Source organism: Odontesthes bonariensis, chromosome 10, assembly GCF_027942865.1.
Source record: "Odontesthes bonariensis isolate fOdoBon6 chromosome 10, fOdoBon6.hap1, whole genome shotgun sequence".
In the NCBI taxonomy this organism is placed as follows: Eukaryota; Metazoa; Chordata; class Actinopteri; order Atheriniformes; family Atherinopsidae; genus Odontesthes; species Odontesthes bonariensis.
Window position 1 is genome coordinate 35,746,744 of NC_134515.1, and position 72,089 is coordinate 35,818,832.

The 72,089-nt window shown below is 41.1% G+C and overlaps 1 protein-coding gene and 1 long non-coding RNA gene across 2 annotated transcripts; one reads left to right on the top strand and one right to left on the bottom strand.

Annotated features, from left to right (window-relative positions):
* The first annotated feature begins 5,834 nt into the window (after window positions 1–5,834).
* On the top strand, window positions 5,835–29,753 carry tmem81 (transmembrane protein 81). The gene is made up of 6 exons (XM_075475846.1): window positions 5,835–6,059; window positions 9,400–9,551; window positions 10,517–10,632; window positions 10,878–11,071; window positions 28,891–29,073; window positions 29,703–29,753. Exons 1-6 carry the CDS (start codon window positions 5,835–5,837, stop codon window positions 29,751–29,753), a joined length of 921 nt encoding a protein of 306 aa, XP_075331961.1.
* Window positions 29,754–68,124: 38,371 nt separating this feature from the next.
* LOC142390400 (uncharacterized) lies at window positions 68,125–69,280 on the bottom strand. The gene is made up of 3 exons (XR_012770459.1): window positions 69,248–69,280; window positions 68,589–68,737; window positions 68,125–68,374 (listed from the first exon to the last, which is right to left on the bottom strand). It is a non-coding gene; the product is annotated as an uncharacterized LOC142390400 (long non-coding RNA).
* Window positions 69,281–72,089: the final 2,809 nt, after the last annotated feature.

Consider the following 72,089-nt stretch of genomic DNA (forward strand, 5'->3'; position numbering starts at 1 on the left):
GAGCCATCCCTAACTATAAACTCTATCAAAAAGGAAAGTTTTAAGCCTAATCTTCAAGGCAGAGAGGGTGCATTTTCTGGCAGCTGGTTCCACAGAGAGGGGCCTGAAAACTGAAGGCTCTGCCTCCCAAACTATAAGCTGGTTCCACAGAGAGGGGCCTGATAACTGAAGGCTCTGCCTCCCAAACTATAAGCTGGCTCCACAGAGAGGGGCCTGATAACTGAAGGCTCTGCCTCCCATTCTACTTTTAGAAACTCTGGGAACCTCAAGTAAACCTGCAGTTTGGGAACGAAGTGCTCTGTTAGGAAAATATCTTACAATGAGATCTTTAAGATATGATGGAGCTCGGTCATTAAGAGCTTTATATGTAAGGAGAAGAATCTTAAATTCTATTCTGAATTTAACAGGGAGCCAATGAAGAGAAGCTAAAACTGGAGAAATATGATCTCTGCTGTTAGTTCCCATCAGAACTCTGGCTGCAGCGTCTGGTTTTGAGAAGCTTGATTTTGTAGGATTTTTGGCCGGACTACCGTTTTCATATGCATTTTAAAAATGTGGTTTTGTTAGACTTACATAATTGCAGTTTCTAATGTTTTGTTAACTTGCTTACTGAAAGGCCTTCAGGTAGCTTGTGTTTCGGGGTCCCACAGAACCAGACAGAACTTGTCATACTTTCTTTTATTACACAACCTAATTGGTCAATTTAAAATAGATCCCTTATGCATTACTATCGCTTTGCCATCAACCAAGTAGCTGTGCACATTCTGTTGTCCTTCTAAAAACACACCACTGGCAGATTTCTGGTAAGATAACAAACTGGCTTCTTTCAACTAACCCTTCACATTCCCACATTAAACTGAAATGAACTGATTTAAGGGGTTTTATTTATTTTTTTCCTATCAACAATTGGTTTACTTAAATTGACAAACTTGCAAGGTAATATGGGGCGGCTGTGGCTCAGTGGTTAGAGTCGGTCGTCCAATAACCGGAAGGTTGGCGGTTTGATTCCCACTCGCTTGGTGGAACTGACAGTTGGAGGGGTGTCAGTCCACCTCCTTGTCACGGCTGAGGTGCCCTTGAGCAAGGCACCGTACCCCCATGCTCCCCGGGTGCTTTCATGGCTGCCCACCGCTCCAGGTTGGCATCTGTCTCTGAATGTGTGACCCTGTGCATGTGTGTCAACAGGTGCCTACCTGGATGGGTCAAATGCGGAGGAGTAATTTCGTGTTAACATTCGTCTGTACATGACAATAAAGTAATCTTAATCTTAATCATAATTATGAATGATAACTTAAATTTTTTTTAATAAAAATTATCATGTAATCTCAAAATTAATTAATTTTCTCTTTTAGACAGAAATGTCTTAGATGTCAGTAGAATTCAACATGATACACTCAATTCTGACTGAAATGTTAATACTAAGTTCTGTACCGGTGTTTATACTCACAGTGATTCGGTGTTTGTCTGACATCTGGTGGTCATTCTATATATTGCAACATCACCCACAACCATCAAACTGGTGTGGATTCTGACTTTTAATCAAAACAGCTAGGTAAAGAACTCTTTTGTATGAACAGTAAAGCATAGCAAATGAAAACATCACAAATGAAGAAAAGCTTTGTGAAAAAATGTCCAACTAACTAATCTAATTTCTTCAAATAAAGAATAGCAAGGTAGAAGGAGCTGGCTTCATTCAGAATTCAGGTTGTCACAACAACATTTCTAATTCATAAAATGCAGTTTGAACTCATAATCAGCATCTTTGTTCCCACAAGCATTATTTGACTTTGGCCTTATAAAGAGGGTAAGTGCACCTTAACTTTTATACCTTCAATTCAAATTTAAAAAAAGCAAGTCCAAGATTTCAAAACAAAATGGTCTCGATATTTCACTTGGTTTTTAAGCATTTTGGGATGAGTGTTTCTTATTTTGCACAGTGAATAGTTTGAAAGATGTTGCTCTTATGCAAAACCACTGATGGGTTAATTCTTCTTCTTATTATTATTACTATTATTGCAGAACAAACTCTAGTTCTTGTGGATGCTTACTTGTCATTAATGTTTTAAGCAAGGTGTTACACATCTTCTATACGTCTGTGGTGGAGTGCAGCATCTAAACCAGTGACACAAAGACTGAACAAACTACAAAAGGGGGTGGGCTCAGTGTTGGGGACTGCTCTGGAGCCCCAGGTGCTGAATATTCAAAGAGGAATCACCCACTAATAATAATCATCTTGTTTAACCCCAGGAGCTTTGGAATTTTTACCAGTTTGGTTGCTCAATTTAGAGCAGCGAGAGGTTGCTGGCTCAGGCGCTGATATTACTGACTGAGAAGCATTCTTAAAGTTAAAGATAGCATCAAGGGTTTGTGGCAAGGGCACAGGCTTAGAATGGCTTGATTGATCCTCTCCAGTGTGTGTGGAGTCTCGGAGGTTAACCTTTATGGGCTGAGACGCAGACGTGTTTTCATCTGTGTGCATAAGTACGACACCTGACGGTGAGTTAGTTAGGCAGGCTGTGGAAACAAAACTGGGTGTAGCTTCAGGGTGCCCCTCACAGTCATCAACTTATCTTGAATCAGGTCATCATATTTGTTGATTGTCTCTTTGCTTATCCAGTGGTGATGAATGCTTGATCTTGACTTCTCAGGCAGCCTCTTGTAGACATCCTCTGGAGTCTGCAGCTCACCTTCATGAAGAAAACACCCTTGCACACACAGTTCTCAGAGAAGTTCGACATGAAGAACCACTTCAAATTCAGTGAGATTTAGTTTATTGCATCAACACTGTTCTATTTGGTGAATCCAAGTGAACTGATGTTTTGCTAAAGCTTCTGTCTTTTTTAGGGAACAGCTCCTTTAATTCATGTATTTTCCTTGTATGTGTGTGCTTTACAACATTGTTGATATTACCCACTCCCATTGTTCACAAGACAGGAAAGTCTTACTATTTCAGGAGAGTCAACTTAATCAAAGCAGTATTTCGGACATACGCAATCCACACATGCTTTATTTTTGGTGTCACATACAATTTTTGCCACTAACTTGGAGATACTGGTTGTTTTCAGCAGTCATGTCTTTGCACGTTTGTTCACCAGTGGATGAATGTGCATGTATCTCTGTCCCTGGACTCTAAAGAGGCCGGTATCGAGCAAAATGTTCATAAGATATGGACAGATGCTGTTCTACTGTCTAATACTGTGCATGGAGCTCATTTATACTTTCTGTTCATTTTTTGGGATGGTGCCTTTTTTTCCCAGCTAAAAGAAAAAAAAACAGCTTTCCTCTCTGGACGAAAACTGGATACCGCCTTGCTTTCACTCTGCTGAGAGGTTCTTATGTCCCTGTTGCTTGAACGTTTCACTTGGTCCTTACCTTTTCTTTGCCATCAACCTACTCTCACTCTTTATCTTTTAGTTTTTCTCTTTTCTACCAGTTGTTTCCTCAGGTACAAAACCTGCTTTTCAAGTTTATCCTTCATCTTCTGCAGTATTCCCATGCTGAAGTGTACCTTCTCTCAACTCTTTCTGGTGTACCAGTGGTGGATTAAAATCGTTATTCAGAAGTAGTGGCTCTAACATCGGTTGATCGAGATTTTCTGATGGCTCTACTAACTGGAACTAACGGTGTGTTCTTCATAGATGGTGGTGTGAGGTCTAGCACAGCATTTGACACATTTCTTATTTCCCTGTAGGCCTTGGAAAAAGCAAAAGAACTGTCTGTGATAAATATCAGTCATGGGAAGTATGCTGTAATGGTCGCACTACATGATTTTTTCAAATACAGTCAAAATATGAAACCAGCTCATTTCTCACAAAATGTCACATTGAAATGTATCATCAAAGTATAAATTCAAAAATATAAATTCATATTTATTGTGTTTTTGAGGTCATACCACATGTACTAAGTACATACTATCCATTAAAACATTTTTAATATGAGCATTAAAGACCTGCTTGTTGCTTCCATGGGTCCCAAAATGGTGGATGATGGAACTTCCTACCTTTGAGTAGAATTCAAGTTTGTTGTGTATATTATGAGGGGAATGTAAATTCAAGAACGCTGTCATGTCATTAGGGACTACGCAAGACTTAAGAAAATGATGCTAACAGGAGAGGAAATAGATTTGAATAGATTTGAAATCATTTTAAGAAAGTTTCCAAATCAGCGGCCATGGCTGGACGGTCACACCACATGATATTTTGATACTTTCAGAAGAAAAAAACGTGGCACATTTTTGAAAAATGTATGTGCTTACATGTAGGGGAGAGATACTTAAGACATATGGTACACTTTTAGAAATGTTTGACCTTTGTTAACTGATAAAACATGCAGTCAGACAGTAAATTTAAACATCACGTTTTTTTTTACATAATGAACCTTAAATATGTTTCCTCATTTGTAAATTGATCTGGATAAAAACATTCCAAAAATGAGTCAAAGTAAATGTAGACTAAAATTAAACCTTTGCTCTGTCCATACAATAAGTGATGAGAATCAATCCGGCCATCTCAATTGTTTGAACTTTTTTCAAGATATGTATATGGATGGTTTATTTCTAGCTTCAGACCTGGGTAAGAAAATTAGCAGCATGTTCCTTAAAGATGCAAACCTGCATATTAATCACCCAAATAGCCAAAATCAGTTGACATTGGTGGCAGAATCCAGATCAGAGAAAGGAAAGATCTCATGTCTTCAGAAAACATTTGATTATAAATAGATAGATCTACATAAATGCAAGAATAAGAATAAAATAAGAACATATTTTTAATAAAATAACAAAAGAAAGATGCTGTCAGTTATGAACACTGGAATGTGAATGGTGAGTGAATGTTTAACTCTCACACAGTGCAGAGCTGTTGTACAGCGTCAGGGCGAATGGAAAGGATTATTAAAGGGGAATTCCGGGGCATTTGAAGCGCATTTCCATTGCTAGAGGTTGTCAAATACTGACAGTAGGACACAGAGAGGTGCAAATCTGCGCTCCCTGTGTGGAGATCGCGCTGTTTGCGCAGCCTGTCATGCGAGGCTAATACGTGGTGGCTAGGGGCAAGCGCTAACCCTTCCACGTAAAACAACAACTTGCACACTGCAGAAACGTCACACCACTTTATAAACCATCCGACAATAAAGTCACAAGCCTTATCATCAAAACCATATTATTACTGGGCATGTATTGTTGTAATGTTTTAAATACTTGAACGCAGTTTTTCTAGAGAAGATAATTGTTTTGTATATGGGATTATTCTCCATCGACTCTTTTGGGCTTTCACATGCGCGAGCGTACAACTAACCGGTGAGTGACATGCTGTTTATAAAGTTGTTTTGTAACGTCCCCATGCCAGTAATGTGAGAACCATGCATGTGGTTTTGATGGTAAGGCTTGTGACTTTATTGTTGGATGGTTTATAAAGTGGTGTGACGTTTCTGCAGTGTGCAAGTTGTTGTTTTACGTGGAAGGTTTAGCACTTGCCCCTAGCCACCACGTATTAGCCTCGCATGACAGGCTGCGCGAACAGCGCGATCTCCACACAGGGAGCGCAGATTTGCACCTGTCTGTGTCCTACTATCAGTATTTGACAACCTCTAGCAATGGAAATGCGCTTCAAATGCCCCGGAGTTCTCCTTTAAAGGATTAATGACCTACAATGGTTTGGGCCTAGCGGGTGATTTTGTTAATCTTCCTGATGTCTCTGGGGCAGATGCTGCTCCCCCAGCACACCACAACACAGTAGATGGCACTTGCTCCCACAGACTGGTAGAAGATGTCCAACAGATTATATACCTTAGTTTTGTCCTCTGTCCTCCTCCCTGCAGAGTTACCATCAAACGTCAACATGCAACACTGTTCTATGAGGCTTTACTTCCTCCTCCTTCTGCTCTTCCATCTTCTGACCTCAACTGCCCTGAAGGAGGTGGATGAAGTGTCAGTGGAGGTCATCAATGACAGCTCCCCCTGCAGCACAACCTGTGGGCTGGGGGTTAAAACTCAAACCCTCTGTTTGCTGAGAGACGGCGCAACAGCACTGGAAGAAAAAAGGAAGAGGAATGATGGAACAAAGGTACCGCCTAGACACCAGGTGTAAATTCCAAGAGACTTTCTTTTGCATTTGGAGGTAAATTAATGATAGGCTCAACTGTTTTTGCAATTTAATTCATATTGAGCCATGATCAGCAGCACCACACAGTTAAAATGTGATAACACTACTCAAATCAGGCTTGATGGAGTGAAATCTTTCATTTACAAGTGACTGGCTCAGTCTGACATCATTAAGTGCCATTGAAGGCAAGGCAGGGCATCTTTATTTATATAGCGCATTTCATACCACAGGCAACTCAATGTGCTTTACATAAAGACAAGGCATTTAAAAGAACAGCATAAAGCAGCATAAAAACAAGCAATTTAAAGAGAAAAAAAAATAGAATAAAAATTAAAAACACAGTTAATGCAATCAAAGAAGAGGGGAAAAATAAAAATATAAACTCAACCATAAACACACTGAAAGAGAAATGTTTTTAACCTGGATTTAAAAGTGCTTACAGTTGGGGCTGATTTCAACTGTAAAGGGCGGATTATAGTTCTGCGTCTATCGTCTTGACGTGTTGCTTTGCTCTGGTTGCGAACCACTTTTCATGTTATGGTTCTGCAACCTCGGTCTGGAATTTCTCGGGACACACAGCAGTTTCCCCTCGCGAGAATTTCGGTGGGCGGTGACGAGAACTTCGGGGGCGCCGGCGGAAGTGTTTATTTTTCAAAAAAAAAAAAAAAGTGTATGCAAGATATGGATCTGGAGTTGCTCGACATCGAAGAAGAACAGCTTCTTTTATTGGAGTTGGCGAAAATGCAAAGGAGGAAGCCACACAGACAACCGGAAAGGCACACCGAGGACCAATCACAGCCGCTTTTGTCTGCGCACTTCCGTTGGTGGTCTGCGTGCGTCTGTCGCGTAGTCAGGATTTTTTTGAGGTGCACGACAACGCGTGCAGAGCCTCTGCGTGGGGGAGTGGTCAAGATTTTGACGCTCGCAGAGGCTCTGCGTCCGAGCGTCAGAGGCTTTGCGTCTGAAGCATAAATCAGCCTTAAGTGCTACCAAAGCGCCCTTTGGTTTGATGCCAGAAATAAGGACCAGGTTTAGAAGAGAGTTAGACCTATGGCTGACAAAGTGGAGGAAATTTCACTTACCTTCATCTGGCTGCTCCTATTCTTTTAATCTTTTAATTTGTTGGAAGTCTACTTGAGAATGTTTCAGCATTTTTTTCCATAGATTCTTTCAATATTATCTGAATGTTACCAATGGCAACCTCCAGTATAGATTAAAATCCATGGATACAAACACCAAAATGTATTTTTCTTACTACATGACAAAACGGTTTTCAAGGAAAAAATAAATAAATAAATAAATAAATAAAAAATAATACTCTTTCCCTGTGTCCTTATGCCGAAATCTTTAGCCGACCCACCCCAAATGGGAATTAATGACTCTTCGCGCCCGGAAGTTTTCAATCCGTCCCAACACCCGTCAGGGGGAGAAAACCTTCCGTCACGGAAACCGCTTAAATTTATTAATTGGCCGACCCAACCATATATGGGAATTAATGACCCTTCGTCACACGGAGCTCTTCGCGCACGGAAACCTCTCAATTTATAAGACAATTTCCCCCATGGGATAATCATTTATAAAATTAATTTATCTTGTCTTTTATTTGTTCGAATTAAATTGTCAGGACACTTATTTACTTTCTATTTAAAAAAAGTCCCCATCGATCACCTCCAGCTGTCCTCCCTCGGACCGTCCTTAGAATCTGCCATCCGGGTTCACGGCACCATTTGTTAGATTCGATTCTTTCGATGGCAGCTCAAAAACATGGTTTAATGGTTTGTTTTCCATTTGTGTGGGGGTTGTTGTGGAGAAAAAGGAGTCGGGACGCGCCGTGGTCAGCCTCTTATGGGGAATTTTTTGAACAGACCGTCACAAAGACAAGTACATTTCAGAATGCCCGGAAATTCCCTACGACCTCAGTTTGTGCCAATTTTTATACCCTTCTGTATCATTCAAATGCGTACGTGGCTCAAACCCAATCGCTCTACGGCGCCTGGCTTTCGCCATTATCTTAAACAAACAATAAACAATATTCATATGAACCGGACAACAAGGGACACTGTGTAAATAGGCCAAATGTCATGACGTAGCTCTCCCACAGGGTGCGTATTTTTGCATACAAAATTAAAAATAATGCCCAAGAATAAGATGGGGTAGTAGCTGAGGCTGGATTTTTTTTCAAATTATCCTTAATAAAAGTATTCTACTTTCTTGATTTTGTTGTTATTGCCAAAACTTGTAAATTTTGACATATCTTCCTCTTGTGAGCCTGTCCTAAATTTTACAGTAGTCCATCTCATATCGGGGGGCTTTCTACACACGCATCTACTGGGATGAGGTCGTCGACGCGCTGCTGCAGCACAGCTCCTTCACTCCCTGCTCTGTGACGGTCGGCTAACTTCACACGGAGTTTGCTACTGCTAGTTCTGTGCAACATGGCAGGATATTTATCAGATTTTGATGACGTGGAAGGCGACTTTGAGTACGATGGAGTGAATGAGCGCGCGACGATGACGTCATCCCACTAGACGCGTGTGTAGAAAGCCCCCCATAAGCCCCCGATAGCCCCCAATAACAACAACACGGCAGCTCTGAGCTAACAGTGCAACAGTACGCGTTCATTCATTCATTCATCTTAAAGTATTAGTGAAATAAAGACAGATAATGCCTTATTCAGAGGCTGTATTGTCTCTGCCCTGTTCTCTCCCGTTATATGGATATACGCGGATCTGAGTGATCTAAATATTTTTTCTGAAGGACGCAGACTTTCACCAAACTGTTATCGGTGAGTAGATGAATGTATTTTATGCCAGAAATAAGGTCCAGGTTTAAAAAACACTAACTTCCCCTTTAAATGTGCGGTGTGTGAAACAGTGTGGAGGACATGATTGCCAACCAATCTACCTCCAGGTTTCAGTCTTCAGTCTGAGAGGATACATAATGGGTCAGATGAGCTGTGGTACAGGTGTACAGTCCCTAAGTGCTGGCATCTCAGATGCATGTGTGTCAAGAGACAATGACCCCTGGATACTGTCTAACTAAATCAAATAAGTGGCTTAATCGAGACTTGCTTATTCTGTGTGTGCTTTATATCTGTCAGTTGCTGTTTTCATTTTGCCACACTTAATGGCAGTTGTTTAGTGGTTGCAATGGCAAAGACAGAATCCAGGTTAGAAATATTCTAATTTTCCTTTTAAGAACACAAAAGAATATATTAATGTTATATAAAAAAAAAAAGAAGGAAAATAGCTTATTATTTAATGACAATACATGTTATCACCTTTATTAGGAGATCGCAAAGTTAGGAGTGTCAGAGGAGTGTCGAATCCGTAAGGTGAAGTGTCTGGAGTCATGGCAGTGTGGACTCAGGACAATGACTGCGATGTCAGGACAGAGAGTGGAGATCGACTGTCTGGGAGAGGTCATGGAGGTGATGGGAAGGTTCTCCTGGAGGTAAGGAGGAAGGAGAAGAGACAAAATAATTACCTTATTTGACCTTATGTTAATTACTAAGTTCTTTTTGTCGATCTCGTTGGAAAACATCATGAAGTTAAGGAAAGATATAGAAATGACATGAACAATATATGACCACCACGCTGCAATGGGAATCCACACTTAGTTTAAGCTGCAATGTGGGTCTGTAACATTTCAAGATGTTCAACAATGATTCTACAAAAAGTTATTTAGATACTTACTACTTTAACTGTCTTCTTAGAATGTAAGCTTCATGCTAACTGAAATATGTTTAAAGCATTAAAACCTGTTTTTAGCCTGCCATTATTCTGCTTAAATAAAAACTGCAACCTCAAAAACGCATATAATGCACTTTGCTGACCTGCTCAGTTGTGTTCAGAGAAAATTCCACCTTTCTTCCTGTGAGAAGAAAAATAAACTCCCTCAGCTTTGGAATATGGCATAGGCTAGTCTTTGATGAGACAGTGGAGCTGTGAAGCAGCGGCTGGCAGCTATGTTTAACTGTGACTGCAGCCTCAGGTTGCAGCAATTATAGGCAGCAGCAAAGGCAGAAATGCTTCCCATTTCAACCCATAACACTATTTTGTTAGTTTTTCTCTACACAAAATTCAATCATTTTCCAAACCTCTTTGGGTTGTTTTGTTCCTACAACTAACCAAACACAGGAAAAAATCCTGGAGGACTTGTTGGACTGTGTACACGGTTAATAGTTGACCAAACGTTTCTGTGGTTCTGCCAGTGTTTTAATACGTTTTTAATTAGTAGCTAAGGAATCATAATCACAGCTGAGCACACGATAATGCTCTTGCTCGCCACTCAGTGAAGCTCCACTGCTAAAATTCCCTGATTCAATAAAAGTGGTTGTTCAGAGGATTTCACCCTCACTGGGAGAGACTCCTTGATAGAGGAAAGATTTCAGAATGAAGTTTGGTTTTCTGGCTCAGGGTGTCATGGCGCTACGCTCGAGGAATAATCAGCTCTGATGACTCTCTCTTTGATCGTTGGGAAGCCCCTCATCTGGACCGAGTGATTCTGGACCCTGTGAGAGAGGAGGATGCAGGTTCTCTCGCTGACTCATGTTATCACAACATTTAGAGGGACTAAGTTTAAAACTTTATGTGCTTAAAGCCTAAAGAAGGCCTGTTGAAGACAATATCATTTGGCTTTGACTAACATCATCATAATACAGGCGAAGTACTGATAAAGTTCGGACCATTATGATAGCACCACTACATGGAAATACAAACATCTTGCCAAAGCACAACTCCTGACTTTCAGCTAACTAACGAACCAGGTCATTTTCAGGTACCTATCGTTGTGATGTGCAGGACATCAACTTTCGAAGAGTGAAAAGGATTTACTGGGGTATTCGAGTTTTACCCACCGGGGTTCTCAATCTGGACTTTGAAAGCTCTCTGGCCCAATGGGAACTGACCGAAAGTCAACAGAAGCCGACTGTGCTTCACTCTGGCACCACTGGGAGACTTCTTCTTCATGTGGTATGGCTTCGCTTTTAGGATATCAGTGTTTTATTGCATAAATGCCTTTTAAAAAAGATATCAAATTTGTCCTGCAACCAGCAGATTTAAACCCTCAAAACAAAATGTTATTTAACTTGTTACATCAAAAATCTAATTTTATTGATATGGCACCTTTTATACTTAAAAAAGCAACACAACAACAACAATGATAAGACACCCACGCAAGCTCAGACCCACTACACCTTTTAGACGGAGACATGGCTGGGCACAAAGAAAAAATAATGACCTAACTCACTGGCAGTGTGTTTGTTCTGCGTAAACATACAGGTGGTGATCATTCTAGTCTTTACAGCCATCTGGGCTGGGCTGCTGGGCCTCAGGAGACTGACGATGAGAGGAAGAGAAGAATGAAGATATTTTTCCATCACATGTTATGCAAGAATTTTCATTTCTGTTCAACTGTAGAATCCTTGAGCACATGTGTGATATCAGCAAATCAATTCCTTTACATTTAAGTCCAAGTGAAGTATAATTGCTTGTTTGATGAAAATACTCTGTCCAAACCTCTTTCTTATGGTGGACCTTTGCTTCTAAATAAAAACTAATGAATTGCCCTCATTGTCATTTATAGCACCGGTGGAACCTGCGGCCAACCATGCAATACCATATTTGTTAGAGAGCAAATGTTTTAACATAAATAGGCCCGAGCACGGAAGGTGATGCAAAGGCCTATTGTATCTGTAGTGTTTATCATTTATTATTCTTATAATTTTTTCCCCCAGCAAATTAAGTACCTTTTTGGGGGCCTGACCATCACTAAAAAGTCATGAAATTTTGTGCAAAATTCAAGTGTTGAAAATTTTGGTATTTTAATATACTCATCGTGGGTCCAATTTTGATAACAAGCAATTACAACAAAGGTCATCACAGATTGCTCATATCTCATCCGAGTAGCACCAAACTTACAATGTGTAGTCTATTTGGAGCCCTGATCAGATCTATATCCATATACCCTGCCAACGCCATAGCCCCGCCCACTGTCAATAGGACGTGATAGTTTTAACTTCATGGCTTACAACTTCTCAATGAGTTACCCCTCACACTTGTGTGTTAGAAAAGTGTGTTATAGTATGATAGTATCATGATAGTACTTCATTGAAATTGAGAATTTTTGCCAAACGTATCCAAATTTTGACGTTTCGTAATGAAACAGGAAGTCCTCATATCGGACACACACAGATGTTGCATATTTGATGACAGATAAAAGTTGAACACAAAAATATGATAATTGTCTAATAGCACTTCTGTTGGTCCCCTGAAAAAATTCAGCCCCGCCCACTAAGGTCAGTGATCTGTCGGAAATCTGGTACAATCGTGTAACCTGTCAAAATGGACAAAAAAACCTGTTGGAGTCTCTGGCTATCTCAGATTTGGAGAATGACCCTCATTATCATTAGTAATAATTACTTAAACTCCTGTATGGCAACTACTGTCTTCCAAGAGCGCAATCTTCCAACTACCTCTTGATATCACGCCCTGTTGGGGCCCTGGGAAGTGCAGTTCAAGCACCGACTATGAGCTCCAGGTTCTTGACTTCTGCAGCTGCAATTCTTGATTCTCACAGGAATTCAATTCAATCAGGTATTCAAATATTTGATACTTTTTGCTACTCAGTCCATCCATCCATTTTCTATACCCGCTTAATCCATCAGTAGGGTCGCGGGGGGGCTGGAGCCCTTCCCAGCAGCCATTGGGCGAGAGGTGGGGTACACCCTGGACAGGTCGCCAGTCCATCACAGGGACACACAGAGACAAATGAGACAAACACCCACACTCACTCCTAGGGACAATTTAGAGACACCAATTAAATGTTTTTGGATAGTGGGAGGAATTGAACCTGCAACCCTCTTGCTGTGAGGCGACGATGCTAACCACAACACCACCGTGTAGCCCTACATGTAGACATATAAAGAAAAAAATTATGTCTATGGTGTTACACGTAGACATAATATACATAGACACCTCATAGACTGACGCTGCCAATTGGAGCTGACGTATCAGCACGGTCGCCATCGTGGATGGGTCCCCAATGCCCCCCCCCATTGCATTTATTTCGACTGAGGACAGTGTATATCCCCAACTACAATAATCAAAACCCCCCTGAATTTTTACCCGATTTTCACAGTTTAGTTTGTTACAAACGACAGAGATTTAGTTATGATACAGAAAGCTGTCACACATTAAAAATACGTGCTTTCATGCTGAAAGACTTTGTATTATGCTCTTTAACAAAGACATATGGTAGGCTAAAACATATTGTTTAGGGCTGGGCAACGATTAAAATTTTTAATCTAATTAATCACATGATTTCCCTGATTAATCACGATTAATCGCATTTGTACGCAGAATCCAAAAATGAATTCAAAATTAGTGTATAGCCTTTAGCATTTAGTTTTAAATGTGCTGCCATATGAATGAAAGTGCCATAACATTTGTTGTGCAAGCACACTTTTAACATCAGCATCTTTCTGTAGTTTTTATGTAGAAGCCTCGCTCCACTGTCTGTTTCCTTGAATGACTTGCAGCTATCAGTTGTGTGTTTTGCCTTTAAGTGATATTTTAGACTGGAACTACTACGCTGAGAAGACAATTCAACTTGGCAGTGTTTACAGATGACTTTGGTTCTGTCGACTCCGCCGTCTGGAAGAACTTTAAAATGAAAATGGCCGAGTAAAAGTTCCGTACCCTTCTCCATGTTTGGTGGATCCGCCGATTACTTTCTTTTCCGGTTCCACAGCAGACAGCAACAGACTTTTACAAAATAAAAGCCTGTGAGCAACAGACTTTTACAAAATAAAATAAATGATAAAACAGGGGTGGTCCGTGGCGTAGTGGGTTGAGCAGGCGCCCCATGTACAAGAGGCTATAGTCCTCGCTGCAGCTGGCCGCGGTTCGAGTCCTGCATTGGACAGCCCGGTGCTGCATGTTGTTCCCCCTCTCTCTGCCAAATTATTATTTTGTTTTAATTAAAAAAAAAAAACCCTTGCGTTAATGCCCGATAAAATATTTATCGGCGTTAAATAATTGACGAGTTAACGTGATAATAACGAGTTAACTAGCCCAACCCTAATATTGATAAATGCATAGATTAATTCATTTTATATTTTAATAAAGAAACGTGTTTGATTGTTCATTTGAATCTCTCTCCCTGTATTTATCTGTGGTTTTAAATACACTCGCCAGAAGAAGGAGAAGAGCCAGCTCCTGAACTTTGTCTTGGGTCAGGCCAAGATGGCAGTGTATGTGAGCAGAAAGAGCAGCGTGGAGAGACTATCTCTCCTGTTCCTGTGTGTGTGGAGCTGATCAGGATCAGGCTGGAATTCTATAAGATCTCAGGAGACTTAAGCCGGAGTTACAGTTGACGCGTCACTCACGGCAGTGGCGGCCCGTGACGTCAAAACAACGTTTCAGGCCTGGCGCTTGCCTTGAAAAGACGGCGCAGCGCGTTGTCGTGCAGTCGATTTTTGTAACTTGGCTGCGGCGAGAACGACAAACCGGATGGACCAATGTGAGACCAGGCTCAGTCAGGAGGTGCGTTTGTACAGCACCTGTACGAAACTGCAGTGAAACAGCACAGGGAGCACGTAAACTCCCAAAACTGGTGGACAGAGATTGGCAGAACTTTGGGGAAAGAGGGAGAGTTCTGTAAGAATGTGTGGAAGAAGCTACGGGACAGATACGTGAAGGCAAAGAAGAGGGCAGAGACTCCAAGTGGTGATGCCGGGGGCTTCAGTCCTTCACCTCTTTTAACTGAATTAAAAAATGAAAATAATCCGAATACTGCTGCATAATCATTAATGTATTCCTGCTCTTGACAGCGGCATTGTTTTCTTCTCCACTTTCGTGGTTGTAGAGTAGCGGTTACTTTCACGTAGCAGCGCCACCTCTGTGACGGAGAAAATTGCAACTACTGGCGCACAACGACTTGCGCCACTATATATAGGCAATTTCACGCGACAAACCCTGGGTGGCGCCATTACCCTCCACAAATGCATTTAATTTACGCCGGAAGTAGTTTGCACAGCGTTTGCCAATGTAAACAGATGATGCTAGCTTTGACAGCCCACTCACAGATCGTATAGCTAATAATGTCCTTACAATGGGAACAGAGTTTAAATACGTTAACTGGAGATGGAGTTACTATCCCCCACCCGAATTCGGTGCAGGACTGGGAGGATAACGTGACGACGTGGCCCAACATAACATACAAAACATAGCACCTAGAAATAGAAGTACCCTACGACCAAGGCTTTGTTCAGGAGCATATCTCAAGGCTGCGTACACTTTACTTTTCCCACATGCTCCCGAAAATCGTTGATGATTTTGTTGAGGGAAGGTTACAGTTCTGCAGTAAATATCTCAGCATTTTAAAACCAAAATAAACTGCCCTATGTAGGTGCCCAAGGGTGCCAACAGATGTCTGTTGTTTACATAATGTAATTAAACGTTGAATATATTGTTGTACAAAATTGAAAATAAAGGTTGATGTAATTTCATTTCATAATTGCACTGAACTACGATCATGAGTGCCCTATCTTCCTTAGAGTGTTACAATTTCTTTTAACCCAGTTCATTCATAGTAAACTCATACTTTACATTAATAACACTGGATTAATTATTTGTTTTGAGGAAATGAAACAAATGGCTTCAACTAGAAAGATCATGTATTTAATCCTAACAGATATTAAAAAGTGAAATACAAAACGACCCCACACAATTACATCACAATAATAATAATAATGTACAATATTAACTGTTAAACATATAGTATGCACACAGGGACACAAGGCAAGATTCTAAACCTCATGAGGCATTCTGATCAGTGGACTTCTCAGGTTAACTAGGCCAGCACAGATGGTCAAGATGTTGTCCAGTTTACGTGCCATGATGGGAACGGTCTGGGATAAAATCTTATAGATCTTCAGTCTCTGGATTGCTCTTTCCACATGTATGCAGACATTTGTCAAAGCTCTCTATCTAACCATTCGTTCAAGTGCTTTCTTGAGTTTGTACAGCCAACTACTGCACATGTCGTTCCCGAACCACTTTTCCTCTTAAAGTTTTCCATCCTTTTTCTCACTGCGTCGATATCGGAGCGAGCTAGCAAAACAAACCGGAGCCCGCCAGAACGCAAGTGCAGAGCATCGACGGGAGGAGTTTAGGAAGTAGAGCGGAAACGGGTCAAAAACTTGCCTATAGCTGGCACGAAATCGTGACGTCATCAACACCGCTTGCGCTAGCAGACGCGGCAACCATGCTAGAGCCTTTAGACTCATTTAGTAGCATGTGGTGTTCCCAGAGTGTGCCGTGTCAGGTGGAAGAAGATGACCTGTTGTTTGGGGGTGTGCGGAGGTTATGATGCGTTTGTGTATTTGTGTTTGTGTTTGTACGCGCATGTGTTTATAGTTTGTGTACATGTGTGTAAGTAAGTGATGTGTATGTTTTATTTTGAAAAAGGAAGTTTTTTTTTTTAGAAAACAAACATAAAGTGAAGCTGTTTAGGAGCGACAAATAAAGTTGTTTGAAAAATCAAAAAGAAATCTTTCTGTCTCTGTCTGTCTGTCTCTTACTCTCCCTATACCTCTCTGTCTTAGCAGTACATGTAATGATATTTGAATATTTTGGAGCTACCTTTCCATCTTTTTTGTTCTGTTAGATTGAATAACAAGAGTGACTTTGAAATACAGAATGATCCATGTAAAGTCACAGAACTTAATTCACTAATAAACAGGATAGTTACATGTTATCTTGCCAAACTGAGACATTTGAAAGCTGGTTTTGAGAGAGAACCAACATAATGTTTAAGTTAATTTGTGAAGGTGTTGTCCAACATTATTCCAGTAGATGGAAGTGTTGCTTCATGTAAAAGTTGACCCATCCTTTAAAAAGCTATATGTCATATATATAACTGTCATGATGTGTTCAGGGGAGGACCCAGGTGCAGACACGACTTTTTTTTATCAACAACATTCTGTTACCACATCCAGCAGCATGTACAACAAACATGTTGAAGTAGAGAAACTATCTCTGTCTATGTTGGTGTCTTACGTGGTGCAAGAGTAAGAGAAGTAAATAAGATTAAAAAAAGACACATGCTGAATTATCAAATTCTGTATTGGAAAGGAACACCATTCACAAAACCAACATGAAAACCATCTGAAAAAAGAGTTAAAAAAATGTCTCTGACCTAGGAGTGAAGCAACGTTAGCCTAGCAAGCCAGACCCGTGACGCTGGATAGCAGTGTGGGCGGGATAAACGGTTGTCTGTCAAGTTGCCTCTGCACTCAACGCCACGCAATAGGATGGCGCAACAACCAATCAGAGCGATGAAGAAGGATTACGTAGTCAGTGCGACGGACCAACGGAGCAAGCTGGTAAATTAAACTTTTACCGTACCCGGTGGGCAAAACTCCGAAAACGTCCTTTAAAAAAAAACTTAAGTGCAGTTATCTGTTCGTCTCGCAAAGAAAACTGTATATCTAAATTTTCTAGAGTCGCTGCCAAAGCCAACTCGAAAGACTGTTTGCTGGGCGCAGCCATTGTTTACCTCTCTCTGGAACTACACACTGAAACGTAGCACCTCTGTCGTCACTAGGTAGCCCGGCCTCCGACCCCGCTCCTCACGATTTGATTGGCCTGATTAAGTTTCGATTTGCAGCCTCGCAAAACGACCACAAGTGACTAGACTAGCCCCGGACCAATTTGCGGTCGCTAGTTCTCAAATGAACTTGATTTGCACTCCCAACCGTAGCTCTTTGCTCACATCCACCATGTCATCTTTACTCTTCTTAAATCTTGTTGGACCCCCCCTGGCTAAATTCAATCCAGTCCCGTACGTGAGGTCCTGGGTGGCCAAAGGACACAGAACTGCCACAGACACACGCAGTAAAAGCAGAAAACAAGAGGTAGAGGACAATCCGGACATGCTCGTGATGTGGGGTGTTTTAAACAACTAAATATGGTGAGGAAACATATTGTCTATTAATAGGCCGCCGTGCCAAGCTTTGAATAATATTTTTTTTTTTTACACGTTAGACCTGTTGAGAAATTAATTGCTGGCTGTATACTGAAGTCCCACCTGTGGTGATGTGGGCATTTGCCTATGTTTTGCGTACTAGCCTAAAATAATTATAAATTATCGTCATAACATTTATACCATGGATATTATTTGAAATTGAGGCTTGTAAGTCCCACAGCGTTTCAGGTGGACATTTTCATGTTGTTTTCAGCACCTTTTCTGTATACGTTCCGGGACCTGTACGCGTCTCGTCATCCCTGAGCTGTCGTATGTACTTTGCGTTCCGGCACCTTATGATTTACAAATTAAGCACTGACTAAATGTAACGAGTAACGACGTCAGTTCCAGAAATGTAAGAAGTAGAAAGTACAGATAGTTGTCCCAAAATGTAACGGAGTAAAAGTAAAAGTCTGCATTTTTATTTTTACTTAAGTAAGTACAAATTCCAGAAAAAACTACTTAAGTACAGTAACGAAGTAAAAATACTTCGTTACATTCCACCTCTGACTATAAATCTAATAAAGGAAACAAAGTACTAAATAAAAACACCAATAACCAAGAATACAGATCCTGACAGTATTACCATAATGGTTGATTATCACCTCCGATGTCATAACCAACGCTGCATGACAGGACTCAGCTGCTGGGTTGGGGTTAAGCTGTAAAGAGCAGGATACAGAGAGAAGCCTTCCCTAAAACATCATGATGCATTTGAATGGGTTTTCTTACACCCATTGTAGAGAGTTATTATGCTTGTTACATCCCAAAGAAATGGCATCTTGGTTTAGACTTGGAGGAGAGAAAACAGTCACAGAAGCCAGATGAAACAAACAAATATTATTTCTTCGTTACCTATGGGATACTGATTTATAACATGTCCTTCAAATCCGATAACATATGCTGCATATGCTGTTTATTAATGTCATCTCGAGATGGTTATGAAGTGACACACCATTCTTGTTGTCATCCATGTAACCCACCACTATAGGATATCGACTGTTCACACATGTTTTTTTTTTGTCATGACTGTGATTCTGTGAAACTTACAAGAATCCAACTGCCTTGCGAGATAAGTCTCAGGACACCATTAAGAGAATGTCTGTAATAATGCTCACAATAATGATTAGGTCAGGGTAGCAGGATGAACAGTTGAGGATAATTTTCATGATTAAATTAGGACCATTTTAGGTAATAAAAAAGAAAGTAGATCAATTTGAGGTATTGAGCAGAAGGGGTTGATATTCTAATGAAACAAAAAACCTGAACAAAAACAAAATTAACTCCAACAACTAGGTTGGTATTAGTTCAAGTGAAACATGTCAGATGTTAACATCAGAGCTTTCCCGCGCTGAGTGAGACGTAATGATGAAAACATGATCAACATGTTTATTTGTGTTATTTTGGGAGGAGCCATGGGAAATAACAGAAATGCAATTATGAAGATATGCTCAGTGTAATTCATTCATTTCCTCTGCGAACTGCCCGGCTCAGCCCTGAAGAACATCATTTCCCCGCACATGCTTAGCTAAAACATCACTTTGACAAATATAATTGCTCTCCTGCACTCAGTAGACATGCAATTCAATCACTGCTCCACAGCAGCGTCAAAGAACACGATAATCACATACAGTAAGGGTGACTTTGAATCAGTATGTGAGTGATGCACCCACAATGAACCCCTCAGAAAGAACTCTTAATTATAATGAGGAGCTCAGAGATGTAGATCAAGCTTGTGCTGAGCCCCAGGAAAATTAGATCATAAATTATTTACATTGTTCCAACTTTCTAAATTGAAAATTTAAATCATATTTGACATAACAGATGTCTTTTCCCCTTAGAACTTAACTTTATGCTCTTTTTTATATGTAGCTTTGATTTAAAGGTTTATTTTGCTGTTTGAAATCAGTTGCCAGAGCTGATTGCTTTGTATGAATGGATATAAACTCAATTTATCCCAAGTTATCATTGTGCTAAGTTAGGCTGCATTCTGTCTCTTTATTTATAATCTATTCACTTATAAATAGGCTTATTGGTTTCTGGAGGCATGGGGCCTTATCTGGTGAAAAAGAAAAAAAAAAGAAAAACATCTAGCATCCACATAAGAGAGCATTTATCTTCAAAGTTTATTTAAACCAACCACATCGTGAAGCTGGCTTTGCTGCTGAAACATAGCAAGAACCAACACCAGATCACCATACAAAATGGTGGATGGATGTATAGATAGAGTTAAAGAATAAATAACATAACTGTATTTACATGGTCCCAAGATTAGTACATTACATGAGGATGGCTATGCAAAAGACTCAAACATCTCCAATTTCTGTCTCATGATTCTGCCGGCCTTATGGATCAGTTTATTAAGCCTGTTGGCATCTCTAGCAAAGCTGTTGCCCTGGCAGACCATAGATAACACTTGCTATCACAAACTGCACACATTGAAATTTCTGAGCTTTCTAAGGAAATAAAGTCTGCTTATCTTCTTTTTGCAGGACAGTGGCCCTCGAGGACCGACTTTGGACATCCCTGAGTTATTGTCTCAGCACAACAAAGAACACTGTGAGCAACACCTCTTCTCATGCTAACTGTCAAGATCGGTTGTACATTGACCACTGTCGTCTTACCCAGCAACTTGTGTATTAATGACTCTCTGCAGATGCGACCTTTGTCTCTCACTCCGCAGACTGTCATGCTTACTGTAGCCTACAACTGAAAGACCTTTCTTACAAGTGGGAAATAAATCAAAAGACAACTTAATTGTTCATCTCTTATTCAGACTGATTTAGGAAAATTTACAAGACACATAGAAGAATGACCAATTTATTTGAACATTCTCTGACAGTAGAATTCTAAATTATACATAAAAAGTTATATGTTATCAATTCAGGTCCTGCAACTAACATACAAAAATCCCTGTAGAGGAATTTGTTTTAATCTGAAACACTAGAGGTTGAGTACAGCAATAGTCTCACTCCAGAACTGTATTATCCATGTAAGTCTACAGCAAACAAAAAAACAAAAAACAAAACAAAAAATGCTACACGATAATGGCTGCAAATTTACTAAATGGCTATAGTACATTTCCAATGCTCCAAAAATCACAATATGACTCAATTTTATATTATTTGAAATCACCACAAATATGAACTTTTTTACTAAATTTTAACATTAAAAGAAAATATTGCAGGAGGTACCAGATTCAAGATCCATCTGACCAAAGACCCTACACAAAGTTTCCAAAGTCAATGTCAGAATTTTCAGCACTGTAGCCAGACTGAGTTAGTCAGACTTCTGTTGAGCCACGTATTCCTTTAACTCTCAGCAGTGATGATTTCATGAGCTTCTTTATCAATAAAATTGTTTCTATCAGACAGAAGATTGATGGAGTCCTTCCCACTATTATCAGTGATGTATCATCAAGTACAGCAGCTTTAGAAGTATCTTTAGAACCTGATTTGTATTTAGACGGCTTCTGTCCAGTTGATCTCTCTGAACTAACAACAGCAATAGTCTCTTCTAAAGCATCAACTTGTAATTTAGACCCAATCCCAACCAGACTGTTCAAGGAGGTTTTCCTGTTAATTGACACTTCCATATTGGATTTAATCAATCTGTCTTTGTTGACAGGATATGTACCTCAGCCTTTGAAGGTTGCTTTAATCAAACCTTTACTTAAAAAACCTACTCTTGATTCAGAAGTGTTAGCTAATTATAGACCTAAATCCAATCTCCCTTTTATGTCTGAAGTTCTTGAAAAAATAGTTGCAGCTCAGATTTGTGATCATTTACACAGAAATAATCTGTTTGAAGAGTTTCAGTCAGGATTCAGAGTGCATCATAGCACAGAAACTGCACTGCTGAAAGTTACCAATGATCTCCTCTTAGCCTCTGATAGCGGACTTGTGTCTGTGCTTGTCCTGTTGGATCTCAGTCCTGCATTTGATACGGTCGAGCACAGCATCTCATTAAAGGTACTTTTAATGAGATACTGGACCTGAGTCCTTGGATCTAAGAGCTCTGCTGGGTTTATATTCTCTGAACATATCACAGATGTATTTTGGGCCTAAACCGTTCTGGGATTTGTAAACCATCAGCAGACTTTTAAAATCTATTCTGTGACTGACTGGAAGCCAGAGTAAAGATTTCAAAACTGGTGTGATGTGTTCAGATCTCTTAGTCCGGGTTAAAACTCCAGCAGCAGCGTTCTGGATGAGCTGCAGATGTTTAATGCTCTTTTTGGGAAGTCCAGTTAAAGGCCTACAGAAAGCTGACACTACACCCAATACATAATGATAATACATACACAGAGGAACAATAATGATCATTGGACTCTACACCAAAACATTTCATAAACGCATGAAATTTGCGATTTTGAATTTGCCGCTAGGAAACCTTCCTGGAATTCCAGACTGGGGTCGGGGCTTCCGTGTGACGTCACAAGTGCCATGGTTTTTCCTGGCTGCCTCAGTGTTGCCAATTTAGCTAGATTTAGCGACTTTTGGCCATCTCTGGCGACCAAAAAAAAAATAATCTAGCGAATTTCGGCCTCAATCTGCCTGAATCTAGCAACAATTCAACTTGTTTTGTGAGTGACAAATCAGTTGCCCCGCGACACCATACAAGCCGAGACAGAAGCACTGCAGGACGGTGGCAACCCGGCATTCCCTGTCAAAACCACAGTTTCAAGCTAGCTACAACGAGGGTAGGTTCACTTCCTGTTTTCAAAACAACAGCACGTAATGGCTTTCCCTATGATAAAAGGCAACGGGTATTTTATTTTGTAAAAAATAACCGGAAGTGCGTTGCTCACTGCGGCTAGCTTTAGCAGCGCCGAATTCGTTGGAACAAAATGGTAAACAGCCGGTATTTTGTCAGGTTTTCAACACGTTGGGGATCTAAACGACTACTTTCTCACCTGAAAAGTTTCAAATGTTGCGGGGACAGAGGAAGCAGAGAGACCTGCGGTCGGAACTTGTGTCTGTGCCTCCCTGTCCACCTGCCTCCTCTCTGGTGAAATCAGGAGCCATCCCGCCGTGTTCAGCTCCCTGCGGTGCGGACACTCAGGGGGAATCCACCTGGCGGAGAGCGGACACACCGTGGGATGGTTGCCCTGAAATCAGCCGGCAGAGCGATCATCAAGAGCCCCGACGTGGACATGATCGCTCTGCCGGCTGATTTCCACTCTCCACCTGGCGGAGAGTGTGTTCGCTCTCCGCCAGGTGGATTCCTGTCCGACTGCAGGTCTCTCTGCTGGTGCTGAGGGCAACACACGCACTTCGTACATCTACTCGCAATAAAAACTGCACTGAACCCAACGTTTTATATTTCCAATCGACGTCCCGCGGCACACATCGAAATTTGCCGTGAAGAAGCTGTCCAGGTCTGGCAAACTGCTGGCTTCGCTACTAGAACTACTGGTGATTGTTCCAGCAGCTGGCACTCGTGACGTCACACACCTGTCGTTCCAGTTTGCCAAATTCGAGTCAAATGTGGTGATAGTTTATTGGGCCTAATCAGGACTATCCAGGGGCCTAAAATTATTTTAAAATCATAAAAAAATTCCATGGTATATAAGGAATCGATCTGCTATTTCAGTTTTGTGCAAAAAGTCACCTTTCTGTAGGCCTTTAAAAGAGCATGACAGTAATCGAGTCTACTGGAGATGAATGCATGGATGAGTTTCTCCTGGTCTTTTTGGGAGAGGAAACCTTTAATTCTGTTTATGTTTCTGAGGTGGTAAAAAGCTGCCTTGGTGACAGCTGTGTATCGTCTGCACAACTGTGATAATTGATGTTAAAGTTCTGCAATATCTGACCCAATAGGAGCATATAAAAGGTAAACAGAAGAGGTCCAAGAATTGACCCCTGGGGGACTCCACAAGTCATGGCCACTCGCTCAGATTCATAGCTGCCAATTGTAACAAAATAACTCCGGCCTTCTAAGTAGGACCTGAACCAGTTAAGGACCGCTCCAGAAAGTCCAACCCAGTTTTCCAGCCTGTGCAACAGGATTCTGTGATCTACAGTATCAAACGCAGCGCTGAGGTCCAACAGAACCAGGACTGAAACATTACCAGAATCAGTATTCAACCTAATGTCGTTTAACACTTTGACCAGAGCTGTTTCAGTGCTGTGATGACGTCTGAAGCCTGATTGAAAGTTATCAAGACTTCCACTTTCATTCAGAAAGTCGTTGAGCTAGTTAAATACAACTTTCTCAATAATCTTAGATATAAAAGAGAGGTTAGAGACAGGTCTGTAGTTGTTCATCATAGAGGTGTCTAGAGTTCTCTTCTTTCGGAGGGGCTTAATGGCAGCTGTCTTTAGTGACTTGGGAAAAAGTGCCGAATGCCAGTGAGCTGTTAACTATTTGTAGGAGATCACTTTCTACTGAGGTAAAAACTGTTTTTACCGTTTTTAGTCGGATGGTATTATGTCCAGAGTGCAAGTTGTTGATTTCAGATGCCGAACTGTTTCCTCTAGGATTTTTAAATCAACAATATGAAATTGTGACATAACGTCAGAGTCAGGTTTAGTCTAGGTTTTAGACACAGATTAGTTTTCTGAATCTGAAGCTTTGTTTTCCTCCACTTACGTTCAGCTTTCCTGCATTCTCTTTTCAGGTTTTTGACGGTAGTGGTGTTTCTCCATGGTGTTCAAATAAAACTAAGATATTCAGAAGAAGGGAAATTGCCAAATGTGATCTCTTTAACTGGAATGTATCTTTAAATAAGGCAGCTTCTCCCCAACCTTTAATCCCATTTCGGCATTTATCCATAAAACTAAAGTTTGGGGGGGCTGCTTCATTAAGAACAGTAGCACTTGTGCTCTCTGTTAACCATGTTTCTGTCAGAAAAAGAAAATCTAAATTGTGTGAAATTATGAAGTCATTAACTAACAGTGACTTATTGGACAGAGATCTAATATTAAGTAAGGCTAGCTTTGTGGAGTTTACACTGGTCTCTGTTGTATTCTGAGTTGTACGTGGTACCGTTAACAGATAGATTCACCCCGCAAGTTGACTGTTTTCAATTCCTTCTTTTAATAACTAATACAGGAATCCTACTAGATCCCAGCTTGTTCTCAGAACAGCTGGAATCCAGTAGGTAGGGCCACTATAGCAGGGACCCTGAACACATCATGGTATGGTATCTTTGTTAGACATTAGGTTGAATACTGATTCTGGTAATGTTTCAGTCCTGGTTCTGTTGGACCTCAGCGCTGCGTTTGATACTGTAGATCACAGAATCCTGTTGCACAGGCTGGAAAACTGGGTTGGGCTTTCTGGAGCGGTCCTTAACTGGTTCAGGTCCTACTTAGAAGGCCGGAGTTATTTTGTTAAAATTGGCAGCTATGAATCTGAGCTAGTGGCCATGACTTGTGGAGTCCCCCAGGGGTCAATTCTTGGACCTCTTCTGTTTAACTTGTATATGCTCCCTTTGGGTCAGATATTGCAGAATTTTAACATCTATAGCCGCTTTCGGACAGACCGTTCTAAGAAAGTAGTTATCAGAACTACCCTCCTCAAATTTCGTTCTGATAACTATCCTTCCCCAGCGGAACTGTTTCAGTCTGCATTCGCACATGAGTCGGGACCTGATAGGGACTGATGCGCCGCGCGCAGCCGTCTGCTTCAGTGACGTGTTAGCCGTTAGCCGTTTAGCACTACATTCAAACACAAAACAAAACGGTAAAAGTAAGGAGAGTAGAAAAAACACCACCAAGAAGCTAATATGGAGGGCGGGGAGGCCACCGTGTTTATGGTCTGCATGATGGTGATATTAATCATGAACAATCACATCAGGCGTCTAATATCGAGGCTGGAAAAGCTCACAGAGAGAGTCAGGAGATACTTTTTCATTTCATGAAGGAAGAAAGGAGAGCAGAGCGCTGGAGACAAATGAGACCAGTGTAAGTTTAACTTATTAAACACCCGCCGGTTGTGTCCGTGTATGAGTAAACATTTCAGCCGTGATAGCATGACATGGGGCGTAGCTACCGACCACCACACACCTCCGTCAGATAGTTCTATAGAACTATGAAAAGACCCGACCTCGGAGAAGGAGCTAAATAGTTATAGGAACTAAGGGAGAAAGCCCCGAGTTCCTGTATGTCCGAACACGGGAGAAAACGGCCCCGCGGATTAAAAGGTTATTAGAACTGCCAAAGGTTCCTACAGTCCGAAAGCGGCTAATTATCACAGTTATGCAGACGATACACAACTTTATGTGTCTCTGTCACCAGACGACTGCAGCCCAGCAGACGTACTGTGTCAGTGTCTGGAGGAAATAAACACCTGGATGAGAGAGAATTTTCTACAATTAAATGAAGACAAAACTGAGATCATACTGTTTGGTAGCAAAGAGAAGAGGGTCAGCGTTGGTAAATATCTTGAGACTTGGGACCTTACAATCACTGACCAAGTTCGTAACCTCGGAGTGTTGATCGACTCAGATCTGACTTTCAGCAGCCACATCAAAGCTGTCACCAAGACAGCTTTTTACCACCTCAGAAACATCAACAGAATTAAAGGTTTCCTCTCCCAAAAAGACCAGGAGAAACTCATCCATGCATTCATCTCCAGTAGACTCGATTACTGTAATGCTCTTTTAACTGGACTTCCCAAAAAGAGCATTAAACATCTGCAGCTCATCCAGAACGCTGCTGCTGGAGTTTTAACCCGGACTAAGAGATCTGAACACATCACACCAGTTTTAAAATCTTTACACTGGCTTCCAGTCAGTCACAGAATAGATTTTAAAAGCCTGCTGATGGTTTACAAATCCCAGAACGGTTTAGGCCCAAAATACATCTGTGATATGTTCAGAGAATATAAACCCAGCAGAGCTCTTAGATCCAAGGACTCAGGTCAGCTGGTCCAGTCCAGAGTCCAGACTAAACATGGAGAAGCAGCATTTAGCTGTTATGCTGCAAATAAGTGGAACAAACTGCCAGTGGAGATTAAACTTTCACCAAATGTAGACATTTTTAAATCCAGGTTAAAGACATTTCTTTTCTCATCTGTCTATTCATGAAATATCTTTTAACTTATCTAGACTGTTGCCTGTTTTTAAATTCATTTAAATGATTTTATTTGTTTCTCTTTATATTCTTTTATGTATTTTTAATGCTTCTTGCACTCCCTGCTGCAATGCTTTTATTTTATGTAAAGCACTTTGAACTGTTTGTACATGAAATGTGCTATACAAATAAATTTGATTTGATTTGATTTGATTTTGTTTTGAACTGTGCTATCTTTGTTCTGAACTCTGGATGTTGTGCTGCTCCTTGAACATCCTGCACATCCCCTTGTGCCCTGCTCTGCCAGGACAGATGATGTAAGAGGAGGAGGAGGGGGTGCCCTGCGTTTCTCGGTTGATGGTGGTCGCTGGAGTCCTGGCTGGGATAGAGACATCCTTTGGAGACCTTGGGGGATGTGGAGTAAAGGGTCTGGTGAGGGGGGAGGGCTGGGGGTTGTTTGCCTCGCTGCTGTGTCCTTCAGTCTAATCTGTACAGTCATGTTTGGGTTTGCCGTCCCAACAGCATGACTTAAATGTGCACCAAGTAATCTGCATCCAGCTCGATTCGGATGCACGCCATCAGGTCTGAAACGCTCCTTACAGTTCCAAAAGATATTAAAGTTATCAATAAACTTAATCCCATGGGCGATGCATGCATTTGACAACCATGTGTTCAGCCCTGCTGAAAAGTTAAATTCCTTTATCCACAGTAGGAATGGGGCCTGAAATGGAGACCCGGTGTGCTCCATAGTGACACAGTCTCTCCAACAGCAGAGAAAAGTCTTTCTTCAGGATCTCAGAGCCAGTCTTCCTTCTCAGAATATCAAAAGACCCTGTGTGGACAATGATCCTCGTGCCATCTGGAGGAGTAGACAGAATGGTCGGCAAGATATCTATCAGTTCCCTGACTGATGTATCAGAAAAAGTTATAATTTCCGTCTTTGCCATTCTGACATGCTGTGTTATTGAGTCCCCGATCAGAATGGGATCTATTTAATTTTGTGTGGAGGTGTCGATCGCTTCTGTAGTCCTCACCTTGGTTGTGGGATTTGGGCTTCTCCTGATGATCTGGTTAGCCCTTGGCTGAGTTTTGGGGCCATTTCTCTTGTTTGTCTTCAAGTTTGCATTACATTCATAATCACACATTCTCTTTGGAGTCAATGGATCATATCTATTATGCAATGGGACTTCAGGTGGTGGAGTGAGTGCTGGAGGTTTAGGTTTTGTGCTGGGTTTACCTCTGGGACGGACAACATGAGACCAGATCCTGGCTGGGGTTGATGACTTTGGTTTGGCACCAACACTGTTCCAGTGGGAGATATCAGTCGGACCGTCCTGTTTGGGAGCTTCACCAGATATTCCAATGTCAATTGGACAGATCCAGGGAAGTGTGTCAGCCAGGGCTGCAGTGTGAGAATCCACATCAGCTGTGATCCCATGTAGAAAGATCTGAGTTAGTCCTTTGGCACATGAAGGCTCCACAGCCTGCACAGGAGCTATAATAGAGTCAATAAATTCCTCGTTCTTATGAATGCCTTGTTTCAATCCTCTTATCAAGCTGTGTTATCATCACAGAGAGTCGCTCACACTCTGTGCAGCTCACTGATACTGCAGGGTTAGGAGACATTGTTATGGATGGATAGATAGATAGATAGATAGATAGATAGATAGATAGATAGATAGATAGATAAATAACTTTATTAATCCCTTTGGGAGGTTCCCTCAGGGAAATTGAAATCTCAGTCCAATGCCCAGACGGAGCAGTTGAATCAGGAGCTGAAGGCTGCATCCATCTGGAGCCAACAACTGAGCTGGGTGGAATATGCTCATAATTCCCTGAACTCCTCAGCAACTGGTCTGTCTCCCTCCGAGGCTTCCCTTGGTTACCAGCCTCCGTTGTTCCCAGAAGAGGAAGGGGATCTCGAGGTACCCTCGGTCCAACACCATTTACAGAGGGCACAATGTGTTTGGACCCAAACCAAAGAGGCCCTCCTTTGTACGTCAGCTGTCGCCTGTTTGACCGCCATCACCGTTCTGCTCCTCAGTATTTCCCTGGCCAGTGAGTGTGGTTATCTGACAAGGAGATTAAGCCAGTTTCATCTAGTCCATTGTGCCCTCCGGCTGCTACACGGTGCAGCAGGTCCTGGACCATGTAGGGCCGTGGTCGGGGAGTCCAGTCCTTGGTGGACTGGGAAAGATATGGGCCGGAAGAACTCTCCTGGGTTCCTTGCCGCCACATTCTGGATCCATCCTTTATTGCTGACTTCAACCGTTCCAGGAGGGGGGAGTCTTCCAGCTTGCCTGGAGGCAGCCATTGAGGGGGGTGTACTGTCATGCATTTGGCCGTGGTGTTTTGGTTTTGTTCTGAGTTCTAGACGGGGCTGAGCAGGTATCCAGGAAGTCCGGGATGGAGTCTGGACTGCTCCTGCCAGCACACCTGCATGAGCTCCAGTCTTCGCCTTGTCTCACTGTCTGTGGTAATCAGGCCAACCAGTGCTCCACAGTGTTTGAAGAAAACGTTTTTTGTTTAACTGTGCCTCTCCCTGTGTCCTCAGTGCAACCTCGCTTCACCTGAGATCTTCGATATCTCCACTGATTCCATCTAAGTGACAAGCTGCAAACAATACCATTTCCATACTTTTTGTGCCTTCCTGCTCGCACTACCGCCATCTCAGACAAACCACACCGCAGCCTGCATCGCTCACTTATCCCTCACTGGACCCCTCCTGGAAACATAGTGAGTGCTCACTGAGCGAACAGATTGTCATTATTGAATTCTCCTGGACCAATCTAAGGAGCCTCTCTCTTCATAGACATAATCACCGGACTGGATTCACTGTGAAGTCACCTTGCAACCCACTTCTGTTTTCCTTCCATATTTCTGTGTCAGTCTGCTTTTGGGTTCCACCTTGTGTGTATGGGCTATTTCACAGCCCTGACACTGAGGTAGAAACTGACAAATTGAAAGTGACTATGCGTTAAAGCAGTTGTACAATCCTCAGAGCTGTGTAACTATCTTTAGTATTGGCTTGACATTGAGGTAGATTAAAAGAAAACATGGAAGACTGGTGCTGAAATTGAGGGCAGTTTGGGTACACAAACACTCATAAGCGTTAAATCACAGACACACACTAACATTCATGACATGGTGATTGACCTTTTCTTAAAGACCTGCTCAGGTGCACCTGCTCAGTAATTGGAGACATTCACAGAGGGGAGTCTGTGTGTGTGCTTTTGTGTGTGTCCTGCAGTGATGGCTGCGCACTTCAAATTAATTCCACTTGAGGTCTGACATTTATATATTGGAGCTACTGGTGAGAGCTGACCATTTTAGTGTGAGTGTGTTTGTGCATGTACTGTGAAGCACAGACATGAGGGCAGATAAGTATCTCATCTATGGACCCACTGACCTTTAGGGTAAAATATATTTTTGTTCTATTAGAATGGGCTAATGAATATTTTTTGTAAAACACAAATGAAAAGAAAATTATCAGGTTATCAGAAGTATAATTTCAAGAAATCCATCTGATTTATGCAGTATATCATACTGTATTTGTTAATGCTGTTTTAATTTTCATCTTGTAAAAGAAAAAGTTAAAGTATCTTGTAAGCTGAATTATAATATTTATTCGAACCTATATCTAATAGACACAAGTATAAAGGTAATTATTTCCAAACTCCATTTCATTTTAATAAAACATTCTCCACATAAATGTAGAATTTGTTGCACCAACGCAGTCAAAAGTTAGAAGAAGCATGTTTACCATTGTGTTCCATCAACATTTCTTGTGAATGGAGAATACTAATTGTTGCAGGTTTTCATCGGAATCTGTGTCAGTTATTGCTGAATACAAGATTTCAGCTGCTTAAAGCAATACAATGTAACTTCTCAAAAATCCCATTATGGAGCTCCCCCTACAGGCTGTTCCGAGAGCAACTCTAGTCCGGTCTCTTGCTTTGTCGGCCTCTCTCTTTCTCTTCCTTGCTTCATCAGTCAACGTCTTCTTCTGTTTCTTCGGTGCCTCAGCCATGATGATCGTACAGACAATGTTGCGCTAGCTTAGCCTTATACCTGGGAGCGTGAGAGGGGTCTATTTGTTTTTGCGGTAGGTGTGCCAGAAAGCAAGTCGAAGTACTTCCGCTCAGCTCCCGGGCCGCTCCAGCAAAGTTACATAGCGCAGTTTTTCCAACTCAGACCCCCGAAGGGCATAGGAGACAGGCCAATCGTAATATTAAAACTCATTCTAGCCACACAATTTTTTTCAAGCTGTTATTTTAAGGTAGAAATGTTACATAGTATTGCTTTAACAGTCAGTGGACATTGTTCTCTGATTCTCCTGTTGATGATGCATCATACGTTTTCAATACGACACAGATCTGAACTGCCAGCAGGCCAGTGAAGCACACATACATCATGTTCTAGAATGCGCTGCTGAGGGTGGCAGCACGTTGGAGTAGCTCTGTACCTCACATTGAGATTTATTCTTTTTTTCTAAATTTCATTCCTGTTTTTTCTTGGAAGAAATTGCATTTTTTTGGACAACTGTTCCTTCCTGCCTTGGATGCTGTGCAGCTGGATTGATTTTTCCCAAAACTTTTGTATATTTTGCTTTTGTTATGATGCATAACCATAGCAACAAGGTGGTTTACAACAGGGAGCAGCTGATTAACATTGGAAAAGCAGAAATAATTCGACAACTGAAGGCAGAAATCCCACTGGAATTGAAAAGGAGGCGTCGTGGATGCAGAGCAGGAGCAAAGAGGAGAGAAAGAAAGAAGAAGTTCAAACCATCTCTGCCATCCGTCATCATGGGCAATGTAAGATCGTTAGCTAACAAGTTGGATGAACTTCTAGCCTTGACAAGGACTCAGCAAGAATATCGGGAATGTAGCATTATGTGTTTTACTGAGACATGGCTGCAGGATCATATCCCCGACTCCAGCGTCTCTCTGCCGGGCTTCCTGACTGTACGAGCAGATCGAGATTTAAAGAGTAGCAGGAAAAGGAAAGGGGGTGGATTGGCAGTGCTTGTCAACAACAGATGGTGTCACCCAGGACATGTTACTGTTAAGAGTCGTCTCTGCAGTCCTGACATTGAACTATTGGCAGTAAGTTTTCGTCCATATTATTTGCCAAGAGAGTTCACCAGTGTTGTTTTGGTGGCTGTTTACATTCCACCCTCAGCTGTTGCCGACACTGCATGTGATGTCATCAGTTCCATTGTTGCTCAGATACAGACACAACAATACATGCCCAGTAATATTGTTGTAATGTTTTAAATACTTGAACTTAGTTTTTCTAGAGAAGATAATTGTTTTGTATATGGGATTATCGTCCATTGACTGTTTTGGGCTTTCACATGCGCGCGCCTACCGACAAGAGGTAAGTGACATGCTGTTTATAAAGTTGTTTTGTAATGTCCCCATGCCAGTAATGTGAGAACCATGCATATGGTTTTGATGCTAAGGCTTGTGACTTTATTGTCGGATGGTTTATAAAGTGGTGTGACGTTTCTGCAGTGTGCAAGTTGTTGTTTTACGTGGAAGGGTTAGCGCTTGCCCCTAGCCACCACGTATTTGGCTAGCATGACAGGCTGCGCAAACAGCGCAATCGCCGCACAGGGAGCGCCGATTTACACCGGTCTGTGTCCTACCGTCAGTATTTGACAACCTCGAGCAATGGAAATGCGCTTCAAATGCCCCGGAGTTCCCCTTTAACATGTAAGGTTATAATTACATGATTTTAATAATAGGTCATGGTCTAAAGTGGACAGGTGTTAAACGGTCATAATATGCAGATACAAACAACTGCATTATAATGTAATTATAGCAAAGTCATGTGTCTTCGAAAGACATGGCAATTACGTGATAGACTTGTCTCTATGTGCTTGGTATGTCTGACTTTGTGTAGCCATGTCTTTTGAAATTAGACTATAATGAATATGATTTATTGATGGGTTTTCTATAAAGCTCTTCGTGACTGCATTGTTTTTTATCTGATCTGGGCCCTTCATAGTATTTGCTTCTCAGGTTTGGATGTGTTTTGCAGTTTTCATCAGTTTTCACCTGCCAAAAATTGATTGAAGGCCAAATACAGTTACGTAAAGGTTATTTCTTCCTAAATATGACTTGATCTTATTTGGAAGTAAATGTGGACTTCTTACCACTGGATTCCATTAGGAGCGTTTCATGAAGTCCCATTTCAGTTTCTAAGGCAAAAATCCTTTCTTGTAGCGCACAAATTTCTTGTTGATATCCGACAGCTTTCACAGGGTATGTTGAAGGATTGTAGTCGCTGGCTCGTCAAATAAGTTGTAAAAAAGAAAAAAAATTATTAAAAAAGTCTTGGTTCACTTAAAAGAAAGTAAAATGATTTAAAAGTGAATAAAGCAATGAAGCAGCAGGAGGAAGCAGAGACACATCTGTACTCTTCAGAAGCAGGAAGCAGGAAGGATCTGCCATCCTAACCATGGTTATCAATGAACTTAAGGTGACTGAAGAAAGAAAGAACTCCCTTTTAACAGGAGGAAAGCTCTGGCAGAACCAGGCTCAGGGAGGGTGGCCATCTGCCTCAACCAACGGGTTTGAGAGGACAGGTAAGAGGGGACGACAGACACTATAATACCAGACCAGTTATACCTGCTGAGAAAAGAAAAACAAGTAAATGACAACAATAATGTGATATGTACATGGAGAAAAAAGAGAACAAAGTGAGGAAAGGTGTATCATGGGAGGTCCCCCAGCAATCTAGGCCTATAAATAGCATAATGTAACTATGGAATGTGTAACCCGGGTTAGTTAAACCCCAGGTTATTTGTAGTTGCTTTGAGAATTATCTTTATATGATGTATTTATGTTCTAAATGTTTCTTTTAAAATTTAAACTCATGACTGTTTTTTTGAAAAAAAGAGTTGAGTAGTAAAAACATCTTCTCCTAAAAACAAACCTGTATATGTGTTATTGTCCCTTTATTGTGGTGGCAATTGTTTAGCGCTATTTTTCAGTGAGCCAAAAGCTGACAGGAGTGCGCGTCTTACCACACGCCGATCTCTGCAAGTCCCCGCGAGCTGAAAGAGAAAAGAAAGAAAAAAAATTAGAATTGAGGTGATTAAAAAACTCAGAACTCAGAAGTCAAGAAATTGAAAAGAAGAGACGGAGGGTTAGAAAAGACTATCGGCGAGACTTTCATGGTTAAAGAGGGCGGTAGGACTTTGAGTGCACTCATTTAATTTAATTTAACTTATTTAGGTCTATTTTTCCATTCATTTGAACTTTTGGGACAATTTACTTTTAAATACCTGAGATATCAGAGATTTTTGTTATTTTCATTTTATATTTTTGTTTCAATTGTGGTCCAAATAACAATGAAAAGGTAATTACAACAACTGTGTGCTTTGAGTAATGATGTATGAGGTACTGTAATATTTCTGCAGTATTCACTTTAATTTACTTACCCTTTTTTGAGAAATGGTCATGTGAAGAATCTTTATTATAATATACTTTCTTTAAATTTTCAATATGTTGTTGTGTGTTATTTGGGGTAGATATTACAGGTCTAAATAAGAAATGAGTCAGGTAAATATTGGCAGTCTCCTCTTCGAGTCTAGTTAAAGTTGAGCCTCATTTTTCCTATTTGATATTTAGCACTGTCATTAAGTGACAGGTGCAGGGAGGGGTTACAAAGTGGCGAGCCAGCCAGGAGACTGCTGTAATTAAACTAGGTTCTACCCCAAATAAAGTCCAGGAAAAAAAACTAATGTGAAGAAATGTACAATTATACAGACTTGAGATTTGACATTGTTATGTAAATTATTGTTGAGATAGACCATAAAACCTACTAAACTTCAGTACATGATAAAATGGATCTTTGCAATCAGTTTGACGTACATGGACCTAGTTGCCTCTATGTTACAGGCATAGATGAACAGTACACTGATAAAGAGATATCTGATTTCTTTAATGTTCATGGGGATATTAAGAAAATAGTCAGGATTCCTGATGTGCCAGATCAGCCAAAAGCAAAAGAGTACACAACAGAACGGGCAATTTCAAGGCTTGATCCTGCAAGCCTTGGCCACCTGCTTAGCCCCCGTGATCCCAACATTAGCTGGCATGTGAAAACCATTAGTGAGGTGTGTCAAGAGGAGCTTGGGAGAGAGTTAGCCCAAAAATGCTTAGCTGAACTGAGCACACTTGCTGGGAGTAGTAAAGCTGGATTTTGGAATGTGCTTCAGCGGGAGCTAGAACCTGTCCCACCTGACCCTGTTCCCCCACTAGCCCTGATACTCACCTTCAGTTGCCAGATCAACATGTTTCTACACCTAGTAGTCGCAGTGAAGTAATTGATGAAGGTCAGCCTGGCAATCCTGAGCCAAGCCTAGCTAGTCCAGCCTCTAGTGCTCCTCCCCTCAGTGCCCCCACAAGTCCCCACTTCTGAATGAGACCACAATTAATCCACCTCAAATCCAGAAAGTTATTGTTGAACATTTCATTCGCAGTGATGAAACACCATCTAGCTTCAGTCAGAGCACAGTCAGGACCATGTCAGGGCGACTTCCAAAGCCAAACGGTGAAGTTGACTATGATGCCTAGTGCACCCAGATAGACCTCCTCCTCAATGATGTTTCATTATCTGACTCCCAAAAGGTAAGAAGGATCTTGGAGAGTCTGCTCAGCCCAGTTGCTGACATTGTCAAGCAACTTGGAACAAATGCACCACCTGAGGCTTACCTCACTCAGCTTGAATCTCCATTTGGAGTGGTGGAGGACGGAGAAGAGCTGTTTGCGACATTCCTAGGTTCAAACCAGAAAATCTCGGGGTGAAGCCCTCTGTCTACCTGAACCGCCTCCAAATGCTTCTTACCAAAGCAATCTCTAGAGGAGGAGTTTCGCCTGCAGAATCGGATAAGTATTTGCTATGGCAATTTTGTCGTGGATGTTGGGACCAGAGTTTGATCATTGGTCGTCAGCTTGAGCACAGGAAAACTATCTTTCCCAGAATTACTGTTGCTACTGAGAACAGAAGTGGACCGGTGGGCCGCCAAGATGGACAGAATGAAAAAACATCTAGGAAGCACAAAGGCTGCAGCACATGTTCATTCAGTCTTGAGCCTGCCAGTATTTGATGAGGAACCTATTACCACTCTTCCCAAAAAGTCTGATGCAAGTTCCAAACTTGAAAGGGAAGTCGCAGAACTTCGGAAACAAGTGTCACAGCTAATACACAAAGAGAGAAACAAATTCAAGCGTGAAGGGCCTCCAAGCAGTTTAACAAGGAAGGAACCAATGCAGAGTGAAAGTTTAGCAGCCTGTGTCATAAATCCTTCGAAGCCCCAAACTCCCTCTCAGCCAACACCATGGTTCTGTTTTAAGTGCGGAGAAGATGGGCACATTGCCACAAATTGCACCAATGAACCTAACCCTGGCCTTGTACGGAAAAAGAATGCAGAACCCAGAGAAAAACGTAACGGATTCTGGGCACGACAGGGATCCGCCGAAGCATTTTTTAACTGGTAGCAGCTCCTGCAGCGGGACGGCCAGGAGCTGAGGACATCAATCAGATAGGTCCCACAGTAATGACCCACAACGTGGAAGAGGAAACAGGAGTTAAAACCCCGAGTCATGGGCTTCACCACATCCTACCTCCTGGACTGGTGGGACCTCGCTGTCTCTCTACAGTCTCCGTAGGATGTCAATCTATCCTTGACACCGGATCTCAGGTTACCACCATTTCAGAGACTTCCTGTTCCAAGTACCTGGCATCCTTCCCCATTCAGCCCGTCCATCATTTGCTTGAGGTTGAAGGGGCTGGAGGTTGGTCTGTACCTTATTGCGGCTATGTTGAGGTCCCTTTAACCTTTCCTGATAGTGTTACTGGTGCAAAGGAGCAGCTAACTGCCCTAACGCTTGTTGTCCCCAAGTGCCAGTTTAATAGCTGAATTCCAATGTTGGTTGGCACAAATGTTCTGCTACAACTCTACTGAAGCGGGGTGGATCATGACAGGCCAACATTCCAGAGAAGGTCAGATAAGTTTGCATTGCTACTCCAATATGTTGCAAAAATGCACAAAAATGAAAACAAACCTTGTTCTGTGAAGTTGCATGGGAGGAACCCCATCACCATTCCAGCAGGGCACAAGCTGTGTGTGGTTGGAGATGTCAGGGTTGGGAAAGAAAATTCTAACACATCTTTTGTCCTTGAACCCCCCGAGTCTCCTTCCCTGCCTGGCGGGCTGTTCCTTGAATGTGCACTCATTAACATCACCTGTAAGGCCTCCTGCAAGATCCCTGTCATTTTCAGAAACACAGCAGAACACATTCTCACTCTTCCGCCGAAGCGTGTCATCGGTGAAATATCTGCTGCTCAGAGTGCAATGCCACTGAACGCCATGCAATCCGTGGCCACTATTTCTCAGATGCCAAGTGAGAGGCTTGCATTCAATCTTGATGACTCACCTATGCCTGAGGACTGGAAGCGACGAATTTCAGACCAGCTGAATTCCATCCCAGAGGTCTTTGCTGTTGACGAGCTCTCCTTGGGTCACACAACCGCTGTTTGTGTGACCGCTTGCAGGAATAGACGCCCTTTAAAGAGCGCCCAAGGCCAATACACCCCAACGATAGGGGTGTATTGGCTCCCTGAGGTGGCTGTAAAGCAGCACCTCAGGGAGCTCCTTGATGCTGGAATAATACGAGAGTCTGAGAGTCCTTTTGCCTCAATAGTGGTGTTGGTGAGAAAGAAAAATGGGAAGATTAGGCTGTGTATCGATTATAGGAAGCTGAACACCCGCACTATTAAAGATGCATACGCCCTTCCCAATATTGAGGAGACATTCTCAGCCCTGAGTGGAGCAAGGTGGTTCTCAGTGATGGACCTCAATTCTGGCTATTATCAGGTGGAGATGGAAGAGGAGGATAAGCCGAAGACAGCGTTTACATGTCCCTTGGGCTTCTACGAATTTAACCGTATGCCACAAGGCGTGACCAACACTCCTAGCACTTTCCAACACCTCATGGAAAAGTGTGTTGGAGACCTGCGTCTGAGTGAGGTTCTCATGTTTTTAGACGACCTCATAGTCTTTTCAGAAACCCTTGAAGAGCATGAAAAGAGGCTCATGAAGTAGTGATGGGAAGTTCGGCTCTTTTCCGAGAGCCGGCTCTTTTGACTCGACTCCCAAAGAAGAGCCGGCTCTTTCGACTCCCAAACGGCTCCTTATTTAGGATCTTTTGTAGCCTATATTTTACCTAAACTTTGCAATAAAAAATCATGGTTAATGTGTTGAAAACCCTTTTGCTTTCAGTGTTTTTATGAGAGACCTTATAATTGCCTAATTCTTTGCATTTATTCTGTGACAAAACCACTTTTACATTTGAACCAAACTCAAGCCAACATCAATAATGTCCTCAATTAAACTTTTTTATTGGACAAATGAACCAAAAAATTTCAAACAAATCCACAGAACAGAACCAAAACCAGAACCAAACTCCTTAATTCTCACGTGAATACCGCATGCAGGTCGCCCTGCTGGCCAATCATAACAAAGCTCTGTCGTAACCAGAGCTGGGACTGAGCACTGAAAGTGAAACCTAAGCAGCGAATGGAAAAAAAATTGGAGTCGGCTCTCAGAGCCGATGCTTGTGCGCATGACCCATCACTATCATGAAGGTATTACACCGTCTCAAGGACTATGGCTTAAGACTGTCCCCAGAGAAGTGCCATTTTTTCAGGTCATCTGTAAAGTACCTTGGTCACGTGGTGGATGCCCAAGGGGTCCATACCAACCCAGATAAAGTCTTTTGTTTGTCGCATGAGATTGCAGGTTGCTGAGGCTCTTGACTCCCTCCAGTTTGCCTACCAGAAACCAGACAAAATTGATCAGAGCATGGTCATTCAAGAGGGCTATTTCAATTCAATGTGAAGAAACGCCATGAAAGCATGTTTGAAGTATATATATGTATTTTGAAATATGTGTGCTTGCTCTGCACCACAGGATACATTAACAGACATATTAATAACTGGCTGTGTAGCCTGAACTTCTCATGCGTAACATTTTTCAGCGCACTTTCAGTGCATTTTTCAGTTTACTGACAGTGTACAGCTAAATGTGGATGAGAACTAGTCAACCTGGAATTTTATCAGGTGTCCCTGAAATTGTAAAATGAGGCTATTTTAAAACAACAATTAGATTAATGTTAAGCTACATCCACGTAGACTTGGCTTAGCAATTAATTTGGTAACTGTTAACCTCGGCTACTTAACCAAAGTCCTTCCCAAATTTCACAGGCTGCTGCAGATAAATCAGCAACGCCGTGTAGAAGTAACCAATGAAGCTATGATCTGCATATAGTTTACAACACTGTTTACTTTGATTAGTTTGCTAGCGGTACCTGTCAATACATGCTAAGTTTCCCTTTCACATTACAAAGAGACTGACCTGTCCTTGTGCGTTTTTATGTGCCTGATGAAGTTGGACATAGTTGAGCCAGCATCATTTATCCTGATACCACACACTTTGCAAGTGGCTGTTCGCTTGTTTGCCGTCTGCATGAAGGCTTTATAACCAAATGTGACAACATATGGCACAGTTACAGATAAGCTTGACGCTGCCATGGTTACAGTAGTTTTGATATCAGTGGCTGCACGAATGCGTGAGGCTATGTTGCGCTCAGCCTGCCATCAGCCTTGTCATACATCGGAATGAATGAAATAAAGATCAAAAACAATAACAATCATGAAATGAAGAGTCCCAAACCTCGAGTCCAAGTCAAGTCTTACGTCTTAAGTCTTTTGAGTGCAAGTTTGAAGACAAACTTCTAGGTATGGGTGTGGCCCCCTCCCTGACATCGTGGATTATAGACTATTTGTCTGCCAGACCACAGTATGTCAGGATGGGGAAATGTGTTTCTGGAACACTGGAATGCAGTACTGGGGCTCCGCAGGGTACTGTTTTGGCTCCTTTTCTTTTCACCCTGTACACATCAGACTTCAGGTGCAACTCGGAGTCCTGCCACATACAGAAGTATTCTGATAATACAGCTGTTGTGGCATGTGGACAGCAGAAGCCTTGTGGAGTCCTTCTGGACCAAAAATAACTGTCTGCTCCTGAACACTACCAAGACCAAGAGAGAGATTGTGACTGTTCAGACCTGCAAATACCTGGAGGTGTTGCTGGATAATAAACTAATTTTGAATTCCCCCCACTGGGGGATGAATAAAGTGTTTTTTCTATTCCATCATGGCAAACTTAATCCTGGCAAACGCTGTGAGGATCTGCATTTTGTGTTTTCCTGTTTTTCCGGTGTTTATGTTTATGTTTATGCATTTAGCAGACACTTTTATCCAAAGCGACTTACAAATGAGGATATAAAATTACAGCTAACATCAAAGCTACCAATAAGCTACATAGAGGGAAGCCAATAGTCAGACTCTGTAAGAGGTGACAGGGGTGACAGTGTAGAGATGGAGTGCAAGCATAGAGGGAAGTACAGAAACATAAAGTGGCGTTTCCTGGACCTCCTGGCGGACGGTTGACTATGGGCTGATTTGATTCACCTGTGGTGGCTTGTGGCTCACTGACTACTTAAGCTCCAGTCTCCTGATCTCTTGTCGCCAGATTGTTGGTTATCCATATGTGGTGCAACTCTGGCCAATACTACTAAATTTAGCTGCTTGAGGTTTTGAGTCCATGTGTTTTTGCTCACCCCTTCTAGATTTCACAGTTGAATCAGATGTCACCGCCACAGTCACCACTGGAGCACAGAGTTTCTGTACAACCACTTGGAGTCACCATTGCCACTGCCTCAGGCAACTACCTATTACCCTGTCCCAGGAAAAGTCAACCTTGGTTTATTTTCAGCTCAGACTGGTCAGTAATTTGTTTTACGCCAAGGTTTTGTTGGATTTTGTACCAGGACTTACCTCTGCATCTCCCCACAGATCCTGAGTTTGTTTCTGCATCCTGAGTCACCTTTTGGACTTCAGTGCTTTTTGTTATCTTTTATGATAAACCACTTACATTTGACCTGCTTGCCTTTGCTCCTCTCTGCGTCCAACATGTAAAACCTTTAGGAAAATGATAACAAATGCTGTACTACTAAAGTTGCATTTGTTCTTCCTGCAGCAGTCTGAGAATGAACATCATCTAAGCTAAGTTGTATACAAATGAATACAACATGTTCCCCTAAAAAACAAACTTTTTGGCCAACAGTAATACTGACTTTATCTCTAAGCCACTTCTCCTTACTTTCTGTCTCCTTTCACTTATTTCTCCTTCTCTCACCACTGTTTGTTACCTTCTGTTATTTTAAGTTTGCAGCATGTCCATTAGGCACTACTCTCATTTCTCCTGGCAACCTTTTTCTTGTTTCTTTAGGATACACTGCTGCTTTCACACAGTCAAGCTGAATACACTGTGTAATTTCAGTGTTCAAAAACAGAAAATTGCTACCTTCCCATCATTAAGTTGTTTTAAATAATTGCAGGTTGTTTTTCAGCATTTTCCTGCTTATTATTTTATGTTTACTTCATCCTTTACTAGCTTTTACAGCAACATCTCAGCATATGGGAAAATTCAAATGGATTTAAAGTTTAAAATCATTCACAATAATTGAGAAATTCTGAGAAAGAAAAATATCAATCATTGTGATTGATTTTAAACTCAAACTCTCAAAAAAGAAAAGAAAAAGGAACTGCATATTTGGTATGGTTTTTGAACATTATAAGACCTGAAAATTAGGCTTATAGCAGTCCTGACAACTGGTGTTCCCTCATTTCAGTTTGTCTGTCCAAATGTTTTTATCTTCTGTCAAATTAACTGTCTTATTTGAACAAAAAGCGAACCTAAAGGCTGGAATATTGAAGAAAGCTTTATTAAAATGAATCAAAGGCGCTGCAAAGGCAGAATCAGGAAACTAAGGACAGAATATAAAATAACTAATTAACAGAACAAAAGGACTGACTGGCACGCTGACAAAGGAACAAATTGAAGAATTACTTACAGAAGAAGACATCAATGAACTGGCAGGGAACAAAGGAAAACCAGGAGGATATATACTGAGGGGTAAAAGAGTAACACCAGACAAGTGGTGATAATGTAAGTACGGGTTTTGGATGTTTTAATTATTGTCTTACATAAACTATCAGACGGCTGTGGGTAAAGTAAGAGCACTGGGACATGTAACTCGATCCACTTTAATGTCCGACAAAAGAAAATGTAGGAACACGCTGAACACTGACCACAAAAGTGAAATCTTACGTCTTACATATCACTCCACCAATCTTAAAGGGGAACTCCGGGGCATTTGAAGCGCGTTTCCATTGCTAGAGTTTGTCAAATACTGATAGTAGGACACAGAGAGGTGCAAATCTGCGCTCCCTGTGTGGAGATCGCTCTGTTCGCACACCCTGTCATGCGAGGCTAATACGTGGTGGCTAAGGGGCAAGTGCTAAACCTTCCACGTAAAACAACAACTTGCACACTGCAGAAACGTCACACCACTTTATAACCCATCCGACAATAAAGTCACAAGCCTTACCATCAAAACCATATGCATGGTTCTCACATTACTGGCATGGGGACGTTACAAAACAACTTTATAAACAGCATGTAACTCACCGGCTGGTTGTAGGCTCGCGCATGTGAAAGCCCAAAAGAGTCAATGGACGATAATCCCATATACAAAACAATTATATTCTCTAGAAAAACTGCGTTCAAGTATTTAAAACATTACAACAATACATGCCCAGTAATATTGTTATTATTGATCCATGTGTATCATCTGAGATGATACACATGGATCAAATGTTGATTGACCAAAAGTAAGCTTGAACCAGGAGGGCAGAACAAAATCAATTTCATAACAAAAAGGATGAATATAAGAAAAGCAAAGAAGAAAAAACTCAAACAACAGCCATTCTGAACAATTTTTATTATTCAACATTAATAGGTAGGGTAGGAGATCCTGGATTTTGAGTCCAGTGAAGCTGCATTTTGAAAATACACCGGTAAAAAGTCCCAACCCTTTTCTTCACTTTCCCGCTGAAGGCACGCCTCTAGAGTACATGAACGTGCACGAGCACGAAGGTGCACGAGCGCTGTTCTGACAGCAAGCATCGATCGTTGCCGTATTTAGTATATGCTAACTATACGTTTAATAATGCTAGGTGCTAGCCAAGCTGGCTCTAGTTTAGCTTCCTGCCAAGCTTCTGTACGTGTAATTCGTTCACGGAGCAGGGTGCTCGCACAGGGGATAGGAGGGGGAGGGAGGAGCAGATTGCAGTTTGATAGACGGCATCAGAATCCAATCATTGTTAACAGTCCGTTCAGTATGATTGGATAGTGTTTTTCCTAGATTGTATGTTCTAGAGGCCACTAAAACTTTTCATATTTGTGTCAAAACTTTTAATTAATTGGTTGCAATGGGGGTTTGAAGAGTATTTCAAGCAATATGTAAAAAAATGTTCGAGAAAAAGATCCCCTACCCCACCTTTAAGTTTATACTGCACTACAAAGCAGATCCTTTTCCTCTTTGACTGACTCTTTGATTCTCCTGCTTCTGGAGAGGATAGTGGTCTGCCACACTGGATTTTGCCCTTTCCTGCTCTTGTGAGAGAGGTGCCAACAGAAGCTTGAAATCTTCGCAGGAGCATGGGTTTGCGCCTCAGCTTCAATATCTTCTGGTCTCTTCTGTAGAGATTCCAAGCATTTATTACCGCCACTGTCACAGTGTGCCACCACATGTATTACCTTCGGGATCTGAAGCTGAACTTGTAGAGTGCAGCAAGCATATAAAGAAGGTCAACTCCTCCCATAAACTTGTATTTTTCAACAATGGCTGGTCTGGGAACCATTATGCAGGTTTTGGATTTTCGATACCAACGCTTTACATTGCCCAGTGGTTCAATGCCAACAAAAGAAGAAAGCAGGTTCACAGCTTTGTTGTCATAACATCTCACAATGATAGTGCCGTCTTGGTTTACTCTGAAATCCAGAGACCTTCTCCCGTTTTTCTTCAAATCTTTCTGATCCATCATGTTGCAGTCTTTGATCCTGTTCACTCTGACTGTGCCTATGTAGAAGATTCCCCTTTTTTTCAAGAGCTCCACCAATGGGACTGATGTAAAATAGTCACAAAAAAATACCTTGTGATTTCTTCCTGCTGGAAAGGGCGAGGTCATTTTCAGGACAACATCTCCTGTAGCACCAACATCAGATTTTTCTTGCTCTGGATTTTCTGCCCCTTGGAAGATGTCAGTCATAAAGAAAACCACTCTGCCCTGCACGTCCCCACATCTTGAACCCTCACTTGTGAGGTTTAGCTGGCATGTAGACATGTAGATGTTTTTCCCTTGAAAGGCACTATGATTTCATCAACAGTGTGACATTCTTCAGGAGGTATGGAAAGAAATTGTATGCGCAGTTTTTTTAAAGTTTCCAAAGTTTTTGTATTATCAGATACATTGAGGTTTTCCTGAAAGTGAATCCGTGTCAGCAATTTCATGAATCTCGAGACATCACATACTGCAGAGTGTTTTGTCACCATCTCCCAAAATGCTCGTACATTGGGCATCTGTACTAACCCCATGTGCATGTACATACCCAGAATTTGCTCAATTTCTTTAGCAGTTGTGTTCACCGACTTTCCTTCTCTCTGCATACTGTACAAGTTTGTTTGTTCAGCAATTTCCTGTAGTATTGTGTCAGAGACAAAACTTTTGAAGTACATGTATGATGTCCAGTCAAGCCTATCTTCTACGTCTTCCTCAACATATTCATCATATTCAACATCAAGAGGTTCAAACTCTTTCTTCTTCCACTGATACACCTTCCTTTCTACTTTGCCTCTTGATGACTGCTTTGTGTTGTCCTGTATCAGTGTTGGTTCTTCAACTTCTGCACTTACATTGCTTTCATCTTGTTTGTCCTCCTCACCACTACTGCCGGAATTTTCTTCAGTACACATTGCAGTAGGTGTCCATTCTTCATCCTCATCACTTTCCTCTAACTGCTCAATGTCACTTGAACTGCCGTCCATAATCATATTCAACAGATCTTCAACAGCAGTTTTTTTGCCATCTAAAAACACACAAAGTTTATTGTGTATTTCTTCTTTGAATTGTTCACTTTTAGTAGAATTGTCATGGTTTTGGGCAGTTGTTGGACCCACATGCAGAAAAACTCTCAAGGAAGACCAGAATCGGCAAAAGGGTTTATGTACAATAATAAGAAAATGTGCAAATGATGAAGATCCTCTGGGGCAACAGTCCGGGGCTGGTACGTACGGTGTACTGTCTGGAGACAGACGGGTGAATGATGAGTGGAAACTGGAGAACAGTTACAGTGGACTGAAATGGATGCTTGAAGGTTGATTGTTGTCTGCCAGGGGGAGGTGAGAGGGATCTGAATGGTTGAAAATGAAGAGTGAACTGTACCGGGAGGAGTCCAGGAAAATGGTCACAGAGGATGGTTTGGCCAAGGAGCTCGTTGGAGGGTTCGAATCTTGTTCTGCAGGTAAATATGAGGAATGTCTATTCTTGCCAGCAGTGGTTGAAGTAATCCAGGAGGATGGAGAGTCTTGTAAGTGATAGGGGTTTCCAGGGAACTGGAATCGAGTACAGACCATCGACAGGAGAAAAAACCTGAAACAGGGAACGAGAATACGGAAATAAGTCTTCAGTAAGAAGATTGAACATAGAATTTTCAGGTACGGAGGGCTAGTTACCACGACGGTAAAACACACGAAGTGCTGGCCGCCACCTCCTCTTATCCTCCTCTGATGAGGGTAGATGATTTGCAGGTGCGAAGGAAAACGCACCCGGAGAGCCTGCGGCCCAACCCTGAGGAACTGACAGAACTGATGCAAACAGATCCCAACAAGAATTCAATGAACAAAAAACAATTATTAGCAAGAGAGCCATGGCAATATTCAACGTGTTATCAGTCATTATGATATAGTAGTTACATAATACAATATACAATACACAATATCAATAAAATACAATATCTAAATTTCTACTCTAAATATATCTAATGTCAGTTATACTTTTATATAGTTTACATGAATAAGAAAAAAAGACTGTATATGGATTTTTTGAATGCATAATTCATGAAATGTAATAAAATAACAATTAACAGATAAATGAGCTGTTAAACCTGATGTATCAAATTTGATACACACATTTTCAACACAGTGTTACTGTAAATTAAGTTGTGAAATATTAAATTGGGTTGGGGTTACTTTTTTTTTTGTACTTTACACAGACGCTTTTACAAATTAGGACATGATGACAGACAGACAGTCATCATTACACAATCGGCCTCCTATAATGCAATCTATGCAGTTTCCAAGTATAGAATCTAGCGAGTGAAATGAAAGAATTCCCGATTTCCATGTCTTTTTTTTAAATTTAAATTTTTTTTTTTTTTTTTTTTTTTCCCCCAAATCTCACAGCCCGGTTTGGAATGTCTCGCAGACCGGGACCCCTGATGTAGAGGTCTTAAAAATTCATGTATCAAAAATGACACACTCAGCTTTATAGGGTTTAAGATATTTTTTCCAAGCTCTTGCCATGACTCTTTAGGGCAACGGTGTTATGGTGTGGTTGGCGTATAACAATAGACATTGGAGTTGAAGTGAGCTTAATGAACCTGAATAAAAAATACATTGATCATGATACACTTAGATATATCTTGTCTCTGTCTCTTTCTTCATGAACTGAATCAAACATCCATACAAATTAACACATAATGTGTTTTTTTTCTCTATAACCACCATAAAACATATTAAATTAACTTTTTGTTAATCTATTGAATTAATTCTCATCTTTTATTCACTGTGTCACGTCCATGGACTCATGTGTTAGGTTTTATGTTTTAGGTGTTCAGTTCATGTCCAGGTTTTGAGTTTCAGTCTTGTCATTTGTTTTTCCCCCTCACTCTGGTCATTGGTTTATTCACATCATTAGTTCATTCACTGCACCAGTTAGTCATTGTCACCAGCTGCACTCACTCTCCAATCACTCCAGCCCTCTATTTAGTCTCTTGTCTCCCCTGTCTGTTTGTCGGATCTTTGTATGTGTTTGTCACCTGCCCGTCATGCCATGCCACAACCTGTTCTGTCCAGAGATAAGTATTTATTTGTTCCATTGTTATATTTTGCCTGAATTAAACCAACCTTTCTTCTGAAGTCCGCATCCGTGTCCTTCCATAAACCGTACCCTGACACACTGTCAATCTGTATATCAAATAGTTATTACAACAGTGTGTTCATTCTTCATTTTCTCTTTCTACCTTTAATAAACTGGTGATGTCTGTGTGTTCTGTGGGAGCTTCCTTACACCACCTGTGACTGGGGATGAGCAGATGGGGAAATTTAGCCATGGGTTAAAATGAGCTATTAATGGTTAAACAGAAAACAGCAGTCTCTGTTGTCTGTGTTAAGTGTCTTTTCCCGCAATTATATCTTAAGGGCTCATTGTGATGTAGGAATAAACAAGTTCTATTGATGTATTTCATACTATTCATGTCTTTAATTTTTCTTACTATATTTGATTCTAAAGTACTCTTATTTCTATCTGAAATCTATCTGTGTTATATCTTTACTTACTAAATTACTTGAGTTTTACTGTACAGGACATTGTGCATTTGTTTTGAGCAATTCACTGTTAATTTTCTTGGTGAAGTTCCAACCTTAACAATAACTAGTAATAGAAGGTTTGATTTCATGAATAATGCAAAGAATAACATTTGCATTTCATTTCACACTCCCCACTCTTTCTATTCTCTCTGTGTTTTGCTCTCAAAGTTTAAGGGCCTTTTAAAGACCCTCTCTGTTTCAGTGCCCTCCTTGTGTTTTGTGTGTTTGTTTTAAAATGCAAATTTAACTGAAGTAACAAAACATTCAGACTCTTAATATCAAGGGTTGTTGCTTATCAAACAACAAAACAACCTTTGATCACTGTGATCACTGCAGACTTTGTGTTGTAACACTATACTTTAAATTGTTGCTTATGAACCACTGTTTCATTGATCTGTAATGGATTGGTGACCCACCTTTCGCCCAATGGCAGCTTAGATGAGCTCTAGACATCCCGCAACTTTGAATTGGATTAAGTGGGTATAGGAAATGAATGGATGTTTCATTGATATATTATATGCCTTTCTGTCTTTGTGTGTGAGAGGGAGAGAAGCAATGCAAATTATCTTGGCTCTAAGCTTGATTGACGTCAATATAATTTTTTTCTTTTTCCTAACTTTTTCCTAACATTCTCTTCACAATGTAGTTATATTATGTGCTCTACTGAGCACACACAACTTCTACACACAGTGGTCGGTTTTAAATCATAACATGGGAAAAAAAGGGGGAAAAGGCAGGACCAGGAGAAGAGTTGGAATTTGGAACATCTCAAAAATCAATGGAACACCTTTGTCAGCTTGAGATGTCACATTTGTAGAACCTAAACAGACCACTGAGGCAGACATCTTTTCAGACAAACACTAGCTTTGCGTGCATGATTTCTACATTTTCTGTACATTTTGTGCACATTCTAATCACATGACTATACACAAATACACATTTTGGCATACAGTACATATATTAGCTAAAGATGGACTGTCAAACACTGAGATTCCCTAACAGGAAGGATTCCAACAAGGAGGTAAGAGGAGGGAAAAAATGGAAAGAGCACAGTAAGCTACAAGAAAAAATGACAAAGCCGAATATCCCACAAACAGAGAAGGAAAGATTCGTAGAAGGCAACCAGTCGAGAAGAGAACCAATCCAACTGTCAGAACATGCAGAAGCTCTAAGATTTAATATGGCTGAATGGAAAAACGGTGGGATATGAAAACGAACCAGGCAAAAGAAAAAAAAAATCAGGGAACGAAGACTGCAGATCTGTGATGAAGCAGATTATTTATGAAACAGCAGGAACATGGTCGCAGGAGCAGTGGAGAGCACTCCTGTCTGAAAAGGACAAAAACTCGGCTCTCAAAGAGGAATTGAAAAGAGCCAAAAACTCCCAACAAGAAGCTGAATGCAAAATATGAAACAGATATCCTTTTAGTAAAGCAGGAGACTGAGCTTGAGCACTGGGAAAGAAGCTGTCCAGCAGAAAATGGTGCAGGAGATCAAACTCCTTAAAGAAAACTCAAAAGCTACGGAGATGCAGTTAGAGACAGAGCTGAACAATATCAAAGTTTTGTATAAAAAACTCAGCAGTAAGTATGAAAGTGATGTTGTTGTTCTGAGTAAGTGTTACACCTCCCCTCCCTTCTAAGGGGAATAGTGAAGAACAGACACAAGACACGATGTTACTGTCGTCACGTCCAGTGTTGTAATGTCATTTTTCACAAGAACAATATTTTTTAGCAACAAAGCATCAAATAAAATGGTACAACATATATGAATAAGACTAAATTACAACTTTATATTAGTTGCCAAAATCTCAATGCAATACACATATCTAAGTGGTGTACCCTTAATATGGACAACAAACTGTATTATTACAGCAATAAAAGTATTAACACAAGCTGCACTGTGCATTTACAAACATTAGTGAAATATTCTTATATTCAACAGTTATCTTTCCTGAGTGCTAAACACTATACATACACAGTACATTTATGTCGTCTGCACCGCTGCTCGCACCACGTGATACAGCTAGCAAGAAAACTATGGCGAGTAAAACTTAGGTGAAGCTGCACATACTCAAGCCAACATTGTTACTCTAAACAGATTTAACTTCAACCTTATTTCGTAAAACACAGAGAACATGAGTATAGACATAAAATATATTAATAAGCAAAGAGTTTACCTTCAAAGGGGAATAGTGAAGAACAGACACAAGACAGTGGCTGTGTTCGAAACCGCCTACTTCTCCTACTACTCCCACTACTCCTTCTACTCCTACTAACTTTAACTTTTTTTTAAGTTCCCGGATGCATACTAGATTCGCCGAAATGTTGGGTATGCATCATGAGGTTACTACTCATACTCAAACTACCCAAGATGCCACGTAACGTGACGTCGCCGATTGTCATTTCCTGTCAAAACGGCAGTTTCAAGCTAGCTACAACGAGGGTAGGTTCACTTCCTGTTTTCAAAACAAAAGCACCAATTGTATCGTAATGGCTTTCCCTTTGATAAAAGGCAACGGGTATTTTATTTTGTGAAAATAACCGGAAGTGCGTTACTCACTGCGGCTAGCTTTAGTAGCGCTGAATTCGTGGGAACAAAATTTGTAAATAGCCGGTATTTTGTCAGATTTTAAACACGTTGGGGGTCTAAACGACTACTTTCTCACCTGAAAATGTTTCAAATGTTGCTAAAGTTATATATTTACAGAGTTTATAGCTTAAGCGAAATCAGCTTCAGGCCGGCTGTGTAAACGCTCTGCATACTGTCTGATCAAATGAGTATGCCGTTTGCAAGTATGTAGTATGTAGTAGGCAGTTTAGAACACAGCCATGATGTTACTGTCGTCACGTCCAGTGTCGTAATGGACGAGCAGTAACACGTTTCCCCTTCGCTAACTCAGACATAATCAAATGAGACTCGATCAGCAGGTAAGACTCTCAAAACAAACTTTGAAGAAATCACTCTAAGAAAACAATGTACAATGAAAAATAAACAAAGTAATATTCAAGCATTGGCATTAAACACGTTATTGTTTTAATGCATTTTTCTACCGCTCTGTTATTGCAAGACCAGAGTAGCTGATCACGGATCACTCCATTAGCAAATCAGTGTGCTAATGCTATCACAAGTTCTCTTCTACAAAGACACAAATAACAATGTGTTCTTGCTTCTCTCCAGGCACCACCATGAATGAAAACAAAACACTTTTTAACCAAATAGTATATTCTTTCTTTGTGTTCAACAGTAAACATATTTATAACCATTACATAAGCAGGCAAAAAAGTTTGAGCAACAGCTGGAAAAGGAAGTTGAGGCTCATGCTGTGACCAACAGTTAATAAAGAGCCGAGCAGGACGCTCTACAACAACGATTTATGCAGGAAACTGCGTCCCTGCAAGAAGCTACAAAGGAGACGGAGACGCATTCACATGATCAGGAGGGCCGCTTGTTAGCATATCCAGAGCTCAAGATAAAGTATGATGCTGATGTTCTTGCACCGAACAAACAAGTAGAAACATATCAGCAACAGCTGGAAAAGGAAGTCAAGGCTCATGCCCAAACTGTGAGGGATGACCAACAGTTAATAAACGACCTGAGAGCCGAGCAGGACGCTCTAAAACAGCAAAAGGCAGAGATTACAACAAACCTCAAGAGATAAAGAGATATATTTAAATAAAATTAATAATTCAAACCATGAACTTAGCAAAAAGCATGAAGCTGCTCTGAAGCATCACACAGAAGCATTCAAACAACAGTTGGACGGTGAAATAAATGCTCACACACAAACTTCAGTGAACGACCTGCAAATTATTAACAACTTGAGAGCCGAGCAAGGCGCTCTTCGACAACAAATGGCGTGGGAGATTGTGTTCCAGCAACAAGTTTCAAAGAGGACGGAGGAGCAGTTACATACAGTCAAAATATTATACCAAGACCTCACATTTAAATATGAAAGCGATGTTGTTGCACAGCAGGTGGAATTGTTTAAACAGCAGTTGGACAATGAGATTAATGCACATGCACAAACTTCAATGAATAACAAGCAGGTTATCAACAGTCTGAGAACTGAGCAGGACGCTTTACGACAACAAATGGAGCAGGATATGGCGCTCCTGAAACAATCTTCGAAAGAGACAGCATAGTATTCTTTCCAAAGTTTATACCAAGACCTGAGAATCAAATATGAGACTGATTTACTGAAAGGTACTTTCAAAGCCCTTCTTCACTTAACAGGTATTACTCCTTCTCTCCGTATGTTATTAAATGAATATAATATGATTTCGAGGACTTAATTAGTTTATTGTGTTAACATTACTGGGTTGCTCCTGTCCTGGAACTGTATGGCCACTTCTCTGTAAATCATTTTAAACTAATCTACAGAGAAATCCACATCAATTTATGATCCATCATTATCCCTTTTCTTTATTAAATTAATATTTTTTCTGATAATCTCATCTTTTCTTTGTTTATGAATTCTATTTGAATTACTTCTGCTGTGTAAACTTCCAAGCTTCTTACCTAATCAATGATCTTTTGATGAGTGTTTGTGACATCCAGACATTTCCCACAACCAGCACAGGGATTTCAACTGATCTCTTCTTAACATTCATCTCTTTAACCATTGATCAGATAATACTCATCTTTATTTTTCTTCCAGGAACAATACTGCCTCCATGCATTCTTTTTGAATGATTTAAATATTTTCTATGCAATGGCTCTCTTCCCAAGATGTGGAATGATCTTAAAGGAGAATTCCGGCATTTTTACAAACATATCCCATCTGTTGGAGACCCAGGGAAGTTGGCCAAAGTGAAAAACGCGAGAAATTTTCATGCCCGCTGCGCAAAGTTGTCTGATTGCGCTGATTTTCATGAAAGCGGGCTCTATCGGGCAAGCTTTTAACCTTTCCTGAGGCCCTTAACGTGTATCAAAATACTTTTTACCGAATTGGCCGTGGTGTCAGTAGAAATACAATTCAACCCAGGGGCTAACCATACCATTAGCTAGCACAGACATTATACATTTTGAGATTTCAAAAACAGCGCACTTACCTTTCTCAGCTTCCATGTCTGTGCTAGCTAATGGTATGGTTAGCCCCTGGGTTGAATTGTATTGCTACTGACACCACGGCCAATTCGGTAAAAAGTATTTTGATACACGTTAAGAGCCTCAGGAAAGGTTAAAAGCTTGCCCGATAGAGCCCGCTTTCATGGAAATCAGCGCAATCGGACAACTTTGCGCAGCGGGCATGAAAATTTCTCACGTTTTTCCCTTTGGCAAACTTTCCATGGTCTCCAACAGATGGGATATGTTTGTAAAAATGCCGGAATTCTCCTTTAATTCAAATAATGTCTCAGTTTTCTGAAAGCATGGGTTAGGTTTCTACCTTAAATATAGCATTTCATCATTCCACCATGGAACTATTTTCTTTTTCCTGTTACTTAACTGTTTGGAATACATGCTGTACTAATACCCACATCATTAACTGCTTGTGCATAGGATTCTACTCCCCCCTCCCAATGTCTCTCTTGAAATGGCTTTAAGACCACATTCCACTAATTCCCTTTACGTTATATTGTATATCCCTCCTGTACATATAAATCAAAATTTATAGAACATAACATTGGAAAATAATCACTTCCAATAGCATGATCATTAATTACTCTCCACTCACATAAATTAATACTTCCAGAAAGTAAGATCCAAACATGTAGATTTCTTATAAAATCCCTGGTACCTCCTCTGTCATTAAGACAAAAAAGTGATCTCTTCTCTATTAATTCTTCAATCTCTCTATTTTCAGCTGTATGGCCACTTCCCCACATAGTATTATGAGCACTGAAAATACCACGCAAAATGTCTCCCCTGTCAATTTTTCCTGAGATCTCATTAAATACTTGCAGTGATAGGTTTTTACAAGGGTGTAGAAATTAACTGGATATCTTTTCTGGGACTACAAAGGGTTAGGGTTTTATTTTTTATTGAATAAAGTATTTTTCTATTCTATTCTTCCAATCTAATGTGGGACATGTACGGGACATGTTGTATGCAAATTTATTCTTGATTCATCTCATTTATCTTCCACCCCTTGATTAGACTCTGTCACATCAAACAGAAGTTTAACCTGACATGATACAGTCTAAGAGAAATTTAAATAATTTAAAAAAAGTTTCTACTGATTATGTCAGGTTGCACTTCCCTGTTATAGCCTTCTTACATTTTTGCCCATTAGCAATTATACTTCTGGCATTCTATTGAAGTTAAAAAAAAAAATGTGACAGAAATAAATACCTTGAGACTTTCTACAATACTTATAAGGGTTCAACATCATCATCAGTTCAGCGTTAAAGGTCCCATGGCATGAAAATTTCACTCGCAGAGGTTTTTTAGCCTTAAAATGAGTTCCTCTAGCCTCCTTAAGTCACCCCAGTGAGTAGAAATTGCGAAATGTATTCACTGAGCGGTACAGCATTTCCTCCGTGTTTTGAATAGAGTGCCTCCAAGGCCCAATCCCAATTCACCCCTTGGCCCTACCCCTTACCCCTTCCCCTCCGTTTTGCGCGTTCACGTGTAGGGGTAGTGTTGTCCCAATGCTCTTCCAAAGCCCTTCCCCTTAACCCTACCCCTACGTTGTAGCCCTTGAAACGGAGGGCTTCGGCCAGGCAGACTCCGTTTGAAGGGGTATGATATATTTCCCAGAGTACAACGCGACTACCGGGAGATCGCGAGTCTTTTTAAAAATGGCAGAAGCAAGAGAACCACACAAATGTAAGTTCTTCTATTTTTTTGCCATAATTTAACTGTTTTAACCGTGTTAGGTTGTGATAACTGGTGTATTGTGTGAGTTTAAAGTGGTGGCAATGTGTAGTTATTTTCTGATATAAACGCACATGGGAAAAGTCGCTATTTTACATGGAGTAATCGGTCAATGCATGTGAAGGTGCTGCGAAAGAGTTGTCGTTTTTTAAATTGTAACACGAGTATTTACAAGCAATGTAGTTGGTTAACCATAGAGAAGTTCCTTTTGAGTGACATGAGCGTCATTTCGCTACCTATTATCACAAGTATTCATATACGTGACTGATTCACAGGGACTCAAGCACAAACAAAGAGCCTGATCAGGTTTAGCGCCGAAAACGAAGATCTGTTTCTAAAGTCATCCCCATCCAAAAAAAGAAGTAGGAAGTCCAATCCCATAATGGATTACCTGATACAGGAGAGCCTGAAGGAGCAGAAGCGCCACGAGGAGATGGAGCAGAAGACGGAGCGCTTTTTAGCTCTGTTTGAGCGCATGATAAACAAACTTTACGGTGAGTTGATGCGCCATGCACCTATTGTACACACAGCCACCACTACCGCATTCTGAAACACCTTTTTTTATTTTTTACAATGGATGAAAGCGCATGCTATGATGTCATGTCGTGTCTTGTTCCCCCAGAACATCACTGAGCCCATGCAGCACCTCCGATGCGCCATGCACCTCCGCTGTTCCTGCTCCGGTCATCTCGTTCTCGATGATTGCACTGTTGCCCGTTTATATTCATACTGTTTATTGTCCATATTTGCACCACACACTTTAAGCTGTTATTCTGAAAATAAGCTGCCTTACCAGTCTGTAATGTGAGCCTAATTAAAGAAATTAAGGACAAAAGGTTTGTGAGCATGATTATCACATCAACATCATATTAACGACTGGAACGGATATTGGTATGAAGATATTTATTATACAAGGGATAACAAAAAAAATGGGGTACATTCTCAAACAAAACAAAAACATCTTAACAGATCATTTTATGTTGCGGTCCAATCGGCAATAATTTGTAGGATGACCCGTCTGCTGGAAAGAAAAACATGGAAAGATCAGGCTTTCATCCTCCCAAACCAACACATTGATAGCACACACAATGCGGTGCATTTATTTATGTCATCAAATCTGAACCTGGTACAAAGAAAACCGCTTCAAAAAAGCATGAGCTGCATGTTTATCCCAAACGGAACGAGGCGAGTAACAAAGGCTAAACGTTAGCTTATGCTTTCAGCTAGGTTAGCCAGGTAGGATACTACTCCAGTCAATAAATCAACAAATCCAACGGGACAAGCAAATTGTTTCTATATTACACGATATCACAAATGTACAGTTAGAAGCACTTTCAAACACACACACACATTATCATATTCACACGCCAGCTCTGGAAGCGTCAGCTGCTCACTCACACGAGTTATTTGCATTAATTTCTCATTCTACATACCGTAACAAGATCCAGCAATGCTCCCAGATGTCGAAGACGCCTTCGCCTGATGGCACTCCGTCGATTCGACGCAGATATTTCTAAAAATATCCGAATAGCCCAGGACAGCGCGAACACCACAGCACCGGTCATGTTTGTTTACTTCTGGCTAAAGCTGTCGCTTTTGGTTACGTAACAACTGACGGCGCGGACTTATTACGTTTGTGAGTGTGAAGTGCTGTCCCAATTCGAAGGGGTATGTTTTCAGCCCTCCGCCTACCCCTACGTTCGAAGGGGCGAGGGGTAGGGGTGAGGGGTAGGCGAAGGGGTAGGAAAATAGAATTGGGATTGGGCCCAAGTGTCTCGGTGATTCAAGGCCCCTGGTTTGACGTCATGCCAGGATAGAGCTCATCAAAATTCCCCACGCCCTCTCTCCGCCACGCCCTCTGTCTCCACCCACACCTGCATTACCTTACCCGCCCAATTCATGTGGCGTAGACCGAGACTCGCCAAAGAAGAAGACTCGCCACGACTGAACACAGAAGATACAGCAATGGCTTCCAAACGACGTTACCATGCGAAATGTACTGTGCCAGGATGTGAAGATGAAGAGAAGAATCTGTTTGCGCTTCCATCCTCTGTCCCTTTGAAAACGGAATGGCTTAATTTCATTTACGAGGGACAGGTGCCCATGCATGTCCCAAAGAGCGTCAATGTTTGCGCGACACATTTCACAGAGGAATGCTTTTACAACTTGGGACAGTACAGGGCAGGTTTTGCCCTACACCTGAAGTTGAAGCCTGGATAAGTGCCAAGCCTTGCCGGTCAATCAGCTACCCACACCGATCAAGTAAGTCATAATTATTTGCTAGCCGCTAGCTACTTTATGGGTGCCAGCTAACTAGCCAACATTAGCTGTGGAGGTATTTATCCATGAAACCTACACTGCGCTACAAAACCAATACTCTGTTAAACTGGTTAGATTTGGAAAATTGGTTGTAAAACAAGACATTTGTCTTTTGACCAAGTATCTTACGTGTAGGGGACTACATAAAGCATGAATACTTAGGTAAGCAAGTCTAGTTCTGTTCTGCGGCTAGATACGTCTGTTACACGGAAAATGACGCCCGACGAAAACAATTCATATTTTGTAAGCCTTTCTTTCGATTGGTGACTTTATATTTTGTAAGCATTTGTTACGGTTTGGTGACCTTTTAGTTTTTTTTTTACGTCGAGTCGTTTCTGTGTCTTTCGTGTGGGATACGCGATCGGGTGTTGTGGCTGGGTGAAGGGTAGGGATGTTTAGCAAACGTTTGCTGACTACCCTCGAACATACACCATTATGTATCTGTCAATTCGAACACAGTTTTGACTTCAAATCTGTCGTGACTCGTCAGTTTATCACGAGTGTAATGCTCGGCTTTCAAACCATGAGATGTGTGCTCTCTGTCTGCATCAGGTTCACTCTTCACTGGCCAGCACATCAAGTGCTCACGTCCAGACATCCCGGACCAGGGATACTGCCTGCCAGACTGACCCCATTGTCAATAGGACTGCAGCCACACCGAAGAATGTTGTCTTTCTCTATATTGGAATGCTTTGCAGGTGAGATGTTTTACCTTGTAGTTATTGAAAGTTTTTGTTGTCTGAAATGTCATTATTGAGCTGGGTTTCTCCAGCACTATAAGGCACGAAACACCTAGACCAGGTCCCCTGAAAAGATTGTCTTGTGAATGTAATTTATATTTGATTTACCAAAAAATGTATACTTTTATGGGGTTTTCAGATCATAGTTCCTGTGAAACTTCACAATATATGAAAAGCTTTTTCCAAAATGCTTTATTCCTACTTTCAAAAATATTGTTTTATTTGTTACTACCATTAAAAGCAGCATTTAAATGTTTCAACATGTTATGTAAATCTCAGCTAATCACTTTTCCTGATGCTTGAAATCAGATTTAAAAAAAGTAATGAGAACAGCTTTTATAGCATTTTGGAAAAGAGCTTTTCATATGCTCTCCCATGATGATGCATGTGTCTCTATCAGCTAACCCCCACCACCATGGCAAATGAAAATTCTGTGAGAAACACCGTTTACACATTGTTTCTTGTACTTTCAGACTGTACTTGGCGGCGATCCACTTTAATGAAAATGCGAACCGACCACAGGCCCAGACAGCAGACGGTGTACCTCTCTTCAAAATCTCCTTTCCCAAATCCAAGAAGGGAGAGTGCAGTCAAACGTAAAAAGACTAAGCCAACCTTTGGTAAGACCTCAAAAGTTCAAGAATTCAAGTCCAACTACTTTTGCCTGTATCAAATTTACTGAGGTTAATTCCAACAAATAGGAATACAAAAATGTGAGAAATATAAATCTAAACAAACATAAATATATAGAACAAATATAAATATATAAATAGATATAAATATAAACATTGAAATGTACAAATGACTAACTGAAATATACAAATGTTGTGCGTGTGCGTGTGTGTATGAATGTTCTGTGTGAAAAGGGTGTGTGGATGTCCTGATGGACCTAATTTTTCACACGCGAGGCAGTCTAAACCCGGTGCAGTGTCCTTCATCATCGGGGTACTCGGCACGGATACGCAGGACCACACAGGCAGGAATGACCACTCTGATCCGGCGACCCAAAAAGCCCCAGCACCACGCCACGAACTGCCTGTAGGCCAAATACCTGAAGCGCCTGGAAGAACACATAGAAAAAAATGACACTTGCAGAGAATGTTGTTGTTCTTCTGTTATTGCTATGTTGTACATATTTACATATTCCTATGGATTATTCTTGATTGTGTTTTAATAATGTCTTGTAAATAAATCTACAAACACTCTTCATACTGTCTGCATAGTTGAATTATCAGGCTCTATTGGGTGGGTATACTGTAAACTCTATGTATGTGGCTATGAGTAATTATTTTACAACGCTTACCGATGCGTTCTTCTCAGGCGTAAACTGCCAAAATGGTGCCTGTAGACTCGCCCAGCGGTTTGTAGCGAATATACATTGAGACAGACCGGCTCAAACCCTGGATGATCCAGCATACATGCTGGCTCTGCCGCCACTTCTCCTAGTAGTGCTATGACCTAATAAAGATTAGAACTAGACATGGTAAGTGTCATTTCAGGAACAGGTAGATCCAAATGTTTACAGTGTTACCTGAGGGATCTCCATGCAGCATCTATTCTCCCTTTCTGTGGGCATTGTCTCGCAAATTCCACATTGACACCTATTATTAAAAAAGAAGACAGTGTAATGATATTCTGTTTTCAGCTAATGCCGGCAAATATAACAATGAAACATCTTTAGTGGCAAGTAAATGAGTTAACAGGTGAGCATGAGAATAATTACATGCTGGTCATAATACTATCATGTTTTTAGCATGCCATAGGCTACTGTGTAACTACATGGGCAACGAACAGCTGGCTGTTCCCAGTGAAGACGGGCTACTAAAAAGGTGTACACAGAAATATGTAGCATAAGTTTCACTTCGTGTAGTTACACTTTGGATCCAGCACCTGGTCAGGATATGATGAGGTATGTTTTTTTTTGTATATTATAGCATGTAAACCTTTTTGTCTAGAAAACTTGGTTATAAATCGCTCCCCTTATGTCAACAATTTCTCTGCACCAGGACTCTTTTTACTGATCTTCACTTTGGACAATATATACATACCGTGTATGTGTGTGTGTGTGTGTGTCTGTGTGTGAGAGATCTGCCTTTTGATGAATGTATGGAGAGTTATATGGCTGTTATATGTGCAATGTTGTGTATAGTGCCTTGTTTATATGTGTATATGTTTATATGTTTATATGCTACACCTTAATTTCCTTCACGATTAATAAATGGCACTCTACTCTCTAACACTGGATTGATCATAAGCGGGTGGAGAATCATTTGCCAAACAGGACAGTGTTTGTGGGGGTAAAAATTCCATTACAATTTTCATGAAATTACCCACCGGCGTTTATTACAGTTGTTTTTCATAACATGTTGGCAATGTGTACTATGGGAAATACTTTGGCAGTGTTACTGTTGTATAATGCAAGGCGACATTGAGAAAGTTACTTGGTGTAGAGACTGGAGATGCCAGCAGCCATACTCACTAATGTTAGCACTGCAAATACGTGCCCACATTGCAAAATAAGTTGGGAACTTATACGTTTTGTAAGCAAAAATAATATTTTAGGTAGTCCTGATGTAGTGACAATTTCTGCTCTAATTAGGCTACCGTAGGCTAAGCGACTGCTAGTATCTGCGCACCTCAGTGGTTCGGACCGACCCAACTATAAACGTTTCCAGACATAACATTTCAAACTCACCATTCTGAGACGTTTTGCTGAAGCCGCTGCTGATCTGCAGTTTGTTGCTGAACTGCCTGCGCCCCGGCTTCAGGGTCCGATTCCGGGTCGAAGGCGAACGGTACGATGGTTTGCTCACCTGCCATTTCTATTTTTTTTTTTCCTACTAGCAGGCAGCTAACATGCGCGTAGCCAAAACAGAGAATCAGACACGCCCCCATTCAGCCATGACACACCCCTCGCGCTCCTCCTTGCTTCTCATTAGGAAAACAGGGCACTGGAGAAAGCGCTGAAATGCGGCTTTCTTCTAAGAGGCCAAATCTGCGTTTTCCGGGTGAATTTTGAGAACGCCTGGGGGTATAACATCCTGAAGCCTCCGAAAGCCCATTTAAAGCGCCGCTACTATACCATGCCATGGGAACTTTAACATTTTCAATTCCCAGATATTTTCAAGTATATCCACAAAGTGTCCTCATTAAAACTTTTAATACAATGGGCCTCATGCAAGAACCGTCCGTACGCACAGATTTGTTCTTAAGTCGTGCGTACGAGTGATTTAAGAGAATTTGCGCATTCACCAATCTTTTCGTATTTTACGTTTTCTTTCAGGTACGAACAGAATTTTCGAGTGATCCAGACCTGTCGTAGGAGTTTTGTAAAATAGTCCGCTGTTATTCCAATCAAATTTGCTTGACTAATGGATTGTACATTTAATTACTTTGAAGCAAACCTAAATAAATATACACTATACCCCATAATTATGCTGACATTATTCTGTTTGACTTAAATTATGCACAAATTGAACTGCTCTATAGCCCAGAGAAGGCATGCCAGATTTGCACAATATTGCCATGAACGAGGGTCTCCTACTACCTGAACCATCCCAGGCAGACCAGAAGGTGTGGTGCCAGAAGACCCCCCTCATGGACCGTCCCATCAAAGTGCCATCATGATGAGGCAACAACTGATTGCACAGCTTTAGTTGCAGTCATCGAGCGCCTGCCCATGGCGAGACGTTTTTTTTTTTAGCCATTTTCATATCAAACCATTTATTTTTTATTTCGATGACATTATGAACTACAGGTGACACAATTAACAGCACTCCTAATTGCTTCCCATTTCTTGGCTTTAGCAGGTCCCGTAATTCCACTGCTGACACTGCTAAAAATGACAGATTTTCCTTTTTGGATCTCTGAAATCAGAACTTCAGTCTCAGAGCCCCTAAAGTTGTTCTTTTTGCGCCTTGATGCCATTCTCATGACTCAACACTCAACACTTCCTGGCACAGGAGAGAGGAAGCACAGCTCCTAATATGGTATCATTTTGGGCGTGGAGTATGCAAATCTACTATCCTCGTGCACGTGCACTTAAATACGCACGGGTGGCATTCATCATTTACGCAGGTCGTTTACACACTTTTTCCGAAGTTAAGAGCGTTTGTTGAATCTGACGTGGCGTGTTCGCACGAAACCTTCGTACGAGAAAAGTGAGAGAAATTTAGAATAAAAATACGAAAATGTTCTTGCATGAGGCCCAATGATTTGATTCTGTTTGCCGATGAGTTTCTGTCAGGGTTACCATCACTAAACTCTTTGTAGCACTTGATCTAACTGCCTCAGTTTATTAAACTCTTGAAGGGCATCAGCGTATAATGGATGATTTAAAACTTTATATTTATGTGCTTATGTAGCTTCCTTTAGTAAAGGGCCTCCTGCAAAAGCAACACTATGTTCTCCACCAGAATTACAATATCTGATTTTTACATCTTGACCACATTACCATACTTACAGTGCATCCAAAAAGTATTCACACTTTTTCCACAATATCCTAGGTTACAGCCTTATTCCCAAATAGATTAAATTAATCCTTTACCTCAACATTCTACACACAATACCCCATAATGACAAAGTGAAACAAGTTTTTTTTTCCAACATTTGCAAATTTATTAAAAATATAAAACAAATGTAAAACATTGACATAAGTATTCACAGCGTTTGCTCAATACTTTGTTTGTTCCTTAAGTCTTTTTCAGTATGATGCTACAAGCCCAGCACACCTATTTTTGGGCAGTTTCCCCCATTCTTCTTTACAGAGCCTCTCAAGCTCCATCGGGTTGGATGGGGAGGCGCAGCCATTTTCAGATCTCTCCAGAGATGTTAAATCAGGTTCAAATCTCAGCTCTGGCTGGGTCACTCAAGGACATTCACAGAGTTGTCCTGAAGCCACTGCTTTGTTATCTTGGCTGTGGGCTTAGGGTCGTTGTCCTTTTATAAGATGAACTTTCTCCCCGTTCCAAGGTCCAGAACGCTCTGAAGCAGATTATCATCAAGGAGGTCTCTGTACATTGCTGCATTTTGTCTTTCCCTCGACCCTAACTAGTCTCCCAGTTACTTTTGCTGAAAAACATCCTCATAGCATGATGCTGCCACCACCATGCTTCACTGTAGGGATGTATTAGCCAGGTGATAACAGTGCCTGGTTTCCTCCAGACATAATGATTGGCATTCAGGCCAAAGAGTTCAATTTTTGTTTCATCTGACCAGAGAATTTTATTTCTCATAGTCTAAGAGTCTATTGCGCGTATGACGAAGTAGACGTATCTAAATGAAGCTCTGCTCCAATAAATCGAGTTTTACATAAAAACGCCACCTTTTGACCACAGCCAGTAAGGAAGTTTATAAAACTCGCATGGGACATCCTTAAAGATGCCACCAAAGAAGCAAACTACGAAGAAACCCGAAGCAGAACTTTCAGAGTCTTGTGAAGATGACTTACTGACTGAGCTAACAGCTTACTTTTGTCCCATGCTAGAAAGTGAAGCTATTCTTTCTGCTATAGAGACGGGATGAGTAAGAAAATGGTCGAGAGATTTAACTCATGAGATGCAGCTGCAGGCCAGCCAGAACACGCGTCTCGTCTCTCTGCAGTGGAGGTAATGGCCAGCGACCACAATCACAGATTATGACACAGGGCGCTTGGCTGAAAGATAAGTTAAGATACTCTATCATCTGTAGTTTTATGTGCGAATGCAGCATAGCTAAAATATAATCTTATGTTCCTTAAAAACAGGGTGGTGATGGGCAACAAGGCATGCCAGTCCTGGTTAATGCCTTAGTTTAAAGTCTTGCATTGATTTAGCTCTTCCACTAAACTTGTTTGTTTTAAGAATCAGTGTATCCAGCATAACAGTAAAGTCATGTGTCTGCCACAACCGGAGACAACTCATACCTTCCTCAACAGATCTGCTAACTGACTTCATTTTGGCATTTGTGGTGGCAGCATGTAATTTCAGTATATGTGTTGTTGTGGAGAAAAAGTAGTCGGACTCGTCATGGTCAACCTCTTATTGGGATTTTATTGAACAGATCGTCACAGAGACATGTCCATTTCAGCATGCACAGAAATTCCCGATGACCTCAGTTTGTGACGACCTCTTATACCTTTTGATATCATTCTGTGTGTATGTGGCCCAAACCCAATCTCTATTCTGCACCTGCTGTCTGAGAATGCTACTACATTTTCATCATTGTCTAGACAGAGTTCATTCTGACCTTAAACAATGTGTGGTTCGAGCAGTGTCAATGCCCTGCTCTCCCACAGTGGCACCACCATTGAATCCATTGTTAGAGGTTGCGCTTATTTTATTATTTCTATGACATCAGGTACATCAATATGGGATTTTTTTTAAAAAGATTTCTAATGAATATAATTTTTCCAAAAGGTAGTTTGTGTGATGATGATTGTTAAACACCACAGCCAGAAACTAATCAAGTGAAATTGTCTGAAAAAAAGAGAATTGCTCTGAAACACAGACCTCAACTAACTCTGCCATCTTTTATTATGATATTTTCCATAATCCCTTACCCTCAAAGCCTTTCATTGCTCTTTTTCACCCCCATAGCAAAATGTCTGTTTTTTTTCCCTTTACTTTCCTCCCACAGACTTTTTAAACATTAATATATATTCCTACTGTTATCAAGTAGAAGCATATTGAGCTGTGACAGCTTATTAAACAGGGCTTTATTCCCCACTGGAGCATATTTCTAAACAAGATATTGATCTCATTACAAAGCTCTGTGGCATGTTATCATCTGTGTAAGCATGGTCTAGGTGAGAAGACACGTTTCTTTCTTAATCAAGAAACGTGAGGCAGAGGGAAAAAAACTCCCAGGGTCTTACAATATTCAACCACAACTTTGAAGAACTGAGGATGAAATATTTATTTCAGTCTCATGCTATTCACCATGAAAGCCTTTTTTCACTTTGAAACTTTAAAGTTTATGCATGCAATGTGCTCTTCAGTGATTACTGCTCATGGAATGTTCTCTAATAATCTGAAGCTTGCTACAATGATCAACAAGAACAATTAAACTAATAACAGGTAACTTGTGTCCCACTGCTCATGACAGTGCAGTTACAGTGCAATGTTCTGCCGGGAAAACCTGCATTCACATGGATGTTACTTAAGATTAAGATCAGATTTACTGTCATTTATTGTCAATTTCTCCTCTGCTTTTAACCCATCCAGGGTTAAAGGAACTACCTGGTGCCTGATCCCCCTGGCCTGTTTGATGGCCACGTCTGGCCCTTGTATTTGAAACACAAAAACGTTAAACTGTTGACACACTCATGCAGGGTCACACACTCATAGATGCAGATCCCACATACTGGAGCGGTGGGCAGCCATTCAAAGCGCCCATGGAGCATGGGGGTGCGGTGCCTTGCTCAAGGGCACCTCAGGCGTGACAAGAAGGTGGACTGCCACCCCTCCAGCTGTCAGTTTCACCAATATTTTTTTGAGTGGCGAGAGTGGGAATTGAACCACCAACCTTCCGGTTATTGGCCGACCAACTCTGCACCAGGTCATTTTTTTGGTAATATTACTTTGGCCAGGTCAATTGTGTCACAGCGAAAGCCGGGCTGACTCACAAATTTTGACTCAAGAGGAGACGCAGACACAGGAAGACTTGATAAAAAAGACAATGTATATTTAAAGGAAGGTGCAGCAGTGATCCAGGGGAATGGGTTACTCTGCTTAGAGAGAATAAATTATCCAGGTAAATGTGAGGGTTTTCCCTTGCTGAGTCCAGGTGGGTCCGCTGTGGTGCAGAGCTCCTGCCTGCTCGCCCCACTGCAGACTCAGGAGCTCTGCACCACAGCCAGCTACAACCCCCCTCTGATCGGACACCCACCTGGAGTAAGCGATAACCAATCATTATATCGATTTAGTCTCACACTGGAACTCTCATTAATCATCTCCCTCTCCTCTCAGAGTCTCCCGTGGACTTTGGATCATCCCTCTGGCTCCACACACTACTTCTTATTTAAGAAACCTTGTCTTAATTCAACCTCTGTTGTTACAGCGTCTGCTCTTGGGTCCTTTTGTCAGGCGGCTAGGTACTAGCAGTAACAAAGGCACTAGCCCTAACAGATAAATTTGGCATCTTGTCTATTTTCCATTTCAAATATTAATTTCTGAAAATGATATGTAGAGAATATCTCCTCAAGGGTTTCTGAAGGAAAAAAAATTTTTTTTGACATGTCTGTAGTTTCATTCAGTTCAGTTCAATGTACTTCATTAATTCCCAAAAGGAGATTATATCGCTGCAGTATATATTATTATCAAAAATACATTTTTGTTATAATTGAAAAACAACAACAAATCACCCAACAAACATTTAGAAAGAATTTAGAGTTTACACACAAGTGATAAGTAACTACTCTGGGATGAGAGAAGTCTACCAAGTCAAAACTCATTTTCACAGGCTACCTTTAGGAGCCTGGGATATGCTGAGGTAATGGTTAGTTGTGCAATATGAATATGATCACAATTTCTGTCTTTAAATGGTAGAAAAATCCAACACCAAAAAACCTTTTCCTGAAGAAAAAGGAGGGAAGATCTCATGCAGAGAATGGAGTTCATTTATTAGTTATAGTTCATCCTTCTCTATTACAATTTTGTCTTTCCTCATTTTCTCCATCATTTTGAAGTTCTTTACATCCGTATTCTGTGGCAAAAATAAGTCCGAATGTTATCAAATTTAGACGTGGCTTCAAACAAATCATAAACAAATATTCAAAATATGTAAATAAATCATGTAAATGTGTAACGTCCATAAATTGATGATCGCACCGTTATAAGAAAGAATAACAGGACTGATTAAAATCACTGTGACCTCTCCTTTGTAAACATTAGATAGCATGCCCTCCTGTGCCTATAACAGAAACACTAAGACAGATCACACACCTGAAACCAGTAGAAGCAAAACCAAAGCCAAAACATTTTAACATGCGGGCATTCTTTAGATAATGTTGTCAGACATTTCTATTAAAGTTCCCATGGCATGGTATAGTAGTGGCGCTTTAAATGGGCTTTCGAAGGCTTCAGGATGTTATACCCCCAGGCGTTCTCAAAATTCACCCGAAAAAGGCAGATTTGGCCACTTAGAAGAAAGCCGCATTTCAGGGCTCTCTCCAGTGCCCTGTTTTCCTAATGAGAAGCAAGGAGGAGCGCGAGGGGTGTGTCATGGCTGAATGGGGGCGTGTCTGATTCTCTGTTTTGGCTCCGCGCATGTTAGCTGCCTGCTAGTAGGAAAAAAAAATAGAAATGGCAGGTGAGCAAACCATCGTACCGTTCGCCTTCGACCCGGAATCGGACCCTGAAGCGAGGCGCAGGCAGTTCAGCAACAAACTGCAGATCAGCAGCGCCTTCAGTAAAACGTCTCAGAATGGTGAGTTTGAAATGTTATGTCTGGAAACGTTTATAGTTGGGTCGGTCCGAACCACTGAGGTGCGCAGATACTAGCAGTCGCTTAGCCTACGGTAGCCTAATTAGAGCAGAAATTGTAGTCACTACATCAGGACTACCTAAAATATTATTTTGGCTTACAAAACGTATAAGTTCCCAACTTATTTTGCAATGTGGGCACGTGTTTGCAGTGCTAACATTAGTGGGTATGGCTGCTGGCATCTCCAGTCTCTACACCAAGTAACTTTCTCAATGTCGCCTTGCATTATACAACAGTAACACTGCCAAAGTATTTCCCATAGTACACATTGCCAACATGCAAATGATTCTCCACCCAGTGTTGACATAAGGGGAGCGATTTCTAACCAAGTTTTCTAGACAAAAAAACATACCTCATCATATCCTGACCATGTGCTGGATCCAAAGTGTAACTACACGGAATGAAACTTATGCCACATATTTCTGTGTACACCTTTTTTAGTAGCCCGTCTTCACTGGGAACAGCCAGCTGTGCGTTGCCCATTTAGTTATACAGTAGCCTATGGCATGCAAAAAACATGATAGTATTCTGACCAGCATGTAATTATTCTCCATGCTCACCTGTTAACTCATTTACTTCTCACTAAAGATGTTTCATTGTTATATTTGCCGGCATTACCTGAAAACAGAATATCATTACACTGCCTTTTTTTCAAAATAATAGGTGTCAATGGGGAATTTGCGAGAATGCCCACAGAAAGGGAGAATAGATGCTGCATGGAGATCCCTCAGGTAACACTGTAAACATTTGGATCTACCTGTTTGGCAGTTTACGCCTGAGAAGAACCCATCGGTAAGCGTTGTAAAATAATCACTCATAGCCACATACATAGAGTTTACAGTACACCCACCCAATAGAGCCTGATAATTCAACTATGCAGACAGTATGAAGAGTGTTTGTAGATTTATTTACAAGACATTATTAAAACACAATCAAGAATAATCCATAGGAATATGTAAATATGTACAACATCGCAATAACAGAAGAACAACAACATTCTCTTCAAGTGTAATTTTTTCTATCTGTTCTTCCAGGCGCTTCAGGTATTTGGCCTACAGGCAGTTCGTGGCGTGGTGCTGGGGCTTTTTGGGTCGCCGGATCAGAGTGGTCATTCCTGCCTGTGTGGTCCTGCGTATCCGTGCCGAGTACCCCGATGATGAAGGACACTGCACCGGGTTTAGACTGCCTCACGTGTGAAAAATTAGGTCCATCAGGACATCCACATACCCTTTCACACAGAACATTCATACACACTGTACAAGCACAACATTTGTATATTTCAGTTAGTCATTTGTACATTTCAATGTTTATTTATATATTTATATTTGTTCTATTTATATATATTTATGTTTGTTTAGATTTCTTTTTCTCACATTTTTTGTATTCCTATTTGTTGGAATTAACCTCAGTAAATTTGATAAAGGCAAAAGTAGTTGGACTTGAATTCTTGAACTTTTGAGGTCTTACCAAAGGTTGGCTTAGTCTTTTGACGTTTGACTGTGCACTCTCCCTTCTTGGATTTGGGAAAGGAGATTTTGAAGAGAGGTACACCGTCTGCTGTCTGGGCCTGTGGTCGGTTTGCATTTTCATTAAAGTGGATCGCTGCCAAGTACAGTCTGAAAGAACAAGAAACAATGTGTAAACAGTGTTTCTCACAGAATTTTCATTTGTCATGGTGGTGGGGGTTAGCTGGTAGAGACACATGCATCATCATGGGAGAGCATATGAAAAGCTCTTTTCCAAAATGCTATAGAAGCTGTTCTCATTACTTTTTTTTAAATCTGATTTCAAGCATCAGGAAAGTGATATCAGCTGAGATAGCATTTGAAACATTTAAATGCTGCTTTTAATGGTAGTAACAAATAAAACAATATTTTTGAAAGTAGGTATAAAACATTTTGGAAAAAAGTTTTCATATATTGTGAAGTTTCATAGGAACTATGATCTGAAAACCCCCTAAAAGTATACATTTTTTGGTAAATCAAATATAAATTACATTCACAAGACAATCTTTTCAGGGGACCTGGTCTAGGTGTTTCGTGCCTTATAGTGCTGGAGAAACCCGGCTCAATAATGACATTTCAGACAACAAAAACTTTCAACAACTACAAGGTAAAACATCTCACCTGCAAAGCATTCCACTATAGAGAAAGACAACATTCTTCGGTGTGGCTGCAGTCCTATTGACAATGGGCTCAGTCTGGCAGGCAGCATCCCTGGTCCGGGATGTCTGGACGTGAGCACTTGATGTGCTGGCCAGTGAAGAGTGAACCTGATGCAGACAGAGAGCACACATCTCATGGTTCGAAAGCCGAGCATTACACTCGTGATAAACTGACGTGTCCCGACAGATTTGAAGTCAAAATTGTGTTCGAATTGAAAGATACAAAATGGTGTATGTTCGAGGGTAGTCAGCAAACGTTTGCTAAACATCCTTCACCCAGCCACAACACCCGATCGCATATCACACACGAAAGACGCAGAAACGACTCGACGTTAAAAAAAAAAAGTCACCAAACCGTAACAAATGCCCACAAAATATAAAGTCACCAATCTAAAGAAAGGCTTACAAAATATGAATTGTTATCGTCGGGCGTCATTTTCCGTGTAACAGACGTATCTAGCCGCAGAACAGAACTAGACTTGCTTACCTAAGTATTCATGCTGTATGTAGTCCCCTACACGTAAGATACTTGGTCAAAAGACAAATGTCTTGTTTTACAACCAATTTTCCAAATCTAACCAGTTTAACAGAGTATTGGTTTTGTAGCGCAGTTTAGGTTTCATGGATAAATACCTCCACAGCTAATGTTGGCTAGTTAGCTGTCAGACTCATCCATAAAGTGCTAGCGGCTAGCAAATAATTATGACTTACTTGATCGGTGTGGGTAGCTGATGGACCGGCAAGGCTTGGCACTGATCCAGGCTTCAACTTCAGGTGTAGGGCAAAACCTGCCCTGTACTGTCCCAAGTTGTGAAAGCATTCCTCTGAAATGTGTCGCGCAAACACTGACGCTCTTTGGAACATGCATGGGCACCCGTCCCTCTAAATGAAATTAGCCATTCCGTTTTCAAAGGTACAGAGGGTGGAAGCGGAAACATATTCTTCTCTTCATCTTCACATCCTGGCACAGTACATTTCGCATGGTAAAGTCGTTTGGAAGCCATTGCTGTATCTTCTGTGACTGTCTTCAGTCGTGGCGAGTCTCGGTCTACTCTACATGAGTTGGGCGGGTAAGATACAGGTAGTTTACCAGCAGTGGGTGGAGACAGAGGGCGTGGCGGAGAGAGGGGGTGGGAAATTTTGATGAGCTCTATCCTGGCATGACGTCATGCCAGGAGCCTTGAGTCAACGAGACAATTCGAGGCGCTCTGTTCAAAACACGGAGGAAATGCTGTACTGCTCTGTGAATACATTTCGCAATTTCTACTCACTGGGGTGACTAAAGGAGGCTAGAGAAACTCATTTTAAGGCTCAAAAACCTCTGAAAGTGAAATTTTCATGCCATGGGACCTTTAACAATCCGTGCTTGTTAAACCCAAATACAGGCTGTTTTATGATTGAACAACATGGTATTCTCGTTCAGTATGCGAGTCATAAATCTACACCTAAATACAACAGAACAGTTTGAAAAATGAAATTGTCTTTCTGTTAAAAACTGTCCAACTGCCTTATGATCTTATGTTTTGTTATTCAAATTTAACCGAAGGAAATTAAGTGCAGCAATGCTTATATGCTGATGCTGTAGGTATCATGCTGTAATGAAACAAAACTAATCAAAGAGGAAATTCCAGCAAATAAGTGTTTCTCTAATGATTCTCATTTACTAGTGATTGAGGGCCAGAATAATGTTGGATAAAGTGAAAACCTTCTGTCATCCACTGAAGGAAAATCTATCGCAGGTCAATCAGCAGAGACATCTGTGTATGGTGGGGGTTGGATTATATTGGCATATCAATGAATCAATTCCAAATTCAGCATTGGAAGGCTTTTGCATTGCTTCATCAGTGGTTTGTTTCTTGTATGGTCTAATATAAAATGTATTAGGGTGGGATGGCCTATGTTCTTGGTTTCCGTCTGCTCTTGTTTCGTCTCAGCAACAGGCTGGGTTGGGTGTCAGAGATGTGGCTGCATCTGATAGGTGGGAGTTGCTAAGGTTACAGAAGTGGGCTTTTTTTAGTCTACTCACTCATGCTGAGCAGCCTTTCTATTTCATGTGGTTTTGACAGTCCCATCCATTTTGTATATCCACTTTAATCCAATTCAGAGTCGCATGGAGCTGGAACCTATTCCGGCTGCCATCAGACGAGAGGCGGGATAGACCTTGGACAGATCACCAGTTCAATACAAAGACAACAAGAAAAAACACCATATCCTCCCAGGAACCACTCCCTTCCAGGACCAATTTAGAGTCACCGGTTAACCTAACATGTATATTTTTGGACAGTTGGACTGTGCTTGGGTACACAGAGAGAATCCATGCATGCACATGGAGACATGGAAACTCCATCCATACATGTCTTTTTATGTCCTTTTATGCTTATACCACAGAGACATCCATCTGCATCATTCTTACCCCTCAGAGTGTGAAGGAGTTTGGATAGTTTATCAATGCAGACTTGCCCACAATCCTCCAAAAACAAACATGTGTTGCCCTCAGAGATGTATATTCATAGAGAATCCTCTTTGCATTAAAGCTTAACTTGCCACCCATGACATGTATATAACAACAGATTTAATAAAAAGATGCACCAGTCAACTTTCATTATTTTACTCCACCCATATATCACTCGATCACAAAGCAGATTTTTGTCCATTGTGACCTCTGTCTGTCCAAAGTAGAGCAAAGCTAGGACCACATACGTCTCCAACACAAATAGAGCAGCACACACTTAAGACTGGTCCACCTCATTCTAACTCTTCCCCCAACTGGGAGTAAAACTATAACAGTCAAATAAGAGTTTGCA

Coding starts and splice junctions, on each gene's coding strand:
- tmem81 (XM_075475846.1), top strand. CDS start 5,835: ATGCAACACTGTTCTATGAGGCTTTACTTCCTCCTCCTTCTGCTCTTC. Junction 9,552..10,516: donor ATGGGAAGGTTCTCCTGGAG/GTAAGGAGGAAG, acceptor TTTCTGGCTCAG/GGTGTCATGGCGCTACGCTC. Junction 11,072..28,890: donor GGAGACTTCTTCTTCATGTG/GTATGGCTTCGC, acceptor TTGAAATCTCAG/TCCAATGCCCAGACGGAGCA.